The sequence below is a fragment of the Marmota monax genome, unplaced genomic scaffold, assembly GCF_021218885.2.
Source record: "Marmota monax isolate L192 unplaced genomic scaffold, Marmota_monax_Labrador192_F-V1.1 WCK01_AAM20220418_F8-fsc00273, whole genome shotgun sequence".
Taxonomy (NCBI): domain Eukaryota; kingdom Metazoa; phylum Chordata; class Mammalia; order Rodentia; family Sciuridae; genus Marmota; species Marmota monax.
In genome coordinates, this window is record NW_026692357.1 from 667449 (window position 1) to 739537 (window position 72089).

The 72089-nt window shown below is 39.3% G+C and overlaps 2 long non-coding RNA genes across 3 annotated transcripts; both read left to right on the forward strand.

Annotated features, from left to right (window-relative positions):
- Nucleotides 1-21123: 21123 nt before the first annotated feature.
- LOC124091406 (uncharacterized) lies at nucleotides 21124-49823 on the forward strand. 2 transcript variants are annotated; one of them, XR_006851352.2, is made up of 4 exons: nucleotides 21124-21180; nucleotides 21257-21383; nucleotides 27615-27701; nucleotides 49587-49823. It is a non-coding gene; the product is annotated as an uncharacterized LOC124091406 (long non-coding RNA). The 2 variants fall into 2 exon arrangements; XR_006851351.2 differs by lacking the exon at nucleotides 21124-21180 and having other exon boundaries at nucleotides 21187-21383.
- Nucleotides 27716-35714, forward strand: LOC124091407 (uncharacterized). The gene is made up of 2 exons (XR_006851353.2): nucleotides 27716-34496; nucleotides 35620-35714. It is a non-coding gene; the product is annotated as an uncharacterized LOC124091407 (long non-coding RNA).
- Nucleotides 49824-72089: the final 22266 nt, after the last annotated feature.

Here is a 72089-nt window from a genome sequence, read left to right on the forward strand (position 1 = left end):
ATCAAAAGTACATTGCGATCTCATCTTATTCAATCAGAATAGCAATGATCAAGCATACAAAAAATAAGGATAAGGAGGAAAAGTATACTCACACATTGTTGGTGGTACTGAAAATTAGTATAACCACTTTGGAAAGCAGTATGGAGATTCCTGAAAAGACTAGTAATATGAGCCAGATATTCCACTCCTTGGTATTTATTCTAAAGATTTACCCTAAACATAAATAGCATACTATAGTGATACAGACAATCAAAGCTTATTACAGCACAATTCACAATAACTAAGTTATGAAACAAGAGAATTCCTAGAAAATAGAAATCAGTGGAGCAGAGGAAGGGAATTGAAGGGGAGGGAGGTGGAATAGAAAAGAGAAGAAATAATGAAAAGAAATGACCAAATTTTATATATATATATATATATATATATATATATATATATATATATTGATATATATATGTAAATATACCACAGTGAATTTCACCTTTATGTGTATCTATGAAGCACTAATTAAAAAAACATAAATAAATAGAATAAATAGAGTAGAAGAAGGGAAACAGAAGGAGGAGAGGAGGGAAAGAGAAAGTAGTAAGTACTAGGGACTTTAGTGAACAAATATGTACATTTCATGTACGATTATTTTAAAATGAGCCCCAAGAGTATGTATAACCATAATGCCTTGGTAAAAACACACAAAAAGAGATACATTGCTTTGTTTTCATTATTTGACAGGCTTTAAATACCAAAAATAAATTAAACTGCAAAAACACATTTTCAAGGATTTGGGGGGAATTTTTATTTTCATAAATGATGATCTTTGGAAAAGGACCACTTTAACGCCAGCTTTCAATCTCAAGAAAATAAGCAGGATGCTTTGTGAGCTATGAAAACCACTTAGATCCACTTGGGTTAAAACGCATTCCACTGTTGTAAGTAGTGTCGGTTCATTGCCAAATGTGTAAATGCAGTCCCAGGGTCGGTCGTGCCATTGGAATATCATCGTTTCCCTTGACCTCCGCACATTTGGTTTCATCTTCAATAAGAGAAAATCCTGGAAATCCCAGCATTGTTTGGTTTCCTTTCTCACTAACCTATCCAGGCTTTTCAGAAATCCCTCTGCCTCATTCTACACAGGAAGTTTCAGCAGGCAGCTGTACAAATGGCACTGTATTATGCGGGATGTCACCTATTGTTATTGGAACAAAGATATCCAGAAATAAGGACAAAAGCTTCAAATCCGCCACTGTCCGGGACCCTTCAGTAGCCTCTCATTGTATCTGGGAAGTGATTGAGTGAATTGGGTCACCCCAAGAATATACCTAAGCTCCAGAAACTCTACTCTGATGGGCCTGCCAGGATGGAGCTACACATAGTGTATGCAAATAGCACTGGTAGCAACTTGTCTTTTGTGTTCTGCATAAATGCAAAGCAGGTACTTGCTAAAGAGATGTGTTCACCTACATCTTCATACATTAGTGGGAAAAAACTGCTGGGGAGTGATCCATAACTCTATTCCTCCACAACTGAAGTGATAGGAGAAACAAAATATTTATCAAAAGTGTTATTAAAATAACTCTTTTGAGAAGTTGATCCTAAATCATATGACTCTAACTTGTAAGACCTACGTATGCAACAGTACATATATTTTATATGATGTTAAAAAGAAATACTGTGCTATAACAGTCAACTGGCAGTATCAAAAGAAGTGGGTTGAGGGCTTGCATTTAGCCATGAGTACATTTGACTCAGAGTCTCTAATCTTAAGAGATGTCTGAGCACAGGATACAGTACAATGAGCTGTGTTTATAAAGTGGAATGGAGATACACCAGGACAGGGCTGTATTTAGCAGTGTTGTACTTTATCTTAATGGCAAAATCACTAAAACATTTTCAAAAGTGTTATCTCAGAGCATGGGCACACAAAAAATCTGATGTCATCCTTAAAAGTTGGCCTCTTTTTTCTCAATGTTCGGGAAAAACTTCTGTGCATATTAGCCATTTTATGCACAAATATCCTTGTTTCTCAATCTGCCTTTCCTCTTGGCATTTGGGTCATACCTATAGTAACAGGTATCGAATTACTTGTTGGGATGATTAGATCCTGCCTTGATGGACAATATGGTTCAAGTTTATAGAGGAAATCTATATCCAATCTCTTTTTATTTTATTTCTAACTAGCACTGCTAAATAGCACTTCCTTCTTTATTTCGCTCTGATTTAGGAAATATTTTCTTTTCTTCCACAGACACCGTATTGATACTCTGTTTTCTTGTCTGCACATTCCCACTTCATTGGCCACCTCATGAGGACTTTTCCATTTTCGGCCAGGACCTGAGAAGGCCTATTTCTCAGAGACTTCTAAATTGATTTTATCTTCTCATATTGCTCAGTACACTTGGGATAGTATCATAGTTTGAATGTGAGGTGTCCCCCAGAAGCTCATGTGTAAGACAATAAGAAGGCTTAAAGAGAAATGATCAATTCTGAGAATGTTAATCCAATCAGTGAATGGATCCTGTGATGGGATTAGCTGGGTGGGGATTGAAAGCGGGTAGGGTGTGGCTGGAGGAGGTAGGTCATTAGGTGTTTTGGAGATATATATATATATATATATATATATATATATATATATATATATATATAAAATTTGGTATCTGGCAAGTGGAGTCTCTCTCTACTTCTTGATCATCATGTGAGCTGCTTCCCTCTGCCACACTCCTCTGCCATGACATTCTGCCTCACATCGGACCCTGAGGAATGGAGCCTGCTGTCTATGGATTGAGATCTCTGAAACTGTGAGCCCTCAAATAAATTTTTCATCATCTACAGTTGAAAGGATTGTCAGGTGTCTTAGTCACAGAAGTGAAAAAGCTGACTAAAACAGATAGGTGGAAAAATTTCCTTTCTCTGTGGAGCAAACTCCCCTATTTCTGTGTATAGATGAAGCTCCATTTGAACCAAGTATCTACTAATTGGAAATCACAGTTTCCACCTGGATAGCTGCCATCAGTGAAGGACAGCTAATGTAGTAGTTTCATCCTATATATGTAGGAATCTCACATGTTGTTGTTGTTGTTGTTATTATTATTATTAGCTTAAAGGAAACTACCCAGAGTAATACTCTGATTGAAAAATTAATGCTAGAAAATGCATGCTGACTTCTTGACAAATCAATGTTTTGTTTTTTTCGATGTCTTAATTAAATTGCACAAGGATTTAATTAAAAGACCCATATGAGAACACAAAATTATTTTAAAAATAGTGTATGTATTTTCTGTGAATGAATTTAAGAAGTGATATATGAATAAGAGGTCGTTTGCATGATTGATATTGAAACTTTGTGAAAATAGCCTGCAGTTTTCATTTTTATGTGATTTCTACAATACGCTGATTCAGAAAAATAATAATTATGGGGCACCGGTTATAAGTGACAGAAACACAGCTCAAACTAGATTAAACTAAAAGGGAACATTTATTTGGGCTCATGTAAAGAAGGAGTTCCAGGAGTGGGTTGTCCTTGGAGACAGCCAGGTCCAGGAACTCAATAATTTCTCTGTGTAAATCTTGGAATTCTGCTTTACATAATGGCGGCTTCATTGTCAGACATTTTTTCTCCATCTGGTGGAAAGAATGCCCCCCTTAGGGGTCCAGAATCTCAGGAAGAGGTATTTCTTGTTTTCTTGCCAATCCCCAGTCATTGTAGGGCTTCTATGGATCCAATGTGGGCCCCTGGCTGACTAGTGGCTCTATGGCTGTGTCTGGAGAGAGGGCTACTTTTAATTGGCCATCCTGGGTCACAAGCATGAGAGAAGCTACTCCTCCTTAACAGAGGAGAGGTCATGTCACATAAGTTGGTTGTTATTTGCAAAGGTCGTGAGAACTTAGTATAAATCATCTTTTTGCTACTTGTTTGTAGGACAGTCTTAGAAATATTTTCCAAAATGTGTCATGGTAAGGGACAGTATGTATAGACCCTGACCTCAACCTCTCAGTGTTCTATGTGTTTAGTGAGGATTTAGACTGAATGCTGCCATCTTAGGATCTCTTTGTCTTACCGAAATTAGAAAGAGAAGCTGAGAGAATTGGCCAGCACCCAGAAAGCCCAACTGGGTCATCTGCTGTAAGTTCTTGAGGGACATATGGAAAGAAACTCCTCCAAAGAACATTCTTTTAATTTTTGCTTGATGCTTTGTACTCCAGTCTGATTTTATTCTCTTGCTAACCTGTGTTGGGTTCATGCAAACATTTAGAAACCCTTTCTCTTACATCCTTCACATGAATATCTTTGGTCTTGCAGGTATTAATGAGGAAATGTCAATAACAATTCTATAAAGAAGAGACATGAAGAGCATTTACTTCATATGGGGTTGTTATTCTCTGGCCCAAGTGTCTGTCTCTACCATAGAATCTCTAAGTGTATTTTTTTCTGAACTATCCCATATCATTCATTGTTCCTCCTCCTTGAAAAATAGAAAAGCAGAGCAGGATGACTAAGTTTGGCTAGAGTTTGGACACACATCCCCATGCAGATCCCGTGAAGGGTGAAGTGATCAATGTGGATAATGATGAGTGTGGAAAAGATTGATGGAAACACACAGGGAGACCCCCTGTTTTTAAAGACTACGGCTCAGCTCCTATGGAACCTGCAGGATGTGGGAAGTGACTGGCCTTGGGGAGATAATAGTGCCCCTTTCGACTGTGGATCAGAGCAAAGGAGTCAGGTAGAATCAGTTCCCAATGTACAAATTCATTATATAGTAAAGGTTAGTTTGTAAATAAGTTTATGTTCATATGGAATAAGCTTGAGTTAGTTCTTGAGTTCTAAATGGTATGTAGGTTCCTAGGCCTCTAGTGATGGTAAGATCATAATGATCCATATTCATAACTTCAAATATCAGACACAAACATTGTTGTGAATATAGTATTTCCTCTAAGGTCAGATTTAAATACCAAATAAAAGCCAGCTGTGTGTATCATTTCATGTCACATTAGATGGAGTGAAATCTCACCTTTCTGGGATCCTCCCTGTATTGAATCGTTTTGTATCCCATATGTTCCAGCAAGGTCTGTACTTGTGTAATCCCTATAAGGGCTTTTCTATGTTGAATATGCAAATGGATCACAGTCTCAGGAGCTGATAAGGAATTCCATAAGAAGGGGCCTCAGAGAATAGTAGCACAGAGGAATTATAAGTATCTGGGTGTGGAGCAGAGTAGCTCAGCCAGAGAAAGAGGAAGAGCTTCCCTTTCCAGAATGTGGAAGCCAGATGAGTCACATGCTTGAGAAGTCACAAAAGACCGAAAACTGAAAGGTTAGGATTCAGCAGGGCGTCTGGAATGCCTGGGTCCTTGCCACACAGGAGCTGGGGACATAGAGCCAGACAGCTGCAATACAGAGGACAAGGGCAAAGGAGGAAGAGATCTGTTGGGGAAACAAAGAGTAAGTCTGAGTGAGTTTATGCTGCTCCAGGAGCTGACTTTAGTGCCAACACGGATGATGTCAGTAAAAATGGAATTCTCATTTGTATCTGTACGTACTTTATGGAATGCATTCATTTCATATACTTTAATAAATTATCTATTTATTTTATTTTTATATCTACTTTCTAGGTCTGAAATCTCTTCCTTCCTTGTTAATTCTCCCACATGAGGGTTACATTCTGGAGAGAGTTTTGTGAATGGAAAAATCTGGGGCACGTGATAAAATAATTATAAATATGGATACACTAAGAGGAATCTGATAACACAAGATAATTTGAATTGTCTGTAGTTCTTTTCATAATTCTGTTTTTCCAAGCTCTGTCAGATCTCAGATTATACCATAAAGAGGCTACTGTTATTATTGTTGTTGTTTTTTGCAAGAAACATCATTTTTGGCTACCTATTATTCTGTGCAGTTTGCATGAATTCTTTAATTTAGTGCCTAGTGTCTCTCTAGGAGGTTGACACAACCCTACTGTGAAGCAAAGAGAGCACCGAAGCTAGATAATACCATTCTTTTTTATCTCAAAGCTCCATATTTTGGGTAGTAAGACAGGACCACTTACCTTCCTTTTAACAAACGAAGAGTTTTCCAGATTTAAGATATCTTAAGAACTGTTACCAAATTTAAGTTGAGAGAGATTAATAATATTAATACATTTCCACAATTGTGTCAAATATCTTACTAACTTTTTCAGAGAATTAGGATGCTACCAAAACAGCACACTACCCAACCCTCTCTCCCTCCTTCAGTGGCTCTATCCTGAATTACTCCCACACATGGACCTTCATTCTGAGAAAGAATATTATGTGACATGCTACATTCTTGGGATTGAATCCAAAAGAAAATTCTGAGTATTTTCTTAGTGCTGGGAGCATAGATAAGGTGCCCAGTAGACAGGTGTTTTTCAAGATTAATTCCTCATTAGAAACATCACAGCATGTCAACAAAAGCTTTTCCTCTACTTAAGCATCTCCCTGTCTTTGCTTTCTATGTTATTGTGGGTGAGAAGGAAACTCCACTGGGAAAGTTGAAGTTGCCCTGCTGGTGTGAGTTGCAAAGAGACCCCCTGACCTGGTGGTGTGTCCTGCCTATGCTTTCCTTCAGGTATCCATCAAGTGGCAGTTGACTACAAAGATGATTGCAAGCTTTGGCACACTTACCACACAAACTATAAGATCACTGGGTGACAAGGTGACAAAAACCTATTGAAGGAATTTTTGTTTCCCCATCATTCCAGCAGGACCTGCTCAGTCATACCAGAGTCTTAGTGCATGGCATGGTCTCCTTTGTATCCACCTGGCAAAGCACAGAGCACATGACCACCTGCACAGAACGTCTAAATATGGAGCCTCTTCCTCACATCACAGAATGGTTTGCAACTGAGTGGATATAATAGCAATGCCAAACTAGAAAGGACAGAAAATGTGTCAAAATATTCATCTAAAACTTACAGAACTATAGGGGGTATAGAAAATCAAAGTAGATGCTCTGTATTCATATATTTATCTATTGATCAATGTCCAAAATAGGCCATAACATAGTTATTTTAAAAATAACTTGGCTCTGGTTTCTTTTTTGATGTAGAGCTATATAAAGGCAAAAGAGGTATTGATTGCACCAAGATAAATTTTGCTGACATTTTTAACAATTAAAAATAAGTGACCTTCACATATGATCTTTAAACAGAATATCTTCCCCTCACAAGTAACAACTATTTATTATTTTTTTGGTTGTTTCTCCAGAAAAGCAAATCAGTGCATATACCCACAATATAACATTTTCAATCCAGTAATACCTGATTACAACTGCCCACCTGCAGATAGCCTGCTCGGCCACTGGCCATTCCATGTTCTATTCAAGCACCATTAACCATGCACATAATAGCAGATAAGGTGCATTTTGGTTGTGGGTTCCCATTACATACTTTTCAATTCAGTGGAGAAAAATTTCTATTACTTTAGCCCCGATTATGTTGTGATTTTTAATAAGTTCGTAATGGAAGAAAGAAAAATATGTAGATACATATATAAAATTCATATCATGCTCAAAGACTAAAATAAAGTCTAAGAAAAACTACCAAAGTACATGACAGCCAAAGAAAGAATTACTAAATACATATTTATATGTTTTAATAATTAAATTTTCTCCACAATAGAATGGATACTTGAATGTAACTAGATTCCATGTGTATCTTATACATCATTATACATATTGAAAAGATATATCACAATGACATTTGAAAAATATGAATGCAATTTCCCCCTTCTATTGACTTCCTGCTCACTCTACTTGGTTCTCTGGATGACACAAAGAGAAGACACAGGGATTCTCAAGGATGTTACTTTAACTGGGGAAAAGAGTACCTGCAAAAAAAAAATAGCAATCGTGCATTATAAATATGGCCAGTGCCTTGCTAGCCGTCAAAATAAAGGGCTTTTTATAGTCTGTAGATTCCCAAATAAATATAGAAGTCCTGCTTCCTTTTAAGTGATTTCAAAGTGCACAGATTGCTTGGTACTATGTCAAGTTGCTGGGTGGGAGGGTGCTGGCATGAGAAGGCAAAAGGGAGGGCTAAGCAAAAGTGGAAGGTATATTTTTAAAATCATGTATGTCTATATATTCCCTTAAGCGGGGTTGCCCCTCCTTAGGATTCAGAATACTGGTAACATCTGTGCCCTGCTGCATTGAAAAATGAGCCTGTGACCTGCTTTACCTAGGAAGAACTGCACTGACCATGAATTGAAATGTGACAGATTCATGTTGAAATGGTTTTGTGAACTTGCTTCCTTCTTGGAGCAGGAAAGACCTGTGTGCTTCACCCTGGAGAATGCACTTTCCCACACTTCATTTCACATTTTCCCCACTAACTTTTATTGGGTACAATTATGCACTACATTTCATGCTAGGTGCCATAAGCAACGACTTTTGCACTCAGAGGATTTTCAACAGAAGACATTGAAAAGAGCAGACAGTGAACCACATTCAAGGTGCGAAGGCAGAGGATGCAGAAGAGGAGGTTAATGACTGAAGGAGTCTTAAGACACTAGAGATGGGGGAAGCATTGGGGAGCTTGGGGTGCATGAGTGACAGGCTCAGCATCATCGCAACTTTCTTTTCCTGACACAAGGTGGTCTGAAGGCCTAGGAGCACTGAGGGAGGCTCCGTGTCATTGAGAGTAAAGGGACACTATGACAGAAGTGCCAGCAAAGCACTGTGAATGCTAAAGGGCTGGAGGAGCTAGTGGTTGTGGGGCTAATGTTTGCTACCAGTGCTGCACAGGAAGTGGACTAGAGTCAGCTCTAGCTCTGCAATCCAGGCTTCCAAGTGAGCCTGATTCCTCACCTGCAAAACAGGGGTAATAGTAACTCCTACCTCACTGAGCTGTTTTTCCAATTTAGGTGTGCTGTGTATACAAATAGTGTTCAATAAATGTACCTTATCCTCTTTACCACCACCACCACCATAATTTTTACAGGCCTGAGTTTGAATCTTGTCATCATGGCTCAGTCACTGTTACCTTGGGCTGAGAGTTGGAGTTTTCTGATACATTAAAGGAAAATAAGGCCCATGTAGACTTTTGGGAGTGTTAATGTAGACAAACATGAAGTCCCTGCTCAGGTGATCAGGACACAGCAGATACACAGGGAAAGTTAGACTTCACCCTTTGGTCAACAAATAAGACTCAAGGTATTTTTCATTGGGCAGATTGGACCCTTTGGAACTTGGTGGCAGTTCAAACCTCCTTCCCCTCTTTTATTTTGTGACTTGGAAAATTATCTACCTCTCAGGGTCTGAGGGTCACTTCTGCCCACTTTTCTGACCTGCACTGCAGATACATCTTGTGCCTGATTGTAGTCCTTCAGTGTTCATCTCTGCCACCTCTGTTTATAGCCACATGTAAGAAGAGGAGGTGAGGCAGACTGTCTGTAAAGTCCAGGGATTAAATCAGAAGTAGATAATAGACCAAAAGTTATTCTTCAGACAGCTCATAAAACATCAGTTTCATAATGTGCCTTTACATCTGTGAAGCCTGCATCCCATGACCTTTGAAAATACCCACCTTGGCAAATTCAATTGTAATATATAATTTTCCCCTAAAATGCAATAAAGTGTAATTGAAAATGTAACTGACCTCTTCACATCATTAGTGCTTTTATACAAAAGGAGTAAAGTAATTTATAAAGCTATGAAAATACGACCAAGCCGGAGCTGTTGCTGAAAATATTAACAAATCAGTAGAACAAGTTTCTATGCTTAGCTCACTGTGTAACTGCCCAAGCAATGTCTAAACCAAGACTGGACCCAAGAGCCACCATTTAACTTCTTTTAATTCTCTTTGTTCTGTCCAAACCAGCATATCATTATAATTTGAATGTTGAGAACTGGGATTATTATAGAATAACAAGACCAGATATCAAACTGTTGTTCAGTGGCTTTGTGGCACCAGGACAAGGACTGTAAGCCCAATTGGCTGACACCTGCTTGTGTGAGGTTTCAGGCACCTCCATGAGGCTCTGCCCTCCTCTGGAGTTATGCACAGGTTTGCTTTTTTATTCTAGGGGGAGGGTAGTTGATGAGTACTAATAGTCATAGGAAGGAACAGCGGAATTCAGAAGAGTGCTATAATGAAAAACCAATAGAGGGTTTCATTGGGTAGGTAGTCTCCTTCAGATTGAAAAATCAAGACATCTAAAGAAATGAGACTTTACATGAGAAGTAATATCAGGAAGTGTGAGGTAAGGGTCTGAGTACTCCAGGACAGAGAAGCTGGGAGCAATGGCCTTAGGGTTTGAGGGAGCTTGGAGTGGAGATAAGACCTGGGGTAGGAGCAGAGGGGAAGGATTGCAGGGGTTAGGGTTAGGGTTAGGGTAGGGCAGAGGCCAGATCTACTAGATGATTATTAGCACCTTGATTTAAAGAGTGTACCCAGGCCCTGCAGGCTGTATACAGAGGTTAGAGATGGGGCTGATGCTGTAGGATCACCCAGATGCTATGGAGAATGGAGGAAAAGACTCCAGAGAACAGAGAAGAGTCCTTAGGAACAGAGGGATGGGGTCCAGACTAGAGATAGCTGTGGCTTGTGAGAAGGGCCTGGTGTAGGTGGAAGCTGGGATGTGTTTGGAGGTCGAATCTGCCAAATTTGCTGATGGATTGGACACGCACTGTGAGAAAAGAAGGACTGTTGCAGACTACGCATGGCATTGTCCAAGAGTTGGCATGAATTGCCTCATTTTATGACTGAGATTCTTGGGGTTCAGATGGGTTTTGTAATTTGCCAAGAGTCACAAATCTTGTAAATACAGAAGTCGAAAATGAACTCAGGACTTTGTGATTCCGAAACCTAAGCTCTCCCTCTGTGCTATTTCTCTTCATTTTCATTTCAGTTCCAAGATGAACAGTGAAGTTAGCTTTCTCTTTAAAATTTCCCAAGATGTACTATGGAACACTGTAGAAATATGAAGAAAAGAACTGCCGAGTCCCTTTGCAAAGTGGGTTCCGGGGCCAGCCCAGCCCTCTGTGGTTCCTGTAGCCTGGATTTCAGTATAAAGCACACATACTCAGGCATCAGCAATGTGGCAACAGATTTGGAAAAGTTACAAGCTGTAGTCCCACATGCGATTTTCACAATTGTCATGCTTTAGCCTCCTCTGGTCTGGCATGAGTGGAATAAAAGGGCAGTTCCCATTCAGTCAGGAGGTTGGTTGAGCTGTCCTTTTTCTGAGTTGGATGACAATACCATGTTTTTTCTTCCCACTTGTAAGTTGTTTACAAAGAGTTGAGATTATTTTATAAGCTATCCTTCCATTCCGAGGCTTTATTCCCTGTAGTTTCCATCACAGATAATGTAACTGCTCATTAACCGCCCCCAACCCAAGACCTATAGGTAACTACCTGTTTGTTGTTAACTTCTGAAGGTTTACATACTTAACTGAAGAACAGATTGTGCTGAAGTCTTCTATTCTCTCTGACCATGGTCTCCAAAAAGTCCCTCTTATTTTGATATCTATTTTTTTTTGTTTTTATATCTGTGTCTATATTCTCCAGATAGATATGGGACAAACACAACAGCATTTTCTTTTTATTTTTGGTAACAGAGAATAAACTCAGGGGCACTTAACCACTGAGGTATTTTCTTTACTTTTTTTTTGACAGGATTTTGCTAAGTAGCTTAGGCTGGCTTTGAACTTGCAATCCTCCTGTCCCAGCCTCCCAAGCTACTAGGCTGCACATGACATTTTGAAACAATTCACTCATTTATGCTGATGGGTGCAAATTTACTTTTAGACTCAAAACATTCTCCTCCAGTCTGTTAAAAACCAAGAACAAAACAGAACACCTTTCTGTCTGCAGATATAAACACTTATCAATATCATAGCATCCTGTTCTGATTCACTCAATATGTTCATTCATTCAGTAGATGTTTATTGAAGCTCCTGGTGACTCTCAGGCAGGAATTGAAAATACAAAAAGATAATGCATTCCAGATGCTCAGGGAATTTATGGAACAAATCAGTTGTGGCTAAATTGCACCTTTAAAGATTATAGTTAGAAATAATTGTCAATTCTGAGAGAACACTTAGGGACCCCCAATCTGGCTTCCTGGAGGCCTGTGGATTGCTGAGTACCCAGTTCCATCTCTGGCCTGTGGGATTTAGACAATGCCCCCAGTGTCTTTCACTTCCTTATTGCTCCAGAGCGGTGTCAATTAGATCTCCCATGTGTTTATTCATACTTCTCTCTGTGGTGTAAAAACTTCTCTATAAATCATGTGATGAGCTGGAATCTTAAGTGCCACAACATTGCCACAGGAACAATCTTGATATTAGGGTAAACAAATGATTTCATAGACATCCTCTGAAGTGGCAAACACCAGGAATGTTTACCAAGAAGAAAGTGACATAGATCATTCTAGGGAACCAAGAGCTTTGAGGTGTATCAACAGGAGTAATTTTAGCTGGAATTGTATGGGATCATTTTGCTCTAAGTCATGGTCAGAGTGTTTATTCGGAACACATCCAGGTGGAAAATTCTGCCACTATCAAGTGATAGAAATAAATTTTTCTGCCTACAGTTTGGCTCAAAACACTTCATGAATATAGGACAAGATAATTTTTTTTTTCCCAACAGAAATTACAGATTTAACTGCATCACATTTGAGTGATAATAAGGGCTCAAACTCATTTGGGCGGAGCAACAATTCAGAGCAATCCTGTGGACTCTGTTTCTCCTGTAAGGAGCACTTGTTCTAGAACACGGGTCCCAGCGGGCGTGCTGAGTTCTTCTGCGTTCACATTCTTTCCTCTCTGACTTATTTTTGCTTTCTGTTTGACTTGGCTTGGTTTCCTTTTGCCCTAAACCTTCTCTTGAGCCCTCCCCTGATGGGGATGCAGAAGTGGATGTCCATTCTGCTCACACTTTACAGAACTCAGTGCCAAGTGTTGTCAAGAGTCACTTGACGTCAAGGCTGACTTTTAAATTTGCCAGAAAGCCATTCTTTGAGGAGTGTTAGACTCCATCACTTTCTCCCTTTAGAGAGCTGCTACAGGCTGCTGGAATTCAAAGCCCAAAGTTGCATTTCTAAATTTAATTCAACACATATATGGGAGAAAGAGGCTTTAAACACTGATATTAGCATTTTTAAAATCAATGTGTTTTAATTTAGCATTTATTTTTTTCTTCCTTCACCAACTTTCCTTTTATACTTTTAATAAAATTATAATACATGTTCATATTTATATACGATATCTTAGAAAATATATTCAACAGTCATTAGTTTTTTTTTCTTGCCTTGCCAGCATGTATTTAGTTACATTGTGTCCATGGATGAAGTGTGCCATAGATTTTAATAAAATTTTATTTTATTTGAAGGCCTCTCTGTTGTTTGTTTATGCTTTTAATTTGGAGTCCATGGGAATCTCTAAATTCGCCTCTAGAATCTGTATAATCATCTAATAATACCTTTGCTGCTAACTGCTACTTTCTGAGAGTGACTTTTGAAACACTTCCATTTCCCATTCTATTTAATGTCTTCTTTCTCTCTCTCTCTCTCTCTCTCTCTCTCTCTCTCGCTCTCTCTCTCTCTTACAGTATTTGTTTACCAAATGTTACTTTTCTTGGATCAAATCTATTTTTAAGGAGTGCAAAAGCAAACAACTGTTTGAAGCTGTCAGGCTTCATTTTATTTATGCATGAAGAACACGAATAACTTGAAAATGACCTAGCCTGTTTTTCTCAGATTTAGATAGAAAAACTGCTTCCGGGCAATGTTTATACCAAACTGTTCATGCCAAGTTTCCAGTCTCGGTGCCAACTGGATTTTACAGCCAAGTTGTAAACCTTTGGTAAACATGGCTTATAATGAAAAGGCCAACACAACCTGAACCGTGGCATCGGGGGACAGATCTTCATTAGAAGCAGTAGGGGAAATGGGCCAGCTATAAAGTGCCTCCCCCCACCCCATGGAAAATATACAGATGATGGTATTTGATCCCTAAATCTCATTAGACCCCTTGGTCACTTTATGTGTTTCCTTTAGCATCACTGCTCAGCAGTTCCTTGCTCAGGTTGAAGTATCTGCTTTAATGTCACACAGTGGCTCTCCCTGAATTTAGTCTCCTACTGCGGGGGGAAGGGGTCTTAGTCTTGAAATTTCAACACACCATAATGCGTTCACCAGCCTTGATCAAAATGCCTGTGAAAGAATTAAACATTGTCTCTTAAAATCAATTCAGAAATATCCATCCATGTCAACATTCTCAGTTCTAATATGCTGTGCCCAATGTGTTCTTTATAAAACCCAAAGGAGCTCACATTCTTTCCTTGTTAACTCTTCAGCTCTCCATTTCCTTGAAGATCCAGACTTCTCCCAACTGTCCCAAAGTCAGCAGGTGCAGCTCCTTCTGACCGTAATACATCTCCTCCTTCCACAGCCCAATCCAAGTCTCAGATCAAGGACACAGACACTCTTGCTGTTTCCAAATCATCCCAAGCTGAAAACTGCTAGGAAAACCCTTTGTTATCTCTTGTTTCTTTGGCTCCTTCTTGCTGCTCAGTTCTCAGTAGAGACTCTACTTTCTCTGAGAGGCATCCCTCAAAAACTCCATTGGAAGGAGCTCCTGCCAGCCCTGTGCATCTCGTTTCTACCTGTTGCAATTTTGGGTTTCTTCAAAATGTACACTGAGATTGTTAGGGTTTGGATGTGAGATGTCCTGCCACAAAGCTCCTGTGTTAATGCAGGAATAGGAGTCAGCTGGCTATGGACTGAAAATTCTGAAACCCTGAGCCAAAATAAACTTTTCCTCTTCTACGTTGTTATTGTCAGGTACTTTGGTCACAGCAATGAAAAGCTGACTACTACAGTGAGCATTCCTTTGCTTATTAATTGACTTAGTGATAGAAATTGGATTAAAATGTCAACATATAAAACCCTGGGTATTTTCAACAATTTTGTTACCTGTATTCTAAGACTGGGGCACATAGAGGATACTCAATGTTACTTGTTAAATAAAACAGATGTTTACTAAACCAAAATTTCTTCTTTACAAGGCAAAACACCCAGTGTTGAGGGTGCAGAAATGGATGATTCACAATCAGTGAGCTCACAGAAGCAGTGCATAGGCTGCACACTTTCTATGGTGTCACAGAAGGCAAGCGTCAGGGTCAGGCTATGACTACAGGGCCTGCGGCATTGGTTGTTGGACATAGCATACCTATGTAGATCATGAGGGATGAGGGAGGGCAACAGAGAGTGTGATGAGGGAACCCTATTCCACACTTACAGTGGGTGGGGCAAATGCCCCCTGCTGATTGTACATGTGGGGTCCTGTCTTCCCAGGCAGAGTTTAGAGCATAGCCATGAGGAGAGTGCCACAGGGCTGCTGTACTGTTGCTCCATGTAGCACTTACCTGTGAAATGGGAACCAGTGGTTTCCTTTTGCTTAACAAGTGAGACAGTTCTGGCTGCTTGGGAAGTTGGAGAAAGCAATTAACTTTGCTGTATTTTAATCGCCAGAAAAAAAAAAAAAAAAACTTTTTTTAAAAGTACTTCTTATGAGTAGAATAAAGTCTGATATTTCTTGAATGGTCGATTTCCTTGTATAGACTCAACTAAATCAGAGCTATACAATTTAGAGTTGTCCACACACAGGAAGAAAGCTGTTTCAGTTCAGCAGTGGTGAGGAGTTGCTAGTGATGCTCTGCCATACTGAATCCAGGAATCTCAATGCCATGGACCGTCTGCTATGGTTTCAGTGTTTATTTTCCCCAAACTCATCTGTTGAAATTCTAACTCCATGGTAATGGTATTTAAAGATGGGGCCTTGGAAATGTGCTTGGATCCTGAAGGTAGAGATTATATGCTCTTATAGAAGAAGCCCCAGAGAGCCCCTTCATTCTTCCCACCATGTGGGAACTTATTAAAGAGAAATCTATATATCACTCAGGAATTTGGTTCTCACCAGACATCAAATCTGTTGGCATTTTTGTCTTAGACTTCCAGCTTCCAGAACCAGGAGAAATAGAAGTGTGATTAAGCCATACATATCTTGATGGAGCATCCCAAATGGACTAGGTATGTCCCATCACAGTGTCACAACCTATTTGGACACATTAAGCTAGTCTTAAGAAATAATGTGATTAAAGTTTCTTGTATATTTTGAATTTTGATCCTCTGTCAGAAAAATAACTAGCAAAGATTTTCTCCCATTCTATAGATTATCTCTTCACATTCCTTGGAGTGGAATTTTTTTTAGGGGATTTAAAAATTTTTTTTCTAATCAGTTATATATGACAGCAGAATGTTCTTCGATTCATTGTATACAAATGGAGCACAATTTTTGATTTCTCTGGTTGTACCCAAAGTAGGGTCACATCATTTGTACAATCATACATGTACCTAGGGTAATGATGTCCATCTCATTCCACCATCTTTCCTACCCCCATATCCCCCTCCCCTTTAACCAATCCAAAGTTCCTCCACTCATCCCATGCCCTCCCAGTATAGATTACCCCCCAATTATGGATTAGCATCCACTTAGCACCAAAAAAATCAAATAACCCAATTAATAAATGGGCAAATGAATCAATCAGACACTTCTCAAAGGAAGAAATACAAACGGCCAATAAATATATGAAAAAATGTTCAACATCATTAGCAATTTGTGTAGCAAACTACACTGAGATTTCATCTCACCCCAGTCAAAATGGCAGTCATCAAAAATACAAATAATAAACACTGGAGCAGATTTGGAGAAAAAAGAATACTGTCATGCTGCTAGTGGGACTGTAAATTAGTACAGCCACTGTGAAAATAAAATGACCAGGAATGGAACCATCATACGACCCAGCTATACCACTCCTTGTTATTTATCCTCAAGATTTAAAGTCAGCATACTACAGTGATACATGTCTACCTATGTTTGTGTTTGTATCAGTACAATTCACAATAACCAAACTGTGGAACCACCCTAGGTGTCCATCAACGATGAATTAATCAAGAAAATATGTTATATATGTGTGTGCCTGTGTGTGTGTGTGTATACACTCACACATACATATATACATACTGGGGACATATGGAGCCATCTCTAATGTGGACCTACAGCCATCCTGGCAACCAGCTTCACAGTTGCAGATCCAGGGGGGATGCCTGAGTTTTATGTGTCTGGTCTGTTTCCTGTATGGGCATGAGAAAAAAATTCTCCAATTCTGTTGGGCTACTAGAAGTTCACATTCATCTTGATAGCAGATTAGTAAATATCTTTCAGGATTTGTGCCTTCCCAGCAAATTCCCTTCCCATCACACTCACAGAAATATTTACCTGTAATCTTTGGCAGTGTGAAATTATTTGTTGAACACTCAATATGTCCCCAGAACTCTGTGTGCTCCTCCTTTAAATTCTGACAACCATCCTGAGCAGTGGCTCGGTTAGACACAGGTCTGAGATTTACCAAATTAATTGTTGCCTTTGCTGACCTGAGTGCCAAGTTGCAGAAGTGGCATTTAAACCTAAGCAGCCAGACTACATGTTTTGGGTGTTCATCTCTTCATATTCCAAGAATATGCTGGGGAAACAAGTCCTGGGTGAGTCTGCTGTCTCAAAAATATGTGACTCCATACTCCAATCAGTTTTAGTTCCTGAGATCAAACATTTTAGTTTCACCAAACTCACCTCCATCTTACTCTACTGATCCCTTCAAGTTGGAGCTTCCTGTAAGTTCTGTAAAGAACCCCAGGCCAATTCCAGCCTCCTTCCCAGGTCCCATGTGCCTATATGCTATGCTAGGCCTTGCCAGTCACCCTGGGTTCTTCTGCTCCTTACAACAGCTAGACCTCTTCTCAGGCAGCTGCTGCCCATGAAAACTGGTCAACCAGATGCCACCTACTCCCTTTCAGGGCTTCCCCAGACTCCTGACCTCCCCCACACACTGGCCCAGGGATTCAAGGCTTCTCCAACCCATACCTTGGCCTGTCTGCATTCATAGATATCACCATGGAGTCAGGTCAGTAGCCTTCCATAGATCATCATGGAAAACAGATCTTTGTAATTTGTTTCCTTACTATTCAAATATTTCTTTTTAAAAGAGCAGATTTGTGTTTTATCTTTCAGCCTGTAACTATTTAGTTATCACATTCACTGGAAGATGCTTTCTCCTGCTCAGCTATGGTTGTCCTCTCAGTGGGAATTGCAGCCCTGCCCATAGCCTAGATGGATTGACACAGAGGAAATGGACCCTGCATGTTCCTGTGGTAGGAAAGTGGGAGGAATCCCCTTTTGTTGTTAAATGAGACACAGTACAACAACATAAAACAGCGAAGGACTAATCTTTTGAGCCTAAACTGCCTGCTTTGAATTCATTCGGTTTGCCCTTGAACCAAGGAGACTAGGGACAGAAGAAGCTGAGCATCTGGGGACCTAGTGAGGGACAGGCCCCTTTACCTACATCCTAATTTGTATATCTTATTGAATGCTTGAGATTTGAGGATTCACATATCATAGTGACAGATTCTGGACAACACTTGCCTGGGAACCACTAGGTGCAGAATATAAGAGAACAGGGGATTAGGTAAATTGGCACCCTGAACAGGAAACACTGTGCAAAGTCCCAGGCATCTATTGTTGCCCTCAGTACTAGCAGAAAGTTGCACAGGGCTCTGGACTCACTGCTGGGAGCCCCAGTTTCCTCATCTGCCCAATGAGGGAGTTTTTAAGGCAGCTCTACGGTCACACTGGCTCTCAGCATCTATAGTTAGTCAGAGAAGTGTCTCACCCACAGAAAGAATTTTCATAGAAACCTTGATGCTGGTCCACTAGAGAACAGTGTCCACATATGTGACTAAACATTTTACCACACTTCAGTCATGCTGATCTTCGTGTGAAATTTAGTATCTCCCTGTTTCCCAAACCTCTCAAAATGAAATTTTTGAAAATTTTGGAGAAAGTTCTCTTTCTTGCTTTACTGTGGATACTTTAAAAACATTTTCTTGCTATGTAGATACGCAATGAAATATCGCTCAGCTTGAAATGAGAAGGAAATTCTGCTGCATTTGAAAACACGGATCAACCTTGAAGACACTGTGCTCAATAAACAACGCCATTCACAGAAAGATAAATGCTGCCTGACCTCACTTATATGTGAATCCTAAACTGGTAGAATTCAGGGCAGTAGAGAGTGGAGTGGTGGCCACCAGCTGCTGGAGGTAGGCAGAAAGGGGATAATGTCAGTGGGCTGAAACTTTGAGTAATAAGATAAATATGTTCCAGAGAACTAATGCTGAGCACGGTAACTTCAGTTAATAATAGAGAAAGGTACATTTGAAATTTGCTAAGGGAGTAAATTTCAAGTGTTCTCAGTACAGATGCATACACAAAGGTAACTATGTGAGGTGATAGATGTATTAATTAACTCAATTGTGATAACTATATGTGTATATATATATATATATATATATATATATATATATATATCACACTGTACAATCTGAATGTCTATAAATTTATTTGTTAATCATACCTCAATAAAGCTGAAAATGAAAGCAAGTAATAATAATAAAAAAGAACTAAAAGTGATGTCTTAGAATACCAGTAGAAGAATGTGAAGAGCTTTTATGGAGGGGAATGAGAATCCTGATGGAGTAGCCCCAAGGAAGTACAGCCAGAAGGTTTTGGTGAAACTCTAGGGAGGGAATCTTGTTGTTCATTTTTAACCAGGACTAATTTCTCTGTTTCCCTCCTGTTTCTCTCGGAGCGATTCTGCTGCATCAGCTGGAGCTGGGGAGATGCTGGGGGAGCTCCTGTAGGCATCCAGTGACAGGAAGACATCAAAGGAGAGCTGTTACTGAGGCAGCAGCCAACAGATGCTGCTTCATGCGCCCTTTGCCAAGAGTCTCAGAGCTGGGAGTCTCTGGGGCCAATTTAAAAGCAAGTTCCTGAGGAAAGAAGCCGGAAAGTTTTCTAAAAACAGTAGTGGGAGCTAATCTCTAATAAAACAAAACTCGACCATTCATCTGGAAAGATTTCATACATCAAATACAAGTTAAATAAAAAAGACAATTTGATTAGCTGATGCTGATTTCTTTTTTAATATCGACTTTGAAAAGAGTTCACAGCCATAAAAAGGCCAAGCGCTGACTTGAAAGCTTTAGACGCTAAAGATAGATCTAACAATGCATTTACAAGGGTGCAGCGTGTAATAAACATGTTTGTAAAAATAAAATGAATGAATGCCCATGAATCTTAAGTGCCAAATAAAGAAAAATAGAACATAAAAGAAAGAAATAATAAATTCAAGGCCCCCGTCCTAACACTGTGTAATATGTATGTTCAGCTTTTCACATGTGCATAGCTGGCCCATTGAAGAACAGTTCAGAATCCTCTCTGGCCTGGTTTCTGGAGGGGCTGCTGACCTGTTCTGTCTCCATGCTTTGTCTGAGGTCCAGAGAACCTCACAATTGTATGGAGTCCCATAGCTTGACATTTTGAACAACTATACCAAAATGCAGACATGGCTGGACTTGCACAGACTTCAAGGCCCAATCAGAATGGATCTACTCTGCAAATGTACTGGTTTTCATTCATTTTGAGTACAGACGTTGAGCACTGGCTAAGTTCTTTGGAGCTGCTGAAGATGCTGGAGGTGTGGAGGAGTATGAGAGTAAACATCTGCATCCTCCTATAGAGATTATTATAGGGAAGGAGATCAGGGAAAAGCAAGCAGGAAAACAGGCAGGTAGAAGGCATGGTCATGAAGAGTACCCTGAGTCTAGGAGACAGCGATTGTGATATTCCAGTGTAAGGTATAAAATTACACCTAAAGAGAAATGTTTAGTTTGCTGTGTGTTTTTAAAACCAACAACCTTGCTCAAAAATTAAGTATTTAGACCATGAGAAAGAAGAAGAAATCAGGGGACTGAATGATCAACAGGCTTACTACTAGGATTGAAAGCTGAGAGAAGAAGTCAATTGAGGAGAAGTCAGGAAATGGAGATGACAAATATGTGCAGGACGTATGTGTGCAAATTTCCAGTAGGGCAGGACTCTAGATAGCGTGGGAATGCAGAGAGCCCTGTTTACCACCATGTGATCCAGCGTGGCACCCAGGGAGGGTGTGAGGACAGAGATAAGAAAGGCACTCCAGTGGCTGCTTCACTGCAAGTCAAGCCTGGGGAGGGAACTGAGAAACTAAGGAAGAGCCAGGCAAGTACGAGAGACTTTCAAAGAGATGAAAGTATTTCAAGAGGGAGGGATGGGCCAACTGAACAAATTCTTGCTGATAGGTCAAGTCAACTCAGAAAAGAAAAGCAACCCTTGAGTTTGGGATCATGGTGCCACTGGCTGTTGGCAGGTCAGAGCAGTTTCCATGGGGGCATGAAGAGAGCAACCCATTGGAGGACATGTATGAAGGTGAGGAACTGGAGGAGATCCTCAGAGACAGTTCCCTGAGAGGTGACCGTTTAAGATCAGTGGGGAGACGGCACTTCATAGAAGATACATAAGCAGAGAAAGAAAGGAGGTTTTCTGTTTTGTTTTAATAATCCATGATACTACGTGGTGTTAACTTGCACATGGTAATGGTGGAGGGGAGGGGAAAGAGAGATTGATTCATTATATAAAAGGGAAAAGAAAGTTTTTAGGAAAATTCTTCAGAAAGCAAAAAAAAGGATGGTTTAGGATTCTATCTTGTCTATTTTTCTGTTGCTAATAACACAGTACTGCAGACTGGGTAAGTTACAAAGAATGAGCTTTATTTTGGCTCATGGTTCTGTCCAAGGATGCAGGGATATGTCTGGTGATGGTCTTCTTGTTTTCAGAGTTTTGAAGTAGTGCAGGATGTCATATAACAAGAGATAGGAAGAGAGGGGCCTAGCCAAACTGGCTTCTAAGGCTGGTCTTTTCTTGCAATAACTCATTAATCCATTTATGGCTTGAGTGGGTCAAATCTATTCATAAAGACAGAATTCTAATCACTTCTTTATTTTATTTTTTAAATTTTTTATTCTAATTTGTTTTATATGACAGCAGAATGCATTGCAATTCATATTACACTATATAGAGCACAATTTTTCGTATCTCTGGTTGTAAACTTCTTAACAGTCCTAACTCATCCTGCTTCTTAACATCTCACTAAAGGGCTTCAATTTCAATATGAGTCTTCAGAGGGCAAACCAGATTAAAATCATAGCAGATTCAGGACCCATTTGGAACATTTGATCTTTGGTAAAATTAGGGCCATTGCATCCATAGAAAAAAGAGGTAGATAAAAGTGGGGGTATGCATTGGGCTTATAATTTCTGTGTTGGGAAAACCAAGAATATTCCTAAACACATATTTCCATTTTTCTCAATGAGTGAGGCAGATTTGCCAGTCGAGTGTGTACATGTGTATTGGGAGTGATTCATTTTTGAACATCCAGAAGACAGGAAAACATCTGGAGTCATTTCTGAGATATCACATAACACTGATATAGGAAAATGCAGGTGAAGGTGTATCAGCCCATCTAAGAGTGGATCAGGGAAACTGCGAGTTTCCTTGTGGCTACTCCACTGATGAATGACAAACATGGGGAGGAGTAGATGGGAGGATGACCAAAGCTGGTATTGCCAGGAGAAGGCAATAAGAAGGAGAGTGGCAGGGAGTGAAGGCCAATAATATATTAACTAGGATTACAGAGCTCTAAATCACAAAGACCAATACTAGAGTGGCTTGAACAGATTGAAAGTTTCTTTTGCAGGAGGTAGGTGACCTGGACACAGTAGGGTAGCTCACTTAGTTCAATGTGGTCCTGAGACACTCTGACTTTGCCATCCTTGGGTTGCAGCATTACCTGCCTGGTCTGAAGAGGCAACTAGGGTACCAGTCCTTATAGTCATGTTCCAAACAGCAGGATGAGAAAAAATAACAAAGAAAGTGGAAAGCACACATTAAGAAACACTCCTGGAAGCTGCCACATGACAATTCCCTTCACATTTCATGCATTCAACTTCATTATAGAAGTCATCTGAGCAGTCATTTGTCGAGATGAAACAAGGAGGCCATATTTCTGAGGAATGTTAGGGGACAGAACGCAAAAGGGAAATTATCCATCCATCTCCCTAGGAGGATGACAGTTGATGAGGATGATGTGTGAGGCCAATAGGTTGAAGCATCTATGACTTCAGATATTTTCTGTGCAAGAGTCTAGAAGGAGCAGACTATTGTGGGCAGCCTGGGGCCTATGGCGTTGACATTCTGGTAGCAGTGTGTGAGTCAAAGAAGGGAAGTTATTAGAAGGAAAGAGGCCCGCAGACTTTGATGGAGCTTGCTGTGAGCCCAGGTAAATGAGTGTTGGAGGAACCCTTTCCTCAAAGCTCCTACTAGTTTCTACAATGGAAAGAATTTTGGATTCATCTCTGTTGACATCTAACTGAAAACTAAGAAGAAACTTTAATTGTGTATTCAATCATTTGCTCATCAGACATTTATTGACTCCTAAACATTGTGTTAATCCCTAGAAATCAGTTAATATGAGGCTCTTCACCTCTGCTTCTTAAGAGAGATCACTAGTTAAACAGATGATTTCAACCTGGCTCTCCAGCCAGTAGTCAAAGCTGTTGTTTACAGTAGTTGCCATAACAACTGGTTTTAAAGCTAAACAGCTAGCCAATTTCTCTAGATAGCTGAAGGAAAACCATAAACAAATGTGTCTAACTCACCCAAATGGCCCATTACTTTTATTAACAGACTGAGACACCTGGATGTCCTTGTGCCTTGGTGACAGGGTTGCTGGCGGTTTTCGTGAGTGTCTGACTCTGAGTCATGGGACATAACAGATGGATATGTGGTTTCCATTTGACAATTGATTTGTGTGCTCTTTTACTCACTGCAGAGCTTTTAAGCTGGTGCCTAATTTAGGTTAAAGTTTCAGAACAGCTCTCTACTGCAAAAGGGCCTCTCATCTCTGAACAGATGTCTATGGCCATGTGCTTCTCTGATTAACACCAAACTTTAGGGTAACTTTGGGCAAGGTTTCTTCTGTATTTATTTATGAGATTTATGCTAAGCCTCTATGACCATTGTAGCTCCTAACTCGGGGGGCTGGGGGCGGGGAGGAAGCATATCAAAACAACCAGTCACTGAAGAATGGAAATGCAGCCAATTAAAATTAGGTTGCTTGATTTCTGCAGTGGCTGCAAACCAATTTGACCAGATTTTTGTTTTGTTTTGTCTGAGTTGGTTCTACTTGGAGGACATCAATTTCCACATTGCGTAGGCCCTTTTATAAAGGCATGTCATATGGGTTAGTTAATTTAGAAGGCTACAAAACAGACTGTTAGAATGGAATAGAGTCAAAATTGATATGACTCATTAAAGCATGGATTGCTCTATCATTGACTAAGTTAAAATAAAATTAAAAATGTCAGAGAATACAGCTTCAATATGGATTAGAGAGGTTCTGTAAAATTATGTGTGCAGCCATATTCTAGTCAGTTAAGAGTCGGGATGTAGGCTGGAAGGAGTGATTATATATGATCTTTGTGTTTATGTTTTATATAATACTTTAGAGGTCCACCTTTTCTTCTTCCATCCTTCCTTCCTTCCTTCTATTATGAGTGAAAGTCAGAAAAGAAGATTAAAATATTTCATTGCAGACTAAATTTCAGCTGTTGTATAAGACAGTGTGGGAAAATTATTATGACCTTTTCGTCTCACAATTCTAAAGAAGTTCTGTAATTTTTTGAAGTAGAGCTTCAAGTAAACTTACTTTCATTTAATTAGAAAGAAAAAAATTATAAACTTCAAAGCTTGTGATTCCTCAGCCTTGGGTTCTACCACCCTTGCAGATTACTAAGCTTTTATTTTAAAAATAACTTTGTGACCATATCCCCTCTCCTACAAATAACATAAAATTTTATTTTCACTTGTTAAATAAAATTTAATGACCTGCAAAGTGAACTGGAATAGAGATTGAATTGGGAATGAAAAGAAAGAGCTCCTTATCAATATCTCTTTTAAATAAATATTATACAGCTGTGTACCAGAGAAGGACATTGAGATAAATTTAAAAAAAAAAATTAGAACAAAAGTTGGGCAAGTTCTTGCCCTGAGGGAGCTCACAGTCTAGAATGGAAAAGACATTAATCAAATAATTATAAAAGATACAAGCCCATGCGCTAGAGCTAGATGTTGGTAATGGGGAGATTGCACACATGTGGGGACAGGAGGAAGTGGGAATCTTATGCATTTTCAATTTTTCTATGAACCTAAAACTGCTCTAAAAACCAACCTATTAAAACAACAAAAAGAAACCACCAAAAAGAACAAAACATATAAAACCCTAATAGTAAAAGAGCTAACATGGGGAGGGACCTAGTACCATGAGAGGGTGTTATCTTGGTGATGTGATCTGTTGTGTGGGGGGGTATGGGGGGGTGTCCCCCCATCCCCCACCACTCAGGTGGAAGGCAAGATCTAAATGAAAAGTTAATGTGGATCAGACAAATGGTTCAATGCTTTGGAAAGAGAGAAGAGTATATTTGAATCCCAGCCATAGAGTAAAGTAGGGCTTGGCCCATTTGAGGATAACCAAGCCTCTGGGGTGGATGTGGTTGAACTGCAGAGAGCAAGTGAACTCTGTGGGAGCTGAGGCTGGGGAGGGGGGTGGTGCTGTTCAGGTACTAACAGCTGTAGGAGAGTAAGGTTTCTGAGGTGCTATAATAGCAATTTATTTTAAGCAATGTCCTCAATTGTTTCATCTATTGAGGAATGATTTGCAGTGAAATGCAAAAATCAGTAAATTTTGATCCATGAAAACCATGTAAGTTCAGCACCCAGAGTAGTCTTTCAATCTCCCAGGGACCTCCTATACCTACTGCTCCCCTGAACCCCTCCACAACTAAGATTTCTCTGACTTCTACCCCATGGATGAGCTTTGCCTTCATCAAAAAACTATTGATGTCTAAAATAACATGATGAATTTCAGTAATGGTGCCATGCAAGAGAAAGTTAAGTCACACATGTACTCATTGGAATTTGTATGACACCATCCCACCAGAACACAGCTTTTCTTTAGGAAAGAGTTCCTTTGGCTTTACTGTGGAATGCAATTTGGAGAAAGACAGAAGGATTTGGCTGTGAACCAGAGAAAAAAAATATTTTCCTTCTTGTAAGAAGGGAAATGGGAATTAGGGAAGAGCATGGCACCAGTTAGTAGCAGGACTCTACAGCAGGACCCCTGAGTGTGCATCCTCACTCTGCCATTGTCCTCCCCGTGACCTTCAGGGAGTTTAAGAAACTCTCTGTGTCTTAGCTTCCTCATCTATGGGTGAAGACTGACTTGTGCTATCCACAGTACAACAGCTGGAAAGACTGAGAGTGTGGATTCCCTATTGACTGCACCAGGAAAGCCAAATGGACTGATAGGAAGCAATAAAATTTTGGTCAGAAGAATTCAAGTTCAAGAATTGGGAAGAATCCATTCTTGTGTAAAATTCCAAAAACACCAAGAAAAGATGACTTTTAGTAAAGAAAGAAAAGGCAATTCTTCAAAGGGCAATCTCGACACACACAAATATCAACAACTGGATCAGAACATTGGTGTTGGAATCTACATTATATTCTTAGGTCTGCTAATAAGGCAGCTTCCTCTTGTTGTTTTTTGTAAATGATAAATCAGGCAATATGCAAAAAGTGCATGGGCTGAGTATTAGGCAAGCAAGTTCTCACAAGTACCATAAAGATGAACCAGTCAGTAATATTTTTGATATCAGGTGTTTACAAAGTACATGTTACAAAACAATTCCAAATTCTTATCAAATACAAATACAATTTAGGGAATAAACATGGAGGAAAATTGGCCATGAAGATTTCATAAAACTTCCAATTAAATAAGAAAAATCACCTTAATTGCAGAAAGGCTCTTTTGTGGTGAAGAAACAGTTCAACAAATTTAACCTGCACTTTGAATCATACAAAACAACTTTGTTTATAATGCTGTCTTCCTGTTATGATGGTAACTTTTGTAATTGCTGTTGCTGCTACCTAGAGTATAAATTAAATATCTTTTTTTTTAAGGGAAAAAAAGACTCTTTTTCTTTCTCTTTCTCTCAGATAACACAGGGTGATTTTTAAAAGATCTCTCTCTCTCACACACACACACACACAAAATGTTTCCTTTTCAATGCTTTGGGAAGAAGTCTTCAGAAAGAATGAACCAAACACAAAACATAAGAACTTTAAAAATAAGTTGAAGTGAATTGTACATATATGAACTCTATCAGACTGGTGGGATTTCTTTCTGATTAGAGGTTGGAATCCTATTTTGGGATTTTTCCCTTTTCCTATATCCATTTTTATTTCTTAAATAAAGAAAAAGGGTTAGCTGCCTGCCAGTGCACAGCATTCTGGTTTTAACAGAGAAATTTGAAATCCAGGCCATGGAGAAAATGATACTTTCATCCCTTCAGCAGTTCACAGTATGAAGCATTTGCTGTGGACTCCACACCTAAAGACCTTTGGGGCCCTGGGCTCCAGCTCTGGTGGCACTGAGCCCTAGATAGTATTGGTAAGTTCTCATTAGCTGCATTGTCTTCTGAACTTGACCTTCAATATGGTTCCTCATGAGCTTTTCTGTCCTTGCTTTTTAACTTTTACTTCCAGGGAAGCATGCCGTGCAGCTTCAACAAACCCCAGAGGAATTGGTGACCAGGTCTGGATCAAGATCAAGAAATCCAGGATGTAAGAAAAGTTAAGTGAGGCAGACAGAAAAAGGCACAGGCTTTGAAAGTAACTTCGTATGCTTATCTTTTGAAAACAAAATGGAGAGTATAAACTTTTATCAATGGAAGGAAGGAAATTGAAGCTTTACTATTAAATTTAAGCAATGAGCTCCCAGTTATCTGGCTGTATATGCAACCCCAGTGTAATCTGCAGTGGAGAGGACTGGTCCTGTGTCTTAGAGCAAAGCATGATGGGGAATTGAAAGCATGTGACAGACATCCTGCACTTCAAGGTTGGGCTGTTGGCTGCCGTGAAGCATCCATGAAGTGGGGGCTTAGGTAGGAGTTTGGGAGCTGCTCCTGGTCCCTTCCTACCAGGGTCTGGGCATGCACTTACCTCCTTCTCCCAACTACCTTGTAGATGAACCCAGAACCGAAACTCTTTCTTTTTCTTCAGATCCTCTATTCTCTTTCCCCTTGGGTCTTTCCTTTCTTTCTCAGATTTCCCTACCAATTGTGGCCTCATTTACCTGCCCCATTTTGGGTAGGTCTGCTGGGGTGGAGTGGGAGTAGGAGAAGATAAGCAATGCCGACCAGTCAGCAGGGACACTCTCATTATAGCCCCTGAAAATTGTTTTTGCTATTTCTCTAAAAGAAGCTCCCTCTCTTTTTCAGTTTCAAGATTTATGGCCAATGTGTCCCCTGAGTAAAGCTTTCTTTAAGAAGTGAGGCTGGCTTAGGTGTAGGCAAAGCCTCAAGAAGGGAAGTGGTATTTGTCAGACCCCTGGGAGGGAGCATAAGTGGTCTGGTGGTGGAGGGAAACACTACCACAAAAAATAGTTCAGAGTTTGAGCTCTGAGATGGCCTACTTCTGAGGCTCAAGTTAGCCTTTGGGTTATCATAATTGATTTGTTTTTCATTTTGAATTTCCTCAAGCATTCTAAGCATTTCAGGTACTATACTACACCCTCAGGACACCAACTTTGTGTCTTTACTGAGAGAGTGAACATTTGGATAGGATAGGGAAACAAGTGCAATGGGTTATATCTGGAAGGCCCCCCAAGGGCCCACTTGGTAGAGCCTTGTTCTCCATCATGGAAGTATTGGGAAGTGGTGGACCTTTAAGAGGTGGGGGGTCAGAGGACATTGGGGGCATACCTTCTTATGAAGAGTTTTTATGGGGCCTCCTTCTTCCATTCATTCTTCTTTTGCTTTCTGTCCATGAGGTGAATGGCTTTGTGAGATGCATTTCCATCATATGTTGCCTAATCCCAGGCCCCAAAGCCTAGGGCCAAGAAATCATAGACTGGATTCTTCCAAATTGGGCTGAAAAAAACCTTTTTTTTGAATTGATTATTTCAGGTATTTTGTTACAGTAACAGAAAGTTGGCTGAAACAACAGGGATTTATAATGAAATATGACAAATATTAATAAAGATTTCATAAAATGATATGGTCACAAAGCAGAATTTTAAAAATCTCTTATTTATGCAAAAGAAGTTCTCGGACTAAGATTAGTTTTTATGATTAGCATAAACTAATGATACTAGGTGAAGAAATTTGACATCTTTTCAAGTATCTTGTGTTCTTAAAGAAATATCCTTAGCTTTTAGAATATATGTTTTTTAATTCTCTGGTCAGGCACCTACTAGTTCTAAAAATTTAATGAAATTACTTAAAATGAATGTCTTCGTTGGCTTTTCTGCAAAATGTTAAATAATATAACAATTCTTAATTCATAGATTGTTCTGGATAATTAAATTAGTTAACACATGAAAAGTGCTTATGTCCGTGCTTGGTCCACAATTAGAACATAATAAACTTGCTCTATCATTACTCTATCATTGTGATGGTTGTTCTCATCATTGTCAGCATCATTATCTTATCATTTTTATTTCTAGTGTACAAAAAAAATACTTAAATTGAGTTGTACTTTCAGGAGACTCTGAGACCGACTTGGCTAGATTGACTTGTGTTCCCATGTAGCATAGTTGGAAAGGCTCATGGGCTTGATTGCCTACTGACTGCACAGGAGAGTCCATTTATAATGGTTGGTACAAATAAACGTTTTGGTCAGAAGAATTTAAATGCAAGAAATCAGAAGAGTCTAATCTTGAATGATTCCAAAACACTTACCAAGAAGATGATTTTTTTTGTAGTGAAAAGACAAACTCCTCAAAGAGCAAACCCAAATAATATTAACAACTGGATCAGGTTATCAATGTTGGAGTCCACATTAATAATTCTATTATTATTAATAGAACCAATATCAGTCCATTCTAATTGGCTAAAACACTGATAATAATATTACAGTGTTTTATCTTGATATAGATTATGAAGAATAGCTAGATTATAAAGAATAGATATCCTATAATAGATAAATATTAAGTACACGCAGGCACAGACAATCTATTCTCTGATTAATGACTAGGCTAGAAATTAAAAGTAATTCTATTTATGTCAGAATCCTATGTCACAACATTTTCATATCTTATCTTAAAATAGTAATCACATTTTCTCAGTTTGTTCCAGTGAGTTCAACGTGATTACCATTACCAACATATTAGGACATGAGAGAATACATGAGAGAATACATGAGAGGATTTTGATCCATATATGGTAAACTCAAAAATGTAGAAATATAAAAAAAATTTAAACAAAGAAAATTTGCAAATATAAGACAAAATAATTTTCTCCTCATCCAAAGATGTTTGGTTTTTTATTCCCATGCAATGCACCAACTCAAAATATAGTGGCTTAAAAATAATAAAACCAAAAATATATATAAAATTTAATAATTAGATTCATGTTTTTGAGTAGATTCATGTTTTTTGAGTATATCCTTTACAAATCTATAATTGGGGCAAGGCTCAAAGTAGAGGTCCTGTGTGTTTCATGTGGTGTAGAGTGGGCTGGAAGAATCTACTTCTAATCTGGTGCACTCACACAGCAGAAAGTTGGAGCTAGTTAGGAGCTCAGAGAGGTTTGAGAGTTGTGGGCTCAGATGCTCTCCATATTTGCCTCCTCACAGGCTACTTGGTCTTCCTCCTAACATGGTGGCAAGTTTCAAAAATAAACTTCCCAAGAGTGAGGAAATAAAAGTTGCCAATTTATTAAGAACTGGGCCAGAAATAGAAACAATGTCACTCCCACAATATTTTGGTCAAGCTTCCTAGACTTCACTTTCCTAAAGAGGAAATAAATATAGACTTCACAGAAGTACTAAAAAAATGGGTGTTGTGATATAAAATATCTAGTCTCCCTTCAGATACAAATTGTTTACATTTCTTCCACATATATTCATTATTATGGTTTAGATATGAGGTATCCCACAAAAGCTCATGTTCAATGCAAGAAGGTTTAGAGGTGAAATGATTAGGTTATGAGGGCCTTAACCTAATCAGTGTGTTATACCTGGTAAGGATTACCTAGGTGGTGACTGTGGGCAGGTGGGATGTGGGTGAAAAAGGTAGGTCACCAAGGGCATGTTTTGGGAGTTTATACTCTATCCATGCTTCCTGTCATGTCCTAAGCTGCTTTCTACTCCTACATTCTTCTGCCATGATGTCTGCTTCACCTTGAACCAAGAGTGATGGAGTTGTCCATCTAGGACTGAGATCTGCAAAACTGTGAGCCCCAAATAAACATTTGCTCCTCTAAAATTGTACTTGTCAGATCTTCTGATCAGTGCAGTGAAAAAGCTGATTAAAACACTGACCCACTTCCGACACTTAAAAAGAGTCTCATCAATACTGCATCAGATTGAGCCTCAGGGCCTAAGAATTATCACTAAAAATCAAGTGTAGGCATAAATGAGGCTCTTCAAATATGGGTATTTAAGCATAGTGCCTAAGTATAGCCCCTCTTAGTGAGAAAACAAGAATAGAAGACAAGTTCTCTGCCCAATATAGTCAGCAAACAATGGTAATGCAGGCCAGGGCACCTTTCATAGAGTCTCCTGTTCAGAGAAAAAGGCATGTAGTGGTGACTACAGCTACCCTGGTGCTACAGTCATGCTAGTGTGTCCACTTCCTTGACTGTGGCTTATTTATAACCCCTGAGTATTTCCTCTATCATTCATGCTCCTCCTCTTTAGGTTCTAAGTGTCATTCTCTATATCATCCTTCCTTTTCAGTAAGAAAATAGTTTGTAACAAAGTGGCTTCTGCAGTCTATTCCAGCCCATCAAATAATGTGGGCCCAAAGCTGTTAGGATCTGTAAACAAGTCAAGATGGCGCCTGGCATTTTGCAGAGGGAGTGGTTTGTGAAGTAACACCAGCGAGCCATTAAGTGTGGAGATTCCTTATTGGTTGACTGCTGTATCTAGTTTATGTTAATTAAGATAAGCTGTGTGGAATGTATATATATCCCTCTGGTCCTACAATAAACGGCTCCCATCCTGCTGTATCAAGGTACACAAGTTGTTCGTCATCCCCCAGTTATTTTGCTGCAGCCGGACTGCGGCAGATGGTGGCCCATATGGGGAGCCCCGGGACACTTGGGGGTAAGTGACGGAAAAAAAAAAAAAGGACCTGAGCAAATCTGCTAGGCAGATAGGGCCAGAGAAAAAATGGTCATTTTGAGAAAATGGAGAAGATTGATGCAGTATGTTTGTGTCTTGTTTTGTCTTGAAATGTTGTATTGTCTTTGTGATGAAAATATGGAAGGGGTGAGAAGTAAATTACTAAGGGAAGAAGGCACCCCAGTGGAATCAAGAGCAGTTAGGGCATATGTTGATGAAAGCCCAGGAACTCTAGTCAGAAAGAAAAAGAAAGTTCAGAAGAAGGATTATCAGGAAAAAAGTTGCAGCAAAAGGCTATTACTGAATACTTTTCGTTACCGGAGGGTGCGTGAATCGGTGCAGCGGCCGCCACGTGCGCGAGCCGGTCATGGCGCAGCAAGGACTTTCCAAGCAGCAGCAGCGGGCTCTTCCCCGCCCCCCACCCAGAGAGCAGGACGCCACTGCAAGAGCCCAAATCCAAACCTGACCCGAAGGCACGGTCTCGCAGGCTCTTGCTCCCTGTGCCCAGTGGCAGTTTGAGTCCGGAACACTCCCCAGACTCTCCCCGGGGCCATCTGGGGCTGCCCAGGACGCTGCAGGCGGAAGATGGCCCTGAAGTTTGATCATTTCCAAGGCCAGTAACTACAATGGTTCTCCCACACCTGGAAGCTAATGAGTAATGATCACTATATTAAGGCTTATTTCAAATGTAAAAAACCTTGAGATAATGTACTAAATTGTTCAGAAGGTTGTTTTCTTAGCGACTGCTGGAATACTACAGGATTTTCTTTAGCCATCCAGAGTTCCTGCCTTCATCCCAGTGCATGTGAGGAGGGTGGAAGAATTTCCAGTGTTGCTGAAAACTGGACGAGACTTCGACTGAGAAACGGACAAGACTTCGGAGCTGTTGCTGTTTCTGCTGCTACAGCTTAGGCTAGCTGCCTGAAGAACTTACCTGGACTGTGATTTAAGCTAACTGCCTGCAGAACTTACCTGGACTGTGATTTACCTGGACTGTGAGTTAATCTATTGAGACACTGCTTTACCTGGACTGAGACAACAAACTGTAATCTACAACAAATTGTAACTCGGTATCTTTGCTAACGGTGTCATTGCTGGTATAATTTTTCCAAGGGCTTCTTGCATGGAGTCATCAATTGGCTTGGTATTGTGGCATTTTGTATCCTCCCCTTCTGCTTGTAGCAGATTATTTGTGGTGTTTGTTTAAAAACCACTATGGTCATTATTTAAATTAAACAAAAGGGGGAATTGTTAGGGTCTGTAAACAAGTCAAGATGGCGTCTGGCATTTTGCAGAGGGAGTGGTTTGTGAAGTAATGCCAGTGAGCCATTAAGTGTGGAGATTCCTTATTGGTTGACTGCTATATCTAGTTTATGTTAATTAAGATAAGCTGTGTGGAATGTATATATATCCCTCTGGTCCTACAATAAACGGCTCCCATTCCTGCTGTATCAAGGTACACAAGTTGTTCGTCATGCCCTGGTTATTTTGCTGTAGCCGGACTGCGGCACAAAGCAGTTGGTTGCTTTAAGCAGAAAAATTACTTTAAAATATTGTGGGTTCTCTGAATCTTATTTGAATTTGCACCATTAGTCAAAAGCTGAATCCCAAATATCTTTGCAATAAGATCTTCTCATACTTGAGTTGCCATAATGATACTATGTGAGTAAAACTCTGTTCAGATACTCAAATTCCATATGGTTTAATAGAGAGGGTCTGTGTGCCATGCCCTGAATACCCTTGGAGAGTCTTTGGTTCTCTTAGGAATTTGTGGAGTGCTGTGTTAGATCTTCTTTGACAAATGGTCTATTTATCCCACCTGGAAATTGATCTTTAGCCTGAGGCCCTTTCCTTACTTCAAGAATTTTTCAAATCATCTGTAGAGCCTGGGAATGAGAACATTATTATTTACAAATCTAGATAATCCTCATTCCTTTACATCTAAGAGTTTATTCTTCCACACATTTAATTTCAAACATTATCAAAACCTTTTAATATGTTTTTCCTTTTATTCGTGAGAACAGAAACCTGGCAGACACCAGAAATCATCACAGGAACCAAACTGTGCTGGCACCCTGAGCTTGGAGGTGTGTTAACTCCAGAAAGGCATGAAATATTGCTTAATGTTTATTGTTTAAGCCACCAGTTTGGGGTATCAGTTATGCACCCTGAGCTAATATTTTTAATAAGATTCTCGTTTTTCTCTCATTAGGTTCATGCTGGCGGCTGAATTTTGTTCTTCCCAGATCCATATGTTGAATTAATAACTCCCAAATTATTTGAAGACGGGGCTTTAAGAAGGTGATTAAGGTTTTAAAAAAGATTGGTTGTATTGTAAAAGTTGCTTCCTGATTTAATAGGACTTGTGTCCTAGTAAGGAGAGTAAGTCACCTGTGGGAGACCAACCTTACACGTGACTGAGTCAACCCCTACATTCTAAGATAGTGGTCCACTCTATAGACATAAATTTAAAAGATTTCATTCAAGTTAGGGGACATCTCCATGAACTTTCTTTATCATTTTAAAAGACAACAACCGTAGACTTTACAATATGACCATAAGAACTGAACACAACCAACCCATGTTATTCCCAAGTTTCATGTTCTATAACTTAATGTATTGAGCTTATATTGTAACATTTTAAACCAATAATTTATACACCAATACTGCACAAATAACTCTCGCTTTTTATAACATGTTGTCAAAATAAATGTGTCTTCCAGGTTGAAACACCCAAGGGAATTGTTTTAGGAGGGTCTGACATAAGGAGATTACATTTAATTTTAATTTACATTTAATTTGCTGTTACATTTGAGGCTATTTATTTTCAAGCAAGGTCTTTTTTTCTCTATTGTCTTTATTCCTTTGATGTACAGCTCCATAAAGATGTCAGTGGAATTCTTCACCTTTCTACCAGAGGTCTTTAAGTAATTTCAGAAGCATATTTTATTTCTGATTTTATGAATGCAGAACTGGAGACAAAGGGGCCTTCAGTCAATTGCTCAGGGACACAGAGAATCAGCAGCAGCTCTGTGTGGGGGTGTGAAAGCCCTTCTCTCTCTGGAATATCCTCTTCTAATTGCTGAGCAGAGCCACCTAATGTACACTTTGCTTTTAGAGAGCAATAGTTATTGTTACCTGAACTAGCATAGACTAAATTATAATCCCATAATATGTGAAATTACTTTTTTCAGTAACTTAGTGCCATATTTTTCTGGAATTCTATACAGAGTTCAGGTGTGTGTGTGTGCGCGCGCGCGCGTGTGTGTGTGTGTTTTATTCTAACTACTATGGCCTCAAGAATTTTTTTTTTTTGTCTCCAGAGCTGGAGTATCTGATCTCTTCCTTGTATAGTCAGGGATGCAACAGAGATAGCAAATCATTTATTTATTTATTTATTTATGTATTTATTTATTTATTTTAGGAAAGTCCAGTACAACATTGGACTTCTTACAGAAATCAAGAATGCTATCAACAATTGGCTGGCACTGAAGATAAAACTTGCTCAAATTAATGCTACCTAATGTTGCAATTAGTTTATCATTACTTTTTGATACATTTTAACCAAATTGTTTTTTTTCTTTTTCTTTTTTTGTTGTATTGATGCATTATACATAGTAGAATTCAGTGCTGAATATTTATACACATATGCAATATAGCCAAGGGATTCGGTCAGTTTCACTTTCCAGTACCTTCCTTTTCTCTCTCCTCTTCCCCTCTCTGATCCTCTTCCTCTAATCTTCTGGTCTCCCTTCTGTGTCCATATCCTTCCATCTTATATTCCTAATATTTTTTTTCTGAGAATTTCACTTCAATTTCATTTAAATGCCCTTTTTTAAAAAATGATTTCTCCCTCTTCTAGTTCTCTGTCCAAAACTTACAAATATCTTTTTCTTAGCTTTGTCACTTTATAACAAAATAACAACAAAATATAACAACAAAAATAACATCATACACTAAACTGAAGTAAGGACCACAGATAAATATTTTTCATTCAGCATACATACTTAAAAAGAATATTGAAGTTCCATACAGAATCAATGAGCTCTAAAATTAAAAAATAACATCCTAGGACACAAAATGCTGGTTTGTAAGAGACAACAGGTGAGTCAGCAAGCTTTTGTTACTCTGGGCATAATGTAATCCCTAGGTGGATCAGTGTGCTTATCACAAAACCAGAAGACACCACCAGGAGATTTTAACTCAGAGTGTCCCTGGTGGGTCTGTTTATCCCCCCTGGGAACCATGAAGTCTAACATTCATGTGGCCCATCAGACTTTGTTCTAGCTGAAAACGTACATCCCTGTTGAATCTACACAACAGTCTTACGAAGTGGGAACTATTAGCATAAGCACCATTGCACAGGAGAGGAGGCTGAGATCAGAGAGAATTGTTATGCTCATGAATGAAGCACATGTCCCTCTTGGAGACGTCCACCTCCGAGCCCATGCTCTCAACCACTGTGTGGTTCTGACTCTGAGCCTGGTGCCTCCACCTGTACATGTATCTTTGCGGGGAGAGAGGGTGTGGCATTAATGAATTTCTGCAGAAGTGAGCTGAAACTGTTCCCACATTCTAGGAGAGCGTTGTCTGAAACACTGAAACTTCCACCTTCCTTAGGCCTCAGCAGACCTCCGGCCTTCCCTGATCTGCATTTCAGGAGCTGGACAGAGGTTCCAATGGAAATGGAAATATCCAGTTCTCTAAGAACTATTTTCATGTCTGTTAGTTTTATGCTACAAGCTAGTAAAGGATATGGGAAACTTCTCCTCCCACCAAAAGAATTTAAAAGTATAGATGAACACATATTAACCATATTTTCTTTAAAGGTAGACTGCATCTTGGCATGATTTGGAAAATTTAGAAGTACCAGAAATCTTAGAAATTCTCTCCTTTATTCCCTGATTTTGAAGTTTGGAGTTAGAAATGGATAGTGAACGGGTTAGCCTCACACAGCTAGTTGGTCTGTGGCCCTGATACACACAGTCCTATTGCTGCATCAAATTATATTTGAAATGGAGATGCTTTTGTGTAGGAAATGATGTCTGCTTCATCTAGTAAAAACTTGCATCTCACACATGCTATGCAGTAGCTGTTTACACAAATGTGAGCTGCACTTTCTGTACTCTGCTTTATACCATGTATGAGAAGAAAGGTGATCAAGTGTCCCTAAGGGAATTCCAGGTCATTCTTAGGTAGATTTTCACCAAATGATTTGGGAGCAATGGAGTCGGCGACAAGCGAGGACTGTCACAGTTACTTTGCGCTGTGTAACTGGGGCTCAGTGACCCAGGCACATATGGTCACTGTGCCCTGGGTCTGTCTTAGGGCAGGACCCCATCTCCTACCCCAAGCTCCACCAGGCAGTGGACATTCACAGAATCTGGCACACTTTAAAATTATTTTTGTTTTTATTTCACTCTGCACATCTCTGCTGGAGTAAGGTCCTAGTGGTGACAGTTTACTTATCAGTTACTGTTAAAATGCCATCTGAGTGGTGACAAAAGCATCCATTAAGACATCAATAAACTTTCTCATTTCCCTCTACTTGGCTTTAATTTTCCCAGTAGCCCTTTGGGGTTTTCCCTGGAGTTCCCATTAACGTCTCAAAATTTTGAATCTTTGCTTACATTAAAAATGGTGCAGGGCCACCTCAACCTGAAAGAACCTCTTCTGTGTGGAATCTGAATGGGTAATGTTCCCTGTCCTCTGAGATGGCCCTGGCTACCAGAGCACAGGTGAGACCAGTGACTTTCCAAATTGGTCTTTTTACATCAAGCATTGCTCCAGCAAATCCCCTGTACCTGAATGAAATGGGATGGATCAGGAAGGTTTTAAGCTTAAAGAGATGGGTTTATTCAAAGAATACAAAGTATGATTTATACCTTTCATTCCTAAGTTCCTTCCACAGGAATCTGGTTTTAAATTCTTATAACTACACTTTATGTCTGACCTAAGGAGATCTCAGAAATTATATTCATCTGGGTAGTGGACTCAAATTCAAAAGATTTTATATCAAATTAAAAAAAAATCAATGAATAGTTATCCTGGTTACAATTCTCAGAACACTGCTATTGTGTATTAACAATGTCAAATATGCAAAGTGAATTCTAAACCACTAAACACATAAATGAGATGCCCTCCTTTGTGAACCAGTGATCAGAACACAAACCTGTTAGGTCAAGCTAGTGTTACTAAAGAACAGGTCAAGTTACTTAACCTGTTCAATTTTGATTTTGAAGAAAATTCTCAGCTCAGTGCACCAGATTTGCCCTGCTGTCAAACCCCTGACAGTACACCACCCCTGTCTAAACAAGTATCACAAGAAGAGTTGCATTCCATTCAGACAGTGAAAACTATTCTGTTCCTGTCTTCAGAAGGTGGTTCTGCACTTACCCACACCTTGTGACAGATCTTCCCTGGACTAGACCCAAGTGATGTGTTTACAATTTTATAGAAAAGTGAACATAACAGAATGGAGCAGAGAAATAAAACATCATTTTGCTGCCTCTGGGAGAGGGTGGAGTATCCCTGATGGAAACGTGTGTTCATCTTTCTAAAAAATCTTTATAAGCTGCTCTTTTGACATGGGGCTTCTCTGCTGAAATTTAAGGGTCACACATTTTATTACAATCCATCCTCTCTCTCTACGGAATAGGTTGAGGAAACATGTTGAGGCATATTTTGGTCTAGGGTTGAGCTGTATGCATGCAGCTAATAGACTCCTTATGCAAAAGATTCATAGCCTATAATGAAGCTACAGGGAATGAACCAACTCTTGAAAACATTTGTATTTTTAAATGCAATGCAATTATTTGTGAAATTATATTCCTTTTAATTTGGGGACGATTTTCAGGAACTATTGATATTTACTTAGAAGAAAAAAAATGCATTAAAAATAAAGCACATAAATGAATTGAAAACAGGAAGTTTATCTGGGATACTCTTTCCTAAGCCAGGGAAGGCAAAACTGAAAGATTGCTACCATATAAATTTGATGCATAGGGCTATTAAACTTTTGTCTTTTTTTTTTAGGTGTTATCTATAATAATTGCTGTCCAAATCTACAAGACAAAACAGAGCAGATTCTCAGAAACCTGTTTTATTAAACATTTTATCCATTCTACTTTTAGGACAGGAAGTATTTTGGAAATATGAAAAATTAAGTGTCCTGGTTATAAGGAAAGGAGGAAGGAATTCTTAAGAGTTTTTCAATGTTTCAGTGTTGCAGCAGATACCAAGTGCAATAGTTGGGCAGTATCTTCCAGAAAGTTGTGTTTGAAACTGAATTCCTAATGTGACAGTGTTGGGAAGTGAGGCCTAAGAGGAGGGTTCAGCACATGGGGGCTCCTCTCTTGTGAATGCATTAAGGCCTCTTGTAAAAGGGCCTGAGGTTCTGAGTTTGATCCTTCTGCTGGAGCTCTCCTGCCCTTTTACCTTCTGTGATAGGATGATGGGATGTGAAATCCAGATGTGGCTCCTTGATCTTGAACTTTGTAGCCTCTAGAACTGTAAGAAATGCACCACTCAACCTGTGGTAGTCTGTTAAAACAGCACAAAATGGACTAAGACACTAGCACTTAATTATCCTTGGTAGAAAAGAAGAAAAGAGCTTCTTTTGACAAGAATGCATAGTAAGCCCAGATTCTCTTCATCTGTCCCAGGGTGTTGCGAAGGCAGTCTCTTCTTTTACTTCCCATGATGCTGTGCTGCTTTTGGTTTGCTCCGCAGAACTTTAGGCAGCAACTTAAGAATCAAAGAACATATTTGTTCTTTCACAAACCTTTGTCACTCTTTTCTCCTCTTTATCTTCAAAAACACACACAGACAACAACAGAAGTCTGAAGGAGAAGTACACTCAGAAAAAGGAAAAGGAAAAGGAGAGAGGAAGGGAAAAATACCAAAGTGTAGCATTCCCTATATGTTGGTTCTATTCATGATGCAATTGGAAACAGCAAAGATGCAGACACAGGAGGGAATGCCCTTGATCTCAGAGGCTCCAGAGGCTGAGGCAGGAGGATCAAGAGTTCAAACCCAGTCTTAACAACTTAGCAAGACCCTAAGCAATTTAGAAAGAACTTGTCTCAAAATAAAAACTAAAAAAAAAAAAAAAAAGGACTGGGGTGTGTGGCTCAGGGATTAATGCCCCTGGGTTCAGTCCTATTACTAAAAACAACAATAAAAACAACAACAACAACAACATCAACAACAAAATAGAAAAGAAATAGCCAAAGCCACCACACATAGCTGCTAACTGGAGACAACTGTTTGCTCTTGGGTGTCTTGCACTCTCAGGTGTCTATGTACCTGTAGTTGTGTGAACCACGGAGGGAATATCTTTTCTTTGTTATTTCTTTTCTCTGTCAAATGGTAGCTTCATTTGTATATTACAGAGCAAATCTTGTACAGAAGTCTAAAGCTTTGGTCCCTCCCTGGGGCATGCATACTCCTGCCCACTCCTGCTACATGGTCAGAGACCTCCTCGATTCATGTGTCAATCATCTTCCAGACAGAGCCCATCAGAACCCAAGGCCATCTGGAAGTCTGCAGAGTGTTTCCATGATACTGGTTGGAACTCAGTGCATCCTTTCATACCTCAAAGATTTTACAGATGGATTTTTGTTAGTTTCCATGTTTTGAAAATTAACCTCAATTTTATCATCGAAGGTTTTATTTCCATGTGACAATGGATTGACCTTTTTCCTTTGTAATGGTCTGCTGCAGATTTAAACTCCTATTGAGAGGACATCTTTGGCACTAGTGACAAAGAAGATCTTGCCTCTGGATAGGAATTAAAAAAAAAAAAAGAAAGAAAGCAAAAGAAATCATACCAGGGACATTTCTTCTTTCTTTCTTTTTTTTTTTATACTGTGTTCATTTTGCATGTCATTAAATCAAACATTGCTCCTGGATTTCACATAACAATAGCTATGGTTACCTGCAATTATTCCTAGGAGGAGAATTTCTCAGTTCTTTCCTTGTCTCCCAAGAAAGGGCTCTAATAATACCTACTGCTCCATAAAGGGTCATGAAACAGAAACAAACAATGAACACACAGCCAGTTTTATCTCTTTCAGCTACAACAAAGCTCCTTTGCCCCTGACTAGGGATTTTCTACCCCTCTCCCATACTGTACACACAGACCAGTGGTATATTATTAAGATTATTTAAATTTTCTGGATTATCAATAAGTAGCTGTTATCTTGCCTCAGCTGGAGCAAATGCTATTTGCTGTACCACCCAAACCCAGAGCTGGTTTTTCTATTCATCAAGCACATGTTCCGCCTTATGGGCAGAATATTCTGATTTAGGGTCACATCATGTGCTAAATGGCAACCATCTTGTGACCATAGTCTGAAGGACTTCTACCTTCTCATGGTCTTCTGACTGAGTTAACCTGTTCAGGACATCTAAGAATCATTTTACCCAAAGCCTTATTCAGTATTTTAGTTTTTATTCACAGCATAAATCATTATGAATGGCCATGAATCTTTTTAAAAATTTGGATCAATAATAAAACTATCATGTATTGAACTCCCTTAATGAAAGTTTTACACATATATCACTCCATCCCCGAGAAAGCACCAAGGAACACATATCACTACTATCTTTGATAGGAAATGGAGACATATAGAGCTAGTTAAAGGGGCTTAGACAAGAGGTGTGACCAATGAGATGAACCCCATTCAGATAAAGCAGAGAACCACTCTCTTTCCTTTACAAACTTCTGTCTCTTGAGCAACAGGCTGACAAGTGTAACTTACCCATGATAAACCTCATAACCAGATACTGCAGAGAAATCTGCTCACTCTTGTGTGTATTTTAGAAGAGATCAGTTAAATCAGAGGGAAATGTCAGAGGTAATCTTTCTTAGGTAGCAACTCGATGGCTGTCAATGAATGGTTCTTAGCTTTTGTTAATTGGAAAATTTGATATTTTTAACACAAAAAATTCTCTATGGATCCATAATTGTTTTTTGTGTATGACAGATTTCAGAGGGATGCTGAAGGAGATCTGGAGACTGAGCTGGCAGGTGCCCCAACAGGGCAGAGAGTGCTAACTCTGGTTAGAGGTGCCTCAGGTTTGAATCTCCACTCTCACATTTTTTCCTCCCAGATTGACTTTCTTCTTATTTCTCAGATGGACATAATAATATTTGAGTGGAGAAAACATCTACTCATTGACATACTTACCTAGAGAAGATAATACTTATAAAGAGGTCAGCAAGTTCTTAACACAAAGTAACTAACATAAATTGGGAAGAAGATTCTGAGATAGAGATTTCCTAGGGGATGCTCTCAAGAATGACATATAGAAGGAGTGTGACGTCAGGAATAGCAGAAGAAGCAACCGAGCTGGGATATAGCTGCAACAGAGGCCTAAGGGATTCTGGGACCCCACAGTTTTATGAATTGAGACAAAATTCCTGGGTCTTTGCTATCTTACTGGAAATGCCCATCTGTTGTGGTAGTTCCTTGGGGAGGACCACACAACTTGGGTAAATTGAGTAAGATGGCTTCTAAAGGTGACAGCAATTGCTGTGAATGAACTCAGCTGTTAACCTGTAGCAAGCTCTGATCCTGGAAGATGAAAGTGTCTCCATCCTGAGACTTGATCTGGCAGCACATGCCATCATCCCTTCCTGTAAGTACTTTATAGATCCTAAGAGGTATCATTATTATGGTTCATTATCTATTGATTTGTTTCATTAGAATGACCAACAGACATTTTGAGTCACTGTAGCACAGGAAACACAATCATCTCCTTGTAGAATGATAAATGACCTCATCCAGTCTTGGATATTTTGAACTATAATGTTTGCCTACATATTTTCTAATCTATCAAAACCTCTTGCAAAATGGTACAACCTGACCTGGGTGTTCTGGGTCATCACTTTTTTTGTTATCATTGTTCTGGGCACGGTGCCTTTACTAATGAAATTTAAGACTGGGGCGCTTCATCTCGCTGTTCAGCTTGGCATCAACAAAGGGCCTTAAATCTTTTTTTTTATGTATTTGAATTAGTGTGCAGTTCACTGTTTTCTGGAGATGATGGAGCTACAGTTTTTTTTTTTCTATTATATTTCATTTAGTTAGTTCCTAAACATTCACATCTTGTGCTTCTTCTTTTTTAACCTGTTGGCACCTGTGTCTTTTGGGGGGGTCAGGTCACCTTCCTCAGGTGTGTATCGTGCATCATGGTCCCTCCTTCTTCCGGGGGCCTTATGACACCTCCCTGTGCTTCTCAGCAGATTCTGCAACTGTCAGTTCCTGCATTTCCCCTCACTCAAGCAGCACATTTTTGCTAAGTGCTTCATATACGCCAGGAACTCGTCTATTTTATTACTGTGCAATTAAAATTAAGCTTTCTTACTACCTGTGTTTAGACTTACACTGATTCATAAATCAATCCTCTTTTGATGCAGAGCCAATCTAGTTGTGAATCTATCTCCATGGAGTACAATTCCATGTACATTTATTCCACATTGCTCAAAACCCCATGTATGGTGCACAGTAGGGCTACCTGCCCAGGCATAGGGTCCACTGGGAGATGGCTACCTATGTATTCTTTTCTACTTCCCTCTGGCATACAAACCATAGATATTGAGACTGACCTTTCAGCATCTTTTGGAACAATTTACAGAGTAATTTTATATTGGCAAATTTTATGTCAAATAAAAAAAAATTGGCTTGCATTTGTATGCTTCTGAAATTTCATTTTCTTCTAATTCATTTTTATTGTATTTAACAAAATTATCAGATCAGAAAAAATTTGAAACAACCAAATAATCAGGCAAAATCTGAACTTGTCCTTGGCCATGTACCTTGAGAATAACCAATCCAGAGCCACAGTTTCTCCATCTCAGCAAGGAAGTCATCTTGCTTTAAATGATCTTGGATATTTTGTATTTGCCACTTTATGTTATTTGAAGCTCCTTTTTAAAAGGATATTTTACAAAATAAATACTGGTTGAGGCTTTTCACCACAGGGCATCAGAGTCACCGTGAGCATTTAGATGTTCTCAGATATTGAGATTCATAGTCTAGGCCTGGGGTTTTTCTATTTTTATAGGACTTTGTCTATTTGCCCTCTCTCTTTAGTGCTAATCCACTGGCAGGTATTACTTAAATAGTTCAAGTGAGAGAATGACTGTATGGAATGAAGCTCAAAGTAAATTCAGTGTGTGTGTGTTTGTGTCTGTGTGTGTACAAAGAAGGCTGACCTGGCACCCAGGCTTAGATAACATTTGCTCCATGTTCTGTTTCCTTCTGTTCCATTTAGCTTCTTTAACAACAACAACAACAACAAAATAGTGGACACTATCCACAAACTAGTCCTTATCTCAGGTTCTGTGTATGTTTCCTATGAAGTGAGCTGTGGCCATAAATGTTCACATGTAAAGCCCTGACTTCACACATGTATACATGCTACATACTATATACATGTTTATGTGTGAAGCACTGCAAAATCTGCTCATCCCATTTGCACCTTCTGCAGAGTCTGATTGCCAATGCGAGTTCCTTTCAATGTGCTCCTTTCATCTGCCTTCTCATATGTGTCCTGATGGCACGCCTGGGGTGTGGCAACTTTCTAACACTTTTCACATTGGAACCACAAGGCTGTGGGTTTCTGCATACTATAATGAATGCATTAACTGCAAAAGAGTCACTTTCAAAATGTTTAGCACTTACATTAGTGGATTTCAACAAAATTACCATGGAGTTTATCATATCTTTTAATCTTGGTGATTAAAATCCATCAGAAGTTATTTTTAATAATGAAATGAAATTTCTGGTGATTTTTTTTTTTAATTCAAGGATCCTCAACCACTGCACGATATCCCCTTTGGGTCTCACTGAGTTGCTTAGCACTTTGTTTTTGCTGAGGCTGGCTTTGAACTTGCAATCCTCCTGCCTCAGCTTCCAGAGCAGCTGAGATTATAGGCATGTGCCACTGCACCTGGCTTCTGGTGATATTTTGAATAATATATTCAAAAATCAGTTTCACTTAACATGCTAAATGTATACAATTATATAATATGGGTTTTTTTCCTTAAATTATGGATATTCCTGTTGCATTTCTGTTTTAATCTTGCTTACAACATGATACCCAAGTCTGAACTACAATAGGGAATGACAGTGAACACTCCTGGTAACTATAAGTCCCAGTACTGTTTTACAGTTTATTTGTTTGCTTTCAATGAGATTTCATGTCTTTATTAAAGCAACTGATTATTCTTAGGAAGAGATAATGTGGATAAATGTTTAAAAAAAAATGTTGGAGTTCCCTTTCTGGTAAATGATGGCCTTTATAGTCAGGAGATGCATCTAGCCAGAAGATGATGGTGATGAGACCAGGAATGGTTTTCTCCGGAAGGAGGAGCACTTTATCACTGGTGTTATGCACTACTGCCAGCACACAGTGGAATAAGAATAGATTTACTTTCAGCTGGCTTGCATATTGTCTTTAAGCCTCTGAGACAACACACCACTTATTGCCTGTACCCAGGACATCCTGTTCCCTTGTCTCTGTGTGCCCTTGATCTGCCATTGGGATCCTGACATTTTGGTCTTAAAAATATAAGAAAGAAATTAGTTACAAACTTTTGATGCTTGTTGGCAGCTTTATAAACTAGGAAAAAAACATGAGGTTGCCCTTAACTTTGCATTCTGTGTCAGATCTTGGCTAGGGTTAAAAGGTTCAAGAAAATTTTATTTCTTTCCATTATTGTGTTAGGGTGAGGAGATCATATTTTTAGCACTCTTTCTAATGATCAACTAAATGTGACATATTTATTCACAGACTTCCCTGCCTCTGAACTTATTTAAAATAAGTTTTAATTCTTTGTTTTAATATCATCTTTGTAGGATTTCATGTCTTTATTAGTTCTGCCTGAGTGTTGAAGGATAATATAAATGATAAATAGAAGATTGAAAAAAGATTTGGTTAATAAATATTCAATATGTGATTGTGGCTATGACTTTGTTTAAATATGTTAAAAGTTTATTTGGGGAAAAAAAAAGTGGCTCTTTCCTGGTTTTAGGGCTTTTTTTTGCCCTGAGAAATAGCAAAATGACATAATCAGTAATTTAATCACAGCAATTTTTGTTGGTGACAAATTTAGACCTAAATAGCCCTTCCACTGCCGTCTGTTACTCTGTAGCAGCTACCATATTCTGGGGAGAGGATTTGGGAGCTGTGGAGCCAATACATTGTGGTCTGGTGCTCTGGGCCGGGCTGAGGGTGGCTTCTTTTTCTGCTGATCAGACCCCCTACCTTCACCATGCAATTGCCTGCGTTCCTGTTCCTGTGTCTTCTGGAAGAAGCTCCTGAGTACAGGCTTTGTGTCCATCTCCCCTGCCCTGAACACAGGGCTTTCCTCAGAGTGGCCGCAGCAAATGCTTGCTTGTCAAATGAACCCTGCTGGTTCTTGTATAGTGAATCTGGATTTTAGGTCAGGTCTTCTTCTTTTTTTTTTCCAGTAAATTACGGTTATATTTTGAATTTGACTGAACATAATACAAACTTCAGGTCATGAGGTAGGAAAGCCACACTCTCCCCTCAAGGGAATACTTTTCACCTGGAAACCAAGTAAAAAACAGAGGTAAACTTCCCAGAGAAAATGGGTTTGGCTGTGTCAGATGGTAGAACATGAGACTGTATATCCCAGCTTCTGGGAAATGTCCTAAGCATGAAAAATTAATGGAAATAAAAGAATTTAAACCATTCCAGAAGAATCGATCAAAGAAAATTAAAACGATCTGATTCCTAGGTGACTTTTTCATCTTAATTCCCCTTAGAATATATAAAGCTATTGATAGTTACAATGGAAAGGTCTATTTTTGCTTTTTTTTAGCCTAATTTACTATTTATTTATTTTTATATAGAGAGAAATGGGTTTGGAATCAAAGTAGAAAAGCTAAGGGCCAACTATTATTCCAAAATAATAACTCTTTCTATCAAATGGGATTTTTAAAAACTTATCCTTTATTTTTTTGTTGGGTCACACTTGGGTTTTCTTGAAGCTCAAATTATACTAAGAAAAAGGCACAATCAGAGATAAACAAACCCACTTCCTCTGGAGACACAAAATAAATCATAAAGTAGCAGCTCATTCTAAACAGCACTCCTCATGCCCACTTGGTTCCTGGGACCATGTTTCTGAACCTTCCAGAATTTTCACTTTTGGTGGCATGTAGCTCAGTGCATAATGAAAGGGAAACTTCCAAAGAAACAAAGGAAGCATTTTTTTTTTCTTTCATTGACAAGAAGAAAGCTGACCAAAAGTTGCTTTGCCTTTATTCTTCATGAAAAGCAACACAAAACAAAACAGAATCAAAACAAAACAAAAAGCCCATGGGGAGATCTTGCATTTGATGTCCTGGAGCCAAACCTTAAGCCTCCCAATCACTCTTCCAGTAAATGAAAAAAAAAAAAAATTCTAAACTCGATTAAAAACAACAACAAAAAACTCTAATAAAGCAGTCTGCATAACTGGTCTCTACTCATCAGATTGATCACAGCTTAGAGTTAGCGATGTGTATTTGATGTATGTGGCTTTCTTAAAAACGAGGAAATCCTGTACTGCTAAGAAATTTTCAGTTGCTGTAGTTCTAAGAAATCAAATAGCATTGCCTAAATAAATTTTGCATTACTTTAGTGAATACTAAGTTAAAAGAGAAAAATGCTTTCACATACAACAGGAACTTTAAATCTTATTTACCATTGAATTCTCATATTCTAAAATGCGGTCATTATTTTAAAGGAACTACTTAGAAGTTTTTGGTCCACAAATATATCTGTATCAGTGAATTTTTATCAAAACATATTTAAGCCATTACTGAGGACCAGTTTGCTAGCTAGAAGGATCAGCAGTAATGTAATGTGAGGAACAAAACTGAAACCTCTTAGATAGGAGGGATTGGTGCTTGGTAGCTCTTGACAATGTTCTTCCTTTGACAATGGCCATAGGAATAATCAAAGGAGTCATGTTCTCTCATTTTCTGGTAAAATTAATTGAATTTTATCTTTCTTACCTAGTTACAGAGGTTACAATATTTTTTTTTTTCATTTTGATTTTTAAAGTAGTTTCACTCAAGTTCTGATATTTTCAGTTAACAGTGATACTGAGAGGTGTATCAAGTGTCAGCACTCTGTTCACACAGAGCTGTAACCAGGATAATTACAAAAGTTAGCTAATAAGCTAACTTTTTACTCATGTAAATTACTTTGAATAGTGAGCCCACTTTGGAAAGATAAATCCTAGAGATCCTTTTAATCAACATCATATTTCTGAGTGTGAAACCCTTTCATTGTTTTTTATTTCAATTGTGATTTGCTTACTGAACTGAAGGCTTGAATAACTTTTCAGTCATTTCTGTTGATTTAATCAAACTTTTGTGGGAAGAGAATATGATGCCTAACATGGCTTTTTTTTTTTTCTAGAAAAGTATTCAAGAATCAAAAAAAAAAAAAAAAAGAAAAAAGAAAAGAAAAAGAAAAAGTGCTGCGTGGGCAGCAGAACTAAGATTGTGGAGGGAAAAGATTTGAAGTCAAGGTCACAGAAAATAATGGGGTAACCTAAAAATGCTTAACATGAAAATTTCCAGGAAATGAAGAAAACAAAAGTAGTTGCAGTATAAAGAAAAGACAGTGGTAATATTTATCTGAAGGGAAGCTGGACCTGGGATTAGTCTTGCAGTGGTGGAATACATTTTCAGATACTAACTAGTAGTTTCTGTCTCCATTCCTTTTTTCTCTTTCCTCATCTATCCTCAGGGGTAACAATGGCCCCCTCTGTGTTGAGGAGAGAAGCAGAAAGCAGAGAAGATTGGATGAAAGTCTCTGAATTAAGCTCACCTAGTTGACTGTGTCAGGGCCCCAGGGGGAAGCCCAGGAGGGGCCTCTCAGAGAGACAGGAAGATGGAGGAAAGAGACTGGGCATGGTCCTTGTGGTTGTGACAGAGGGTCTTCCCATGTAGGTTCTTGGCCAGTAGACCACGCAGCCATGGCAGTGTATGTGTCTCTGAGCATTGCCTGTGAGTCCAGTGATTTCTTATGGGAATGAGTTATTGTCTGGGTTCTAGCACCACAGAGAAAGGTCTTGCAAGGGTAAGATAACTAGGTCATTGTTCCTGGGCACATAATCCAATCAGCCTTTTCCAAACCAGCAAAGTGGAACTTTTATAAAGAATAATAATTATTCATAGACTGTTTTGACTTAAAGCATATTAAAAGATGTTTTATTTTTTCCCTCACTTTTCATACCCTGTCTTCCTTAGCTTTGGTTCTTCTTCCAAGCCTCATATCTTTTCTTAGAGGAGAACCACAAAGAGCCCCTGATGTAACACTTCAGGCACTTTTCATCTCTCATCTCATTTCTCTTTACAGTCTCCCAGGAGAAGAAGACCTTATAATTTATCAGAAAGGAGGCAGGTCAGCCCTCCTGAGGGGCTGCGATGCTGCTGGAGATCGCCTCATTGGGTACATCCAGGGGTGCACCTGCTGCAGGGCTGTGGCCTGAAGACATGGGTGATTCATTTGTAATAACAAATTATAATGGGGATGCTTTTACTTCTTGCATCCTGGGGCTTGATTTGAATTTGTTTAAATAAACTCTGAAATTCATCTTGCAGCTTATCAGCCTGGTCCTTGAATTGGATCTCTGAGGAAATCCTCTATTTGCTCTCTGGTTCCTCTCATTACTCTCATTCTGTCCCTTACCATTTGGCTTTCTCTGGACTCTTCCTCTTTCCCCATGTAGCCTTTGCTTAGTGGCTGCACTCACTTCTATGCATCGGACTGTTTCCTGGATCATTTATCCCAAGGCCACATCTCTTTCTGGAGTGTTTAACTATTTCCTGACATCACCACTTGGGCATGTAACAGTTACTTTAAACCATACTTGCCTGGAAGAATACTAGACATCATCAGTTCTCTAGGTCTCTTTCCTGAGTGTCCTCTCCCAAGGTATAGGTAGATTGACACATGGATGAATGGACAGATGCTAGGATAGATGGAAAGACAAATGGATAGATAGAGAAGAGTAGATGGATGATAGGATGGTATGATGGTATGAATAAGGTTTGTCCTCTCTGAAACACATGTTGAAATTTAATATCTGTTATGAGATAATATGAGATAGAACTCAGTGGGACCTTTAAGAGATGACTAGGGCCCTGCCTTGTGAACAGATTACTCCATTCATGGGATTAGTGGGTTAATACCTTCACAGGTCATCTCAAGAGTGGACCTGCTGGTACTGCCCGTTACCAGTGACCAGTTCTGTTCCCTCACATGTTGAAGTTTGAACATTAGAGAAGCATTACGGAAGCATATAAAGCAGAGTTTATTTAAAAAGGGGTCACACAGACTTCTCCCAGGAGAGAGAAGGGGGTCATAGCTGGTATCCTCGTATCCCAAAAAGTGAAGCCTTCTGCCCTTTTTATATGTCTTAGGCTTTCTTTGTTCTCCTGCCCCCTTCCCCTTATCTTTCACCTTCCTGCATACTTACTAGGCCCAGGAAATGCTCAGTGGGATGGCCAAAAGGTGGGAACCAGGTGGGCTGAAGTGGGAAGGGCAGGATGGAGCAGCCCAGGACACTATATTAACAACTTTATAGCTCCCTGTAGGAAGCTGCAATTCCTGGGACAGATTATTTTAGCAACAGATTGGAGCCTGGGCAGGTTCTTGATAAGGGTGGAGGAAGGGCTTTGAAGGAATTTCAGTCCCTCAGGGGGTGGTCTCCAACTTTCTAGACTCACTCAAATTGGCCTCCTTGACCTGACTCGAATTACCTATCTATATTGCCTGCCTGCCAATTCTGGCTTCACTGCTATAACAGCCAGGTTGGCTAGGCCTTTCTCCCTGTCTCCTGCCATGTGATGCTCTGAACCAGTGGAGGATTCTGCCAGTAAGAAGGCATTAGTTTACAGGAGTGGCCCCTTGACCTTGGACTGGAACCATGAGCCACAGTAAATCCTTCCTGTATAACTTACCCAGTCTGTGACATTGTGTTATAGACAATGCAGCAGAAAGAAGATTAAGACCAGGTGATCAACCAATCACTCAATAGATGATAGACAGAGGTGTCTTGATTTCTTCTGATTTACACGTTCTGTTTAACATGCAAGTCTTGCTGTGGCCTGTGTTCCATGATCCTAGAGGCTCTCATCAAGTCAATAATATCCTACGTTCATGTCCCCAAATTTATTTAACTTTAACTTTTAGGATTATTTAATTTCCTTTGGGACCCTTCATTATTTCCTGATTTTTTCTTCTGTTTTACTGACTACTGTGTCCTAGATGATTTTTCTGACTCTTCTTTATCCTCTCAAATTCTAAATATGAGAGAGAGAGAGAGAGAGAGAGAGAGAGAGAGAGAGAAGGGGGAGGATAAAGAGTGATTCTAGATTCCCTTTTTTCATGACAGCTTTCTCCTTCCAGTGAAACTCATTCAGATATGTGACTCTGAAGACATATTTTTTTTTGCAAATGACTAATTGTTTATGTTTCTAGCCAAGATTTCTCTCGTGAGCTTCAGACTTGTGTATGACTGCCTATTTGACATCTCCGCCGAGATGTCTAATCTACTGTACAAGTTTAGTACAGACAGAAGAAAACTCTCAAATAAAGTAAGTAGAAATAGAAATAAATGACAAGAATAACAGCATTCTGCTAGTCCTCCTGTCCTGGTGAGCAGCCCCAGTTGCTCAAACTTCATATTTACAAACTGTTCTGAATTCCTCAATTTCCTTTATTTCATGCATGTGCTCCATTAAAACTTCCAACTGAGCATCTGGGGTTGTGGCTTAGTGGTAGAGTGCTTGCCTCACATGTGTGAGGCTCTGGGTTCGATCCTCAGTACCACATAAAGATAAATAAATAAACTAAAGATATTGTGTCCAACTACAACTAAAAAATAAATATTAAAAAAATAAACTTCCAATTGATTCCACCAAATGTGCCCACCTCTTTCCATATTTACTACCAGTGTCTGAGTCCAAGACACTATAATCCTTCATTGAAACTGACCAAGTAGCTTCCAGAATTCTTACTTGGTCTCCAGATGCATCAACTTTTTCATTATTAATTTACCCAACCCATATTTGTTGCATGGCCATTATATTTTCAACATTATCCATGTGGCCCATGTACAACCTTGGGCAAAATAGAGTCCTAGCTCAGGAGGTGAGTGACAGCGCCAGGAACAAAGGAGTAAACAAATAAGTAGATAACCACCTACTGTATACCATGGCCTTGATAAGGATCATGAACAGGAATATACTGGGAAAAGATGGCAGGGGGAGGTGGATGAAGCCACTGAAGGGTTTTTGATGATGAAATAAAAGAGAAGCACAGGGATGTACCAAGGAAGATACGCAGGTGCTAGGGCCGTAACAATGGCCCCGCTATTGCATAGGCTTCAGATTTCCTTCCAAAGGCTATAGCACTGAATATTTTGAGCCAATAAGTTCTACCATCTGAAATATTTTGGAAAGATCTTTTGGCCGATGGGTAAGGGAACACACCATCTATTGACCACTCCCACACGCCATTCTTGTCCAGGATTCTCTCTACATCTGCTCTCCTAATCTGCTGAGAGGTCGCAGGGGCTTTCTCTTTCTCTCTGTATTCACCATGTGCACTGATTATTGGGCTTTTGCACATCTTTTCAGCTGCAGTGCTACCTGCCTTTATCTTCACCTCTTCCTGCTCTTCCTTCCTGCTCAGCAGTCAGCTCAGTGCCTACCTCCTCATGTGGTAGGACTGTGTCACTCTCTCTGTATATCACTGTCATTTGCTTATCCCTTTGTATTGAGAATTAACTTGATATTTTGTGACATTTCTATTCACTTCGTTAACGTTAATATTTCCTATTTTATCCTAATGAAATGAAAGTCCATAAATGCATATGGCATCTTATAGCTCCATTTCCAACACATGGCACAGATACTGTCATGAATGAACTGGTCAATGACCTTTGTGTTTTGACTACTAGCCAGAAGAAAACATTCTTGTGTTGTAAAGAGATGGATACAGTTTCTCTTCCTAGTTTTTAGAAGCTTATAATACAGTGCTAGAGATAGCAGGTAGATGAATGGTTAGATAATAGGCAGATCTCTGTAAAGATAAGCAGGTAAACAGATTGAGGTGATATATAGCAATATAAAATCCATTCTAATTGATAGTTTATTTTAATTTCTACCACGATATTAAATCTTGGTTAGAGCTTGTCATAAAAATAACTATTTATTGGGGCTGGGGATGTGGCTCAAGAGGTAGCGCACTCCCCTGGCATGCGTGCGGCCCGGGTTCGATCCTCAGCACCACATACAAACAAAGATGTTGTGTCCGCCAATAACTAAAAAAAAAAAAAAAAGGTTTATAAAAAATAACTATTTATTGACTGTTTAGCAATAGTTAAATAAACATTTGTTGACTACTTAAATATGATGGTAATGAATGAATGAATGTAGCTTAAGTGTGAGGAAGTATTTAAAGTTCATCAAGATAGTCTCTTATAACACATATAGTCCATAGAAATGAGATGTTTTAAATCCACAAAATAATGCATTTGATTTGAGGGAAAAATTTCTAGGTCACAAAGGTGCTTACACAGAAACAGAACTAGAACAATAGAAAACACCCAGCTTTACCCAGAGGCCACTGAACGTCATGGATAGTTGAGTCATTGCTGATGGATGGATCACTACAGTAAGGGTTGGAGAAACCCCAGAGAGCCCACAGAGGAGGCCACATTTGATTGAAATTATCCCAAAGGCGTTGAAGAGAGAATTGAGAAATGACTCCATTAAAATGGTTCAGGGTTAGACTGAATTAGGACTGGATGGGGGGGTGGGGGTCATCATGACCTCTGAGTTTTTCAGAGTTCTTGTTCTTAGTCATGGATGTAAGGACATGAAGGCTGATGGAACTAAAGTTAGACACACACAAAACACCCTGTCTGTATTGAAATCCCACAAGGACCCTCAAAGCGAGACTCCACTCCTCACTTGCCCTGTGCAAACTGAGGCTCTGAGGGGCACAGAGGCCAATTCAGGAGACTCATTGTCTACCAGAAAGAAAGCAAGCAGACTCCACCCACCCTGCCCTTCCCACCAAGGCTGTCCAGCCATCTAGAGAGAAGATACCAATTGTGATTGCTTAGGGAGAGACAAGAGCATGAAATCTTGTGAATAATTTAAGCTTTTCTGAGCCTGATGGTTTTGAGGTGGCTTTCAGTTTGGTGCTTCTAAACTTTTGCCTTTGGCAGGTTAGAAGGGAAGTAGGAGGAGAAGAGGGCAAAGGCTGGGTGGAGCTGAGGACAGAAAGGGCTTCAGACTAGAGCATCAGGACACCATGGTGAGTGCCCTTGACCTCCTAGGGAGGGGTCTCTGCTGCTCTGCTTTGTGGGCAGAGATGCTTCTGCTTCCCCACCCCCACCTCCCTGTGGCTCCAAGTTGTGGCTTTTTACTGCACAAGCTCCTTCCTCAGAGGTTACCTTCCCTGTTCAGGGCTGTCCGTCTATCCCCTCCCTCTTGGACTGGACTGAACTTCCTGAGGCAGAGAGTGGTGTCCTGCTAGCTCCAATGCCTCAGCCCTGTGCTGCTGCGAGGTGGTTGTCTGTCCATGTTTCAGCAAGTTCACGGACTTGCTCCTGGCCCCCACTGTCTTCCTATAGCTCTTCTAGACCTTCTTACTGATGGTGGAGAAAATTGATGTCCTGTGGATTTAGTGACCTAATGGCCTGCGATTTCTCCCCAGCATCTTTCTTCTTCATAAACCTGCCTCTGTTAGGCAAGTGGGGTCCAAAGAGGTGATATGATTTAGCATTAGAGTCTCACTCAAGGAGTCTGCAGAGATCAACTGCTTCACCCAGATCCTTTAGTCTTCTTCTAATGTTCTTTGTTCCTATTCTGTTTGTGAACACACTTAAACTAATATTTGAAAACATATGTAGTACAAATAAATAATAAGAAAATATTTGAAGTCACATAGCTCTGTGGCATCACTGTGTAATCTCTTTAAGGATTTGACTTTTTTATTTTCCCTCATAAACTGATGTTTTACCTGATGTAATGTTTTATACAGAATGCTATCCTGAAAATTTGGAATCGTATTCTTGTTGCAATTATAGCACAAGCACATGCTATGCACTTTCAAAAAGAAACAAAATGTTAGAATTGACTCTTCAGCAATTCTGCACAGATACATTTTTTGGGGGGGTGGGGGTGGGGGCTGGAGCAGTGGCCTGCATCACCTCATCATGCATCTTTAAAGGAAGTGGTTTTCTTAGAGTAACTTAAGCCAGAAAAAAAAAAGCTCGAAATAATTACCAGCATATTTTTTTTTTCAGTAGAAAATGGAAACTGAAAAATTTTTATGACGTTCTTTCGGTAGTATTATCAGCTTCTTTGTATTATGAATTATATCAAACGTCCAAGATAGAAAGTGCTATTACAGGAAACATATAAATTATCTATATTTAGCTCAAAAAATAGATTATTCTCACCCTAACCATAATCACCATTTACGATATACATTTTTTCATACATAGCTCATTTTAATAGTCAGGGTATCAGACCATAAACACCAGCCGTTTTCTTTAATTACTATCCTATATTTTGAATGAGTTCCTATTAAGAAAAAGCTTTTAGCAAGCTAAAATATTTACAACCATTTGTTGAACTTAAACCATTAAGTGGGGAAATAATAACAGATTTAATTTTAGTTCTCAGGAAAAAAAACAATGAATGATCACACTCACTGTGGCTAGAAATTGGCCAGTTGGGTTTTGGGGGCTAGAATTCCATTTCCTTCCAGCTTTTCTAATTGCAGTTTTTATTTTTCTGTAAGTGAACATTAGGCAACAACACATGCTGGGATTTTGAGTTTGGATGGTGGATTTTGAGACTTTATTTATAGACCTCCTCCATTTGCATTGTGGATAAAGAGCTGGAGAAGTGCTTTTCTCTAGTCTGGTTAATAGCCCTGATAGAGGCCAGGAAAGCAGCTCTCCAGCCAAAGGGAGCCCCCGGCTGTGTGCACCCTGAGTGGCCTCCTCCTCACACAGGGCAGAACAAAAGGAAGGGAGGCCAGGGACACTCTGGGCCTGATTTATGCAAAAATAAAGGACTTTTTAGTGTTCCAAAGAGATTTTACATGGAAAATCAGAAGCAGCTAAATAAATCTTACAAACCACAGCAGAGGTTAGAAATTGCTCTTGCTGGGTTACAGAGTCATTTTAGTTCTCCTCTTCCGCCTCCAAGGTGGTGAACAGCTGGTGGAAACCCCTGTCAACTGACCCAAGGAGAGATGACTGTGATATATGTGTCAGGGGTGCCAGGTAGGCAAAGGCGGCCGACAGAAGATAAAGCTACTATAGTATTTTATTGTCCCTATTCCCCAACCTTGGAGTTGGGGAAAATACCAGCACAGAGAAGGACACTTGCAGGAAGTCTTCAGAAACAGGATCTTCTGTCTCAAAGCCAACCTCTCTGCCCATCCCTGTGGAAATCCCCTTCAGACATTCAACAGTGGAAACAGTAGTTTTTTCCATTTATCTTTGTATCCTAATTAATGATCAATTTCTATCTCTTTTGGACTCTAATATCAATATATTTGTTTCCCATAACATTGGGTTTCAGAATTAGTTGTGTTTAAAGGCAAAAATCTATGTAATACAAATAAAAACCTACCAAATCACTCCTTGTGGTGAAGTCTGATACACTGTTGGAAAACTCATGTCCAGTCTGGCATTTGGCAATAAAATAAAATCAGGGAGATAACTAATCCACACTAGATTTGTCTTTTTTTTTTATTAACTAATTCTTACTTTTTTGACTCAGAGGCTGAAGTTCCATGTTCTACACATTCTAATTATACTCAATCATAATAACTGGGTTAGAAATAAGAAATTCTGATATAGAAAACATCAGAATTTCTTTGCTTTAAATTCTTAATTAAAATTTTGTTTCTAAAGCTGACTTCTGGGATTTTAGGGAGGGGAGTTGGTGGACTATTGCCGGATCTCTTAGAAATACTATAAAATAAGTATAATTTATTTCACATCAATAATTATTAAGTGTCCTGAAGTATGCATAGGCATAGAATGCCAACAGACAATTGCAAAGTAATTGCAACCAGAAAATGTGCAGAAAATGGTTCAAACTTGCTGTGCAGTGAGTTCTGCAGAGAAATAGCACCAACAGAACATTCATATATAGAGAAAGGAAATTATTGTAATAAATTGGCTCATGTTATGGAGGTTGCTGATTCCCAAGAAGTGCCATCTGTAAGCTGGAGGGTCCCTATTCCATCTCTGCCTTCAACTGATTTGATGTGGCCCACTCACATTGGAAAGGGTAATCTTACCCAGTCTACAACTCACATGTTATTGTCATTCTACAACAGCTTCACAGAAACACATGGAAAAATGTTTCGTCAATGATCTAGGCACATTGTGGCCCATTCAAGTTGGTTATAAAATTCAACATCACACTGCATGATCCCATAAATGAATCTCTTGTTCTAGTGAAACTCAATTTTTCTGCCACCCCAATGCTTTCCCAGTTCTCTGTGTTGTTGCACATATTGTTTATATTCAAGCCTCTTTATTTATAAAGCTTATTTATAATGATTCAAGTTTCAACTGTTTCAATGTCTCTAACCCTCTCCCTTTTCTTTATCACCATAGCACTTCATGCCTGCATTTATGTAGTAATAACAAGCACAGTTGTAGCAATGAACCATCTAACTGCTCATAGGACTCCTATTAAAAGTAATGAAATCCTTTATTTAACCTTTAAATTTTACAATTAAAAACTGAGTATTCCAGTACATTGCTGGCATGAATATAAATATGTGCAGACCTTTTAAGAAAGCAAATTGGAAAGAATCTTAAATGTTCATACCCTTTGATTTAGTAACCTTACCTCAGGGAATCTTTCCCAGATAATAATCCCCAAACATGTGGATAATTTAAGCTCAGATGAAATCCTTAATCAGCTGTGTTTATAATAGTAATAATTAAATTTAAACAATATATGAATGATTAAATATAGCCTATCACAGGGTGGCCACAAAATACCAAGCATTTGTTCAAAGTCTCTAATGACATGAAATCATGAAATGTGCTCATGTCAGGAGAGAAACACAGTGCTGTGATGATTATATAATATGTATCCAAAAAAAAAAAAAGAAAGAAAGAAAAAAAAGAAAACCAAAAAATGTAACCAAGTTGTTATTTCTTAATAGTAAATCTATAGATGCCCCTTATTTTATCTTTTGTTGTGTGTTTTTATTTAAAAATGACTTAACTTGACATTTTGTCTCAGTTCAACTCATTTTGCAACGTTTTGTTTCAATTTAGCAAATGCTATCTGATAAAAACCTTAAGAAACCTAATATTCCCTTTACAGATTGCATCTTGACCAGAACAAGGTTGTTAATATGCGGTAGTTATTTCCTGTGACACACAATTTTTTGCCTTGTCTTTCATGAATGGGAAATCATATAAGGGGCTTCATATGCCAAAGACAAGGTACCACTGTAGATCTTTGATTTGTATTATTGATCCACATATTGGACACTTAGACATAAATTTGTGACAAAACATAAAGCTAAAATTAGGAGTACAGAGTAATAAATATTCATCACTAAAATGTTCTTTCGCACAAATGGAGAATGTGATAAAAACTATAAAAGGTAACAATGTTTATTATAAATGTTAAATCGATAATACTGTCATGCATTTCACTTTAATATTTTCCTTGACATAATATGGCTAAAACAACACTATTTTGCAATGCAATCCCTTCTTTCTGAAAGATATGGGACAATAGATCTGCAGTGAGGCCAAGTTTGTTCTGACAAGTCAAAAAGCCTGAGAGAGGAAAAAAGAATTCAAAAATCGAATCCTAGAGCCAAAGTTACTCTGTTTTAAAAATATGCATTGAAGTGATTCTGTGGTATGTTTTAATCCTTAATATTTCATTGGTGCATTATAGCTGCACATTATTGTGGGCTTAATCCGTACATGCACACAATATAATAACATAATTAGGACAAAATCATTCCCCTGTATTTTAAACATGATTCTCCATGAAAAAACCACCTTTGGCAGATACAAAGTCAGCTCGGGGTCTTTCATCTGGATAATATCTTTTGTTGCCGTGAAGGTCCAGACCCTCTTTTTGGTATTTCTACATTCACTGAATTTATAAAATTATTAAAGAGCCATGAAATCACTCCCCACAGGCAGATGAGATGTGGCAGGATCCAGGATCAGAACACAAGAGGAACTTCACCTAACACATTTGGTGCCCAAGGGAAAACCATCCCCACCAACCCCTATCAAATTCCCCCGATGCCATTATGTCTAGCAACTCTGCCTGCATCCCTGTGTGTCCTTTCCCAATGCAGTTCCTCTCCAAGCAGAGGCAGCTCTGTGCCAGAGATTTCTGCAACCATTCTAGGATGCCAAAGATCCCTAGCAGAAGCCTTGGCAGTGGGGGCATCAATCTGAGGGGCTGCAAGCTGAGGGTGCTTCTAAGGCTCATACAGGCCCTGGACACTCTAGAGAATATAAGGCCTTTTCTCCTCAAAACTGATGCTTCAAATCATTTAATAATTGAATGAAAGCCAAACTCCCCCAATGCACTCCAACTTTCTTTCTTTCCTTTTACATGTCTCCAAAATGTCAGCAGAAACTTCTTGTATCTCTGTGGCTCAGTTTATGAAACAGTGCTGAACAGTATTTGAGGGTCTAGATTCTTGAACATGCACGTTCACCTGTGGGAGTCAGTCAACATTCATTAACATCATGGAAGGTGATTCTATCTCCTGCGCGTGTGTCTCATTAGTTAACATTGTTGAAGGTATTTATTTCTCAGGTATGTATGTCTCAAATAAACACCTTCAGCAGCATGTTAAAACTGAGACAGAGAAGAGGAGACAACAATGATTATGGCTTCTAAAATCGGATTTATAGTTCCAGACCTCTGTTGCTATGGTAACGACAATGGCATTCTTGTAATTCATCAAAAATGTATTTCATTCACAGAGTCCTTACGTTTCAGAACTGTTAGCGAAGATTAAATGAGTTCAAGCATGTAAAACCCTTAGCACGGGGCCCTGCACAAAGAAACACATCACAAATGCTAATGCTAGTAATGCTCAACCCTCTTTAATTCACCCAGGACTCGCTGAATGCTTCTACTTGCTGCTGAGTGTTTTAGACAATGCCAAAATAAAGGAACAAACTATAAAATCTACACTCTGATGGGACTTGCCATTTTTCATTCACTCTCAGGCTGGTAACGTGGAAAGAAAGGAAAATAAGATGGAATAACAGGAAATGGGAAGGACAAAGTGGGCATGGAGTGGCTGATGCTTTAGCAGCAGGACTGTTGGTATTCACTGAGGGCGGAGCCTGCTGCACACACCATGCTGAGCTCTCATGCAGCCTCTGTGACGGTCCTTCATATAGACAGGCAAACTGAGGACGGGAAGTCATGTGGTTGGACACCAACGCCAGCAGACAGGCATGTCCTCCAGGCCTGAGTGACTTCCCCCTGGAACCTGTAGTCTAGCGTGTTACCTGTGAGGAAGCAGGACTTCTGTTACTGAGTGCCAAAGCCTTGGTTATCTGTGCAGTGACTTTCTTTGACACGTTTGAGTTAGACTCAGTGCCTCAACAGTTCAGCCTCTGAATGCTGAGCAAGGCAGGCTGGGGATGGCAGCCCCAGTTGGGTAGAGTTGGGGTGCTTTGGGACTGCGGTTACCTAAGTCCACTGAAGTAAATAATGGCTGGTCTCCGTGTTCCACAATAATAATGTTAAATCCATTTTAATGTGTAATTGATGCTATGCTCCTGCTACTGAAATTCATTTGACCCCAGTGCTCAGACTTAATATTTCCAGTGTTTGCTTCAAAGGGCCTTGCTTTCAACAGATTCATTCCCTGCCTTGAGAATTTTAGCTGGAATCAGTAAATTGCTTTAATATCAATGATTAAATCTCTACTTGACAATATTTACTTTTTTGATAACTGTATAAAAGATATAGAATTATTAGAGTCCTTGGTTTAAATAGATATTATATTACCACCGAACTCTCAGTTCTGTTCTAACCCATGTTGGCCCTTTGCAACCTCAGAGGCTTGTACCTCTGATCTCTGGGACAAACTGGGTCCTTTCTATGGCAGCAACCATGAAAGTTCCCCGCCCCTCCCTTTAGGGATTATACCCAAGGTGTTTACATCTGAGCTACATTCTCAGACCTTTTAAAATTTTTTTTGTTTGTTTTAAGATGGAATTTTGTGTTGCTGAGAACTTCACTCAGTTGTGGAGGCTACTCTCTAACTTGCAGTCCTCCTGCCTAAGGCTCCTGAGTTGGATTAAGAGACACGCACTATCATCCCTGACCAATCATGGGAGTTTTGATGGGTGTTGTCTGTCTTCATGAGTTTTTTCCAGGTTTCTTGAATATGTCCTAGTTTTGTGTTTCCTATCTGTTGTATTTTTTTCTCCCTTGAGTAAGCACACATTTTTTGATTTTTGTCTGAAAGTGTCAAATATGAATTAGAATTATAGTCAATCCATCTATTGTCTGATCTAAATATTCAGGCTTTCTGTTTACATAAATGTACAGATAATAACCAAATCTTCAGGCTACTCTAAGGATTAGAAGGCACTCCTATCACAGTGTCTGACATTATAGCTAATGACCTGTGGCATGAGATATGGTTAGGAGACCACCCTGTTAATAAGAACACCTCTGTGCACCCAGTGGCCACCTCATCACATGAACAAGATCTGTCATTTACTTAGTGGCTTCATTCAGGAGAGATGGCTTTAAATTCTGCACATTCTGAATGCTTTACATACAGTATCTCATTTAATTTTCAACAACCATGAGCCCTCCAGGATAGGTACTATTACCTCCACTTCTTAGGTGAAAACATTAGGACACAGTGGAGGTTCACTAACTTGCAAAAGATCTCGCAGTTAGTACAAAATCATGGAGCAGACACAAAAATCCAGCCCATTAATTTTTCAGTATTATTTTAGAACTGCTTCTGAGAAAACTGAATGTTTATTTTATATAGTTGGTCTTGTTTTATTGAACCCCAATTTGTAGGTATTATGATATGTTTAGATTCTAATTCTTATATCTACTTTCTTAAATCACTAGCAAAACTGAATCCTTGTGCCACTCAGGCTTTGCAGTAATTGATAATTAGAGGTTAGAAAACCTTATTGTGACATAAATAACCACCCCTTCTCTTCTCAGATTTAACAACCTAAATGATTACATAATATTTTTAAATAAGCACTCACTCACAGCCCCTATAACCTATTCAATTCCACAAGAAAAAAGAACTTTTAAAACATCAAAGATATGATAAAAAAATTACAGCTTTGTGTGCTTTTGCTTCTAAAAGTTAGTCCCTGAGCTGCTTCTGCAAGAGCCTCCCTCCGGATCCTGTATTTCCTGCAGGGTCAGAGAGCAGATGTGCCTTGGAATTCTCTGGTGCAGTGATTGGCAGATTGGCGGGTGGGTGTGAAAGCCAGCTCCCCCACCTCTGGGCTCATCTACACTCCAGATTCCCTGAGGGTTCAAACTACAGAGCCCTGGGACTCTGACTGAGATGGAGCCGTCACTCTGTTCTCTCCTCATCCTCCTCTTCTCTGACCAGCGAGCTCCACTTGAATGTGAAATCTGGTCTCAGTTTAGTGAATTCTGGTCTGATTCCAGGGAACTAGGCTCTAGACAGGAGGAAAAAAGGTCTTGCTAAAAGGCAGAGGTCAGAAGGTGGTACCCTGAGGGACTCAGTCCTTTGGATCCCATTGGGGGCACCAACAACCCGAGGTCTCGGTAGCCTTTTGGATGCATCTTCAGTTAGCTCTCAGGTTCTGTGGGGTCTATATATTCTGCTTCCATTTTCAGGCAGTCAGGGAGGGTTATAAGGAGGAGAGATGAGTTCAAGGATATTTAGTAGGAAGAGCTGCAGAGCTGGACCTGGATGTGTGAAACTGGGTGGGTCCAGGCTGTCAGAGAGGTATTTGGTTTGGGATCCAGGTGGATAGGGGTCCCACACATCCAGGTAGAGACTAGGAAGTCTGGGGCAGGTATGGGGTGGGTAGAAGGAAAGGACAGCTTGGGTTTGGATGGATCATGGGACCCAGGGAGGAATGGCAAGTATTTTAACATTCAGGACTGGAATAGGGGCTAAGATCTAATGAGTAGTTTCTCTACATGTTTTCCAATTGGACCAGAAGTGTCAGACACAGCAACATTTCAAAGTGTGGAGGATATGGCAGGGTGTTGCAACTGTCAGACTGGGTGCACACATATCTGGTTTTGCTTTATGTTTAAAACCATAACTTCTTAGTTGTAGGCACCAATGAATATCTTTAAGGGTTTCACCCAAAGACTTTTATAGCCATTGTTAAAAATAGCAAGTTCAAGTGATTCGAAAATTGTCTGTTCCACTGTGAGGCATTGACCTAAAAGGGAGGGCTCCTGTTTCTGATTCTATTGAGGCATCAAAGTGCCTCAGTTTTAAACAATGCATCAGTTAATATATATTGATTACTATTGTATGGTGAACATTGTAGCCAAAGAGATGTCAGACACTGGCTGCTCTTTGTGAGTGAAGAATGTATTTGTGAGTGAAGAGACAATTTCAAGACTCTAAGGAACAGAATAAAATGCAAATCTTTTCTCAGGAGTTAGATAGTGCTTTGAATTTAGGGGAGCAAGATCCATCACCCCTGAGCATGTCATGGTCACAGTGTGTACCTTGAACTTTAGCTGGGTTTTGAATAAGGAGAGCATCTCTGTTAAAACACTGGTGATTGAAAAGCACAGGTCCCATCTTGCCACATTTTATTTAAAATGTCATTGTTCATAATGGTGAAGATTAGAATCTATCTGTTAAACAATGGAAAACATCTATGACGGATGACCAGGATCTGCTGCCATAGATCGTCTGCAGGATGAACTGCACCAATTCCTCTTCCACAGCAGGAACTGCCTGTCCTCAGCAGAGCTTGCTCAACTGCTGTATGTGACCCAGAGCCCTGTGGGAGCCTTGAGGGGTGTGGTGCTCAGGTTAAGAGAAAAAAGAACTGAAGTGAGTGGCAGCAACTTAACCTCATTAGACACAGCGATGCCATATCCAGGTGATCAGGAGACAAGGTGAAGCTCAGACCAGGCAGAGATGGGCCACAGCCAGGACAGGGAGGCACATGGCTTTTCTTCCTCAGAAGAGATACATTCACAAATATGTTTGAAGGAACAAGAAACCATAGTTTTTTCTTTTCTTTTTCGATTAGGCAAATGCTATTATAGGGAAAAATACATATGATATTAGTCATTAACCAGGTATTGTCATGAACTAGTTAATGACAATTGAGATAAACTCTGAGAAGAAGCACGGGATGGTCAGATATTATATTTGAGAAAGTTTGCTCCACTCAGGGAGGCCAAAGAGCTGGTTCCATGAAGAAGGACACTGAGACTTAAAGGGTAGGTAGGGTTAGCAAGGAAAAGTAGCTGAACAGTCAGCGTATGACACACAGGTGGAACAGAAGGTGCATGATGCCCTGAAGGAATTAAAACCAATGAAAGCAAAGCAAACGAGGGAGCCTGAGCCAGAGAACTTTGGGGAACCCTCGTGGGCAGAGGCGGGAAGGCAGGGCTGAAGGTGGGCTCTGTCAGGGGATCAGCATGCACATGGAGTAGTGGGAGGAGAGGTGGATGGATGGGCGTGAGGAGTCAGAAGCAAGAAAAAAGAGCAAGTAAACAGTGATGAGGAAGGAAACAGAAGTAGAGTTGGGTTTTCACAATCAATTATCTACACAGTCTACTCTCATCTAAGTGACTGCAAATGCCCAGATGCTTGACAGCATGCCTACATGATACGAAAATCAGATGGCCCATGACTCCTCCTGAGGCACTGTGGAGAATCAGGAATTTCACTGTGTTAAAATTAAACACAGATATTTGTGTTTTCAAATTCCTCCTATCTTCCCTGGCACTGGCTTGCTCTCTCTTTCTCCTGACCTTTCCCTTCCTGTGTCTCCCCTTCCCATCTATCTCATCCACATGGAAGAAACACCACCAACCCCACACAGCCACCCATATCTACCCAGGCATCTCCTGACCTACCCTGCTCTGTTAGGCAGCCTCCACCCCCAGACAGACCTTCCTCTGCCTTCAGGAACCCTGTGCAGATTCCTAGGGAGAAATTGCATAACTCAATACCTTATGAAATACGAAATGAGAACTTCAGCACCCACTCAGAGACAGCCCTGGAGCCAGGGTCATATGGATGGTGACAGGAGCCTCTGCAGTCAGAAGCTGCAGCTTTCCTGCCTCACCTGCCAGCTCTGAGCCTCCCAGGCATAGCCTCGCCTCTGCACAGGTTCTCTCCAGGGCCTGGGTTTGCATCTTGGTTTTGTGCTTGTGCACTTATAGCCAGGGCAGCGGGATCAGCTCTGACTTACAAAAAAAAAAAAAAAACAACCAACCAACCAAACAAACAAACAAAAACATGGAAACGCTTCTGGCACAAACTGAGGCTGTTATAAGATTGGCTTACTGCAGGACTCAAGGTGTGGTCCCCAAGGCCTCTGCCTCCTGTCCAACCTCGAGGAGCTCCAGTATCCTGACTTCTTTCCAAAGGTGAGCCAACAGATACATGTTCAGAGAGTAGCGGGCATGATGAACCAGCACAAAAGGTGTCTTTCTCCTCTGGCCATGAAAAATTCCCAGCATTCACTTTAAGGCACCATGCTATGTGCCCTGTGATGTTGTGCATCCAAATATGAGCAAAACACAGGTTACCTGTACTTTCTATTTGCTATAGGAAGATGTGAAATCTCAGGCCAGTGTCCAACATGCTCCCTGCATCTCTGGGATTGTTCTAGTCTAACCACTTCCTTTACATTTATGTGATGGAACAATAGTAGACTAAAGGATGCTCAAACACAGGGTAACTTGAGTCTCCCTTTGACATGTTGAGGGCTATGATGGAAATTCATCATGCAATAAAATGACAGTCATGTAACCACAGTTTGGAAGCTAACCCAGAAACTCGGAAGCTGCTCAACGCCTGTCCCGCCCACTTCTGTATGGAATTCATCCTGCTCTGAGCTTCCTCAGTATTCACATTATTCTATTCTCACCTCCAGCAAATTTGCTCATTTACTCTCCTTCCCAAATTTATTCTGTCCCTCATTTAGAGGGTGGAAAAAAAATCAGATATTTTGGCTTATAAAACCCCTATTGTCAGTGTAGCTGCCAAAAATATTTTTAAAAAGCATGCAGAGAAATGTAAATGAAAATAAAAGTTTTAATTACCTCTTCTGCTTGCTTATTTCAGAGGGTGCTGGAAGATAATACCTTTGTGCATAATCAAGAACCAATTTAGAATTCGTAATGTCTGTTTCAGTAAATCAAAGCAGGTGAATAAAATATGGCAGCCATATTTCCTAGGGGCCTATCTTTGATGGATCCTTTTAAAAGAAGTGTCACCATAAGAAAAATATTTCTGAGACCTGGATCGGGTCACAACTTAATGGTGCTTGCTGGTCAGGTAACCACATAAGTCTCTACAACCAACCTACCTGTCATGTCTCAATTATAGTGCTACAGTTAGAAATCAGTAACAGGTGTTGACCTGAATCAGGGAAGAATGGTTTTCAGGATGAGGTTTACCTGCAGCCAAGGGTGGTTGAGTCAGTTCCCACCTTGGTGTGGCAGCTTTGGGACGATCCAGCCTTGCATTGCCGATCCTGCCTATGGAGATGCTCCTGTAGATGCCCTTGGAGAGACCATAAAGAAAGGAGTTTATTCATGTACTATAGGACACAGCAACCATGGCTCTTCAGTTCCCTCACACCACACATTCTGAAATATCTCTGATTATTTTTACTTTACCTTTCAGAAAACAAAACAAATTATCTCTATCAAAATATGACAGTTTCAATTGCTAACATAAGAATAAGGGCTTAGGTGTGTTATGTTGCATCTCCTAAAGTGAAAATTTTCCTCCGACAGAACTGCACTCACAACATCTCTCTCTCATTTTCTTTCTTCCTGGTAATGCGCTCCTCCTTTTGGCTTCTAAACCCTGCAATATTTCATTGTGATTTCTACCAGTGCTTTTGTAATGAAATTTTATTACTGCCAAAGCAGAATGTCTCCTGACATTTGCTTCTGGAGAATTTGATCAATTGTTTATTCTAAAACCAAACCTTGTTTTTTGTTGTTGTTATTGTGTCTGTATCACTGATTCAGTTCCATCACATTGAAACTATTGTCTGAGCCCTCACTTTGAGTGGGGCATTGTTCTTGGCACCTGAGTAGACAGGTGGAAATCTTGCTGGCTATCTTCAAGCAGGTCACAGGTAGCCATCACAATAGCTGGTACCCCCTGAGCATACACTATGTGCCAGGGACTGGGTTAAAGGGTTAAATTTCCTCAGTGAATGCTCAGAAAAATGCCAAGACTCGTGTTAACAGACAATCAAGGAACTGTCTAGCTAAATACTCTCTCTCTTTTTAGCTTTTGCATCTCAACATTTTATTCACAGCCTCAGTTCCCACTTCACATTTATGGAGCACCCATGACACATATATTTCAGTCCCAGGCCCTGGGTAAAAGAAAGATAGGTAAGTTTCCTATCTCCCATGACTTTTGTCTATTTGGTTAGATCAAATATAACATGTATTTTAAAGGATTTTTATAATTACCTATTACAGCATACACTAGGAACCTAATGAGGAAATCAGAAATAAAAACAGAAAGTGCTGTAACTGTTCAGAGGAGAACGAAATCAATGGTGGAGAAAAGAGACATTTTAGGAAAGGTGTTTGGCAGAAGGTAAGACTTGAACTGCCCTTGAAATAAAGGCAAGAGTCAAATATTCTGAGATCAGTCAGATTTTTAACTGTATCTGAGCCCCATGGATACATCCAGAATCTTCCAGCTATTCCATATCACCTTCAAAGTTTTCCAGAAGAACATCTCTCTCCCATTAACTTATTTGAAGATTACAGGACAACATTTTGGTGAGAAACGAATGTATTTCAAATTCCCTTTCTTTTTTACATGAAGTTGACTTTGGATAGTTAGGGTTAATCAGCCTAAATTAAAACCATAAGGAGAAAGAACTCAGTCATTCCAGTAATATAAAAACGACAGTCAGAGAGCCCTACCTGGAACACAGGCAGAGAATTCGTTTTGCTTTTAGGTAAGGTCGTTATCCCTCACGTAGAATATCCATGAGCCATGTTCTATCTGGAAAGAGTAGAAGTATTTGGAATACATTGACATGAGAAGGCCATGGGAAAATGGTGAAAAATTTCTAATCCTCTACAGAGATGAGTTAATGTGGACAACACTTTCTTTTCAGGGAGTATAACATGAAAATGGGGGTATTAGTACGGGATGGAGAGGGGAACCGAATCAATGAGGGCCTGGAGTCAGAATAGGAAGTCTTCCAAGGTGGCAAGAAGTGGCAACCATGGTGCTTGTGGAACGATGGTACCCATGCTGATGCTCAGGAGAGGTGCGTGACAGAATGGCTTCAGGAAGTCCTAGGAGTGATTTTTAGAAAGCAGTCACAGAAATCAGAAAAATACAGAATTTTAAAAATGGGAAGGAAGAGTATCTCTTCCAAGGTATTCTCTGAGACCAGCAGAACATGCCAGTCCTAGAACCATACTTCCTGCTCGCAGCGATAGGTCCTGGGTCCAGCACAAATGCCGGAGGAGACTGCAGGCCAAAAAGGTTGAAGAATGGCTTACTGATAGCAAGGGCCAGAAACTTACCCAGGGACCAAACAAATGAAAGCTGGTGGAAGACTTCCTTTGAAAGGGTGTGGGGACAAGGACACATGTCTAGGCACAGGGTCCCAGGGGGAGTTTGGTAATCTCAGAGGGTTTGCTGTAACAGTTTCCCCCATTACCCATGTTCCATAGCACTTTTTGTATGTGATACTTAATCATGCTTTACATTTCATCTCACTTAAATCTCTTAGGGGTCTTGCTTATACTGTTACATAAAATTGGCCTAAATCCTGGAAGAGTTATATGACTTTTTTGGACAGCTCTCAATATCTAATCATTCATTGGCTCCTTACAAAAATTTCATGAAGTAAGCAGAGCAGGTATTTTTGTTCCCAATTTTCAGATAAAAGTATACACACTAAATGGAGCCAAGTGTCAAAAAGGAAGCTCCAAACAGGTCCTGGCTGCTCTAATTCAGTGTTGGGTCCTATGGTTTGCACTGCTTATAACACGATGTGTTCATTGCAAACACTTGCAAGTTAATTACTGGACCAATATAACAAGGTTCCCACTTAATAGAGTTTTCATATATCTAATCCAATATAGATTTTATCAAAGAAGTCTAATTTTTCTGTTAACTTTGTTTGTATTTAATATTTCATTTATGATCTAAGAATTAAAATTATATAATTATTTAAAGTATTCATATTTTCTTGAGGACATCTAACATTTTTTGCCATTTTTTAGCTCTCTTTAAAGTTCTAAAAATGGGAATTAAATATATAGATTGAAATACATATAATGTAGGGGATAAAAATAAGAAGCTCATCCCGCCCTATGAAAGTAGACCTGGATACATATTGTCCAGTTGCAAAAGTTGCAAATAAATTGTTGCTCCCACTGGAATTTTTTAAATTTGCAATTCCAGGTCAATTTTAAATACCTTCATAAATTTGCTTGTACCTCTTCCCCAGAGAGATAATATTTTAATGTAATGGCACCTGCTCTCATGACATTCTTGGGTAAAGGATATAAATGTCCTTTTAAAATTTAATTGCTCCAAGTTTAGATATATACTCTAATATTACCTTAAACATTTCTTTCCCTCCAGATATTGTTTTTCTTTCAGACCCACTCCATAGTCATTTCTTTGCTAATATGCATTTGTGAATTTTTAAAAAATCTCTTTCCTTGTAATCCCTTTTGATATTAGTTTCTCCATTCTCAACCCTCTTGTTCAGCTGCTGTTAGTTCCTAGGCACTTAATACTGAATTCAGATATTCTAGAGATCTGCCATTCCAAATTCTACTCAATTTTGAAATTATTATATCACATTGGGAGTCTGTTCTAAGTATATTTTCATTAATGTTTCCATTAGCAATATGTATACCTGCACCTTAAACATTATTTTAAGGTGAATCTGTGAATTCCTGATATCAAAGGACGAAAAGAAAGGCTGGGGTTATAGAGAGAGAGAGAAAGACAAAAAATACATATGCAAAAATAATTTCTGAATTTCAAATGGTATAAACATTTGAACAATATTGCATATAACCCAACTTCAGGGCAATATCATGACATGGGTTCAGTCTGGATTCAAATGTTGTTTTGTTATTATTTCTATATGTATAATTTGAACACAGTAAAATTTGTCATCTCACATTTGGCTCTATTTTCACAGATCTTCCTTTCTCATCTCATCTTGCTAACCCCTTCATATGCCCTTTGCTCCCACTCTGAAACCTCCTTCTGGCTAGTTATCTTGTTGGAGGACCCAGTTCACTAACTCACTCTAATTTGTGCATGATCACTGATGGTGTACCATATCATTCTCCTTAGGATATTGAAGTAGAAAAGTTCCAGGAGGATTATTTGGGGGAAAGAATAAATGAAAACAGATTGATAATGTAGGATGAAGTATTTAGGTTACAGATGAAGTACATTTCAAGGCAGGAATTAAGGTGATATAACAATGGAGTTTAGAAGAATGAATATTTTAAGCCTGTTACCGTAGATCTCACTAAAGACCTGAATTAATGTGGCCTCCGTTCAGACCCGGCCATCCTACCATTTATTCTCAACAGTCACTCCTTTATAATACAATCATTTGCCTGAAGATTTTCTCCTGTTATTTTCTGTGACTTAAGTAGCTTTTTATTTTTTATTTTGGTCTGTCATTCATTTTGAATTAATTATTGGGAAGGGTGGAAGGTCTGTCTCTGGATTCATTTTTCTTCATGTGATATCCAGTTGTTCCGTTTTTGAAAAAGGCTATCTTTCTCCATTAAATTGATTTTTCCCCTTTGAAACATCTGTTGGCTATATTTATGTGGGCCTATCTCTGGGCTTTCTGTTCTGTTCCATTGATCCAGTTGTCTATTCTTTCACCAATATCACAGTTTTGAGTACTGTGGTTTGGAGTGAGTCTTGAAATCAGCCAGTGTCTGCTGTACTTTCTTCTCCTTCAAAGCTATGTTGACTATTCTGAATCTCTTGACTTTTCATATAAACTTTAGAACCAGTTTTTTGATAGCAACAAAGGAACAATGTTTCCAGGTCTAATTTCCTAGGATTGGATGAGATATTTATTTTTATTCTGTTCTCTCTTAGTGGATGATATTCTTATTTTTTTACATGTTATATATTTGTATAATATATATAAAATCCATATAATTATAAATATATATGTATATGTAATTACCATGTTCAGAACTTTAAAGGAAGTAAAAAATTGGGAAAAAAGTGGTATGTGTCCTCAAGAAAATATGAATACTTTAAATGATTACATAATTTTAATTATCAGATAAGATGGCATTTAATCAATCAGTTCATATGGGAAGGACAGACATCTTAAAATATTGACTGTCTGTGATAATGGACTACCTGTTTTATTTTATCTTTGTTTTCTTTCACTAGAGTTTTGTAATTTTTCTTATACAGATTTCAGACTCATTTTGTGAGATATATACTGAAGAATTTAACTTCTTTTAGTATTGGTAAATGGTATTGCATTTTTTAATTTCAAATACTAATTTTTAGTGGATTTATATGAAGAAAGTACATATTAGCTTTGTCTTAAAACTTTGC